The 68,985-nt window shown below is 39.8% G+C and overlaps 3 long non-coding RNA genes across 4 annotated transcripts; 1 reads left to right on the top strand and 2 right to left on the bottom strand.

The window, feature by feature from the left end:
- Positions 1-20,151: 20,151 nt before the first annotated feature.
- Positions 20,152-38,551, bottom strand: LOC116557536. The gene is made up of 3 exons (XR_004271560.1): positions 37,868-38,551; positions 25,066-25,144; positions 20,152-20,384 (listed from the first exon to the last, which is right to left on the bottom strand). It is a non-coding gene; the product is annotated as an uncharacterized LOC116557536 (long non-coding RNA).
- Positions 28,548-38,679, top strand: LOC116557535. 2 transcript variants are annotated; one of them, XR_004271559.1, is made up of 5 exons: positions 28,548-28,816; positions 32,186-32,317; positions 35,841-36,007; positions 36,914-37,015; positions 38,550-38,679. It is a non-coding gene; the product is annotated as an uncharacterized LOC116557535 (long non-coding RNA). The 2 variants fall into 2 exon arrangements; XR_004271558.1 differs by lacking the exon at positions 35,841-36,007.
- A 668-nt stretch (positions 38,680-39,347) lies between these two features.
- Positions 39,348-47,256, bottom strand: LOC116557534. The gene is made up of 4 exons (XR_004271557.1): positions 47,179-47,256; positions 47,024-47,096; positions 42,774-42,804; positions 39,348-39,810 (listed from the first exon to the last, which is right to left on the bottom strand). It is a non-coding gene; the product is annotated as an uncharacterized LOC116557534 (long non-coding RNA).
- Positions 47,257-68,985: the final 21,729 nt, after the last annotated feature.

Raw genomic sequence — 68,985 nt, 5'->3', positions numbered from 1 at the left:
TCCCTCCCCTATTTCCCCCCAACTGACCCCAGTGTGTAGTGCTCCCCTCCCTGTGTCCATGTGTTCTCATTGTTCAACACCCGCCTATGAGTGAGAACATGCGGTGTTTGATCTTCTGCTCTTCTGTCAGTTTGCTGAGAATGATGGTTTCCAGGTTCATCCATGTCCCTACAAAGGACCCAAACTCATCGTTTCTGATGGCTGCATAATATTCCATGCTGTATATGTGCCACATTTTCCCTATCCAGTCTATCGTCGATGGGCATTTGGGTTGGTTCCAGGTCTTTGCTATTGTAAACAGTGCTGCAATGAACATTCGTGTACACGTGTCCTTATAGTAGAACGATTTGTAATCCTTTGGATATATACCCAGTAATGGGATTGCTGGGTCAAATGGAATTTCTATTTCTAGGTCCTTGAGGAATCGCCACACTGTCTTCCACAATGTTTGCACTAATTTACACTCCCACCAACAGTGCAAAAGTGTTCCTATTTCTCCACATCCTCTCCAGCATCTGTTGTCTCCAGATTTTTTAATGATCGCCATTCTAACCGGTGTGAGATGGTATCTCAGTGTAGTTTTGATTTGCATTTCTCTGATGACCAGTGATGATGAGCATTTTTTCATATGTTTGTTGGCCTCACGTATGTCTTCTTTTGAGAAGTGTCTGTTCATATCCTTTGCCCACTTTTGAATGGGCTTGTTAGTTTTTTTCTTGTAAATCTGCTTTAGTTCTTTGTAAATTACGGATATCAGCCCTTTGTCAGATGGGTAAACTGCAAAAATTTTTTCCCAATCTGTTGGTTGCCGATTCACTCTAATGATTGTTTCTTTTGCTGTGCAGAAGCTGTGGAGTTTGATTAGGTCCCATTTGTCTATTTTGGCTTTTGTTGTCAATGCGTTTGGCGTTTTGGTCATGAAGTCCTTGCCTACACCTACGTCCTGAATGGTTTTGCCTAGATTTTCTTCTAGGGTTTTTATGGTGTTAGGTCTTATGTTTAAGTCTTTAATCCATCTGGAGTTAATTTTAGTGTAAGGTGTCAGGAAGGGGTCCAGTTTCTGCTTTCTGCACATGGCTAGCCAGCTTTCCCAACACCATTTATTGAACAGGGAATCCTTTCCCCATTGCTTGTTTTTGACTGGTTTGTCAAAGATCAGATGGTTGTAGATATGTTGTGTTGCCTCCGAGACCTCTGTTCTGTTCCATTGGTCTATATCTCTGTTTTGGTACCAGTACCATGCTGTTTTGATTACTGTAGCCTTGTAGTATAGTTTGAAGTCTGGTAGTGTGATGCCCCCCGCTTTGTTCTTTTTGCTTAGAATTGACTTGGCTATGCAGGCTCTCTTTTGGTTCCATATGAAGTTTAAGGTGGTTTTTTCCAGTTCTGCAAAGAAGGTCATTGGTAGCTTGATGGAGATAGCATTGAATCTGTAAATTACTTTGGGCAGTATGGCCATTTTCACGATATTGATTCTTCCTAACCATGAACATGGGATGTTTCTCCATCTGTTTGTGTCCTCTCTTATTTCGTTGAGCAGTGGCTTGTAGTTCTCCTTGAAGAGGTCCTTTACATTCCTTGTTAGTTGTATTCCTAGGTATTTTATTCTCTTTGTGGCAATTGTGAATGGAAGTTTGTTCTTGATTTGGCTCTCTTTAAGTCTGTTACTGGTGTATAGGAATGCATGTGATTTTTGCACATTGATTTTGTATCCTGAGACTTTGCTGAACTTGCTTATCAGTTTCAGGAGGTTTGGGGCTGAGACGATGGGGTCTTCTAGATATACAATCATGTCATCTGCAAATAGAGACAATTTGACTTCCTCCTTTCCTATTTGAATGCCCTTTATTTCTTTTTCTTGCCTGATTGCTCTGGCTAGAACTTCTAATACTATATTGAATAGCAGTGGTGAGAGGGGGCATCCTTGTCTGGTGCCACATTTCAAGGGGAATGCTTCCAGTTTTTGCCCATTCAGTATGATATTGGCTGTTGGTTTGTCATAAATAGCTTTTATTATTTTGAGATACGTTCCATTGATACCTAGCTTACTGAGTGTTTTTAGCATAAAGGGCTGTTGAATTTTGTCAAAGGCCTTCTCTGCATCAATTGAGATAATCATGTGGTTTTTGTCTTTGGTTCTGTTTATGTGGTGAATTACGTTTATAGACTTGCGTATGTTGAACCAGCCTTGCGTCCCCGGGATGAAGCCTACTTGATCATGGTGGATAAGCTTTTTGATGTGCTGTTGCAATCGGCTTGTCAGTATTTTATTGAAGATTTTTGCATCTATGTTCATCATGGATATTGGCCTGAAGTTTTCTTTTCTTGTTGAGTCTCTGCCGGGTTTTGGAATCAGGATGATGTTGGTCTCATAAAATGATTTGGGAAGAATTCCCTCTTTTTGTATTGTTTGGAATAGTTTCAGAAGAAATGGTACCAGCTCCTCTTTGTATGTCTGGTAGAATTCAGCTGTGAACCCATCTGGACCTGGGCTTTTTTTGGGTGGTAAGCTCTTAATTGCTGCCTCAACTTCAGACCTTGTTATGGGTCTGTTCAGGGTTTCGGCTTCTTCCTGGTTTAGGCTTGGCAGGAGGCAAGTGTCCAGGAATTTATCCATTTCTTCCAGGTTTATTAGTTTGTGTGCATAGAGTTGTTTGTAATAATCTCTGATGATGGTTTGAATTTCTGTGGAATCTGTGGTGATATCCCCTTTATCGTTTTTTATTGCATCAATTTGGTTATTCTCTCTTTTCTTTTTTATTAATCTGGCTAGTGGTCTGTCTATTTTGTTGATCTTTTCAAAAAACCAGCTCTTGGATTTATTGATTTTTTGAAGGGTTTTTTGTGTCTCTATCTCCTTCAGTTCTGCTCTGATCTTAGCTATTTCTTGTCTTCTGCTAGACTTTGAGTTTTTTTGATCTTGCTCCTCTAGCTCTTTCAGTTTTGACGATAGGGCGTCAATTTTTGATCTCTCCTTGCTTCTCTTGTGGGCACTTATTGCTATATATTTTCCTCTAGATACTGCTTTAAATGTGTCCCAGAGATTTTGGTATGTTGTGTCTTCATTCTCGTTGGTTTCGAAGAACATCTTTATTTCTGCCTTCATTTCATTGTTTATCCAGTCAACATTCAAGAGCAAGTTGTTCAGTTTCCATGAAGCTGTGCGGTTCTGAGTTAGTTTTTGAATTCTGAGTTCTAACTTGATTGCACTGTGGTCTGAGAGACTGTTTGTTACGATTTCCGTTCTTTTGCATTTGCTGAGGAGTGATTTACTCCCAATTATGTGGTCAATTTTAGAGTAGGTGTGATGTGGTGCTGAGAAGAATGTATATTCTGTGGATTTTGGGTGGAGAGTTCTGTAAATGTGTATTAGGTTTGCTTGGTCCAGGTCTGAGTTCAAGTCCTGGATATCCTTGTTAATTTTCTGTCTGGTTGATCTGTCTAATGTTGACAATGGGGTGTTAAAGTCTCCCACTATAATTGTGTGGGAGTCTAAGTCCCTTTGTAAGTCATTAAGAACTTGCCTTATGTATCTGGGTGCTCCTGTATTGGGTGCGTATATATTTAGGATCGTTAGCTCTTCTTGTTGCATTGATCCTTTTACCATTATGTAATGTCCCTCTTTGTCTCTTATGATCTTTGTTGCTTTAAAGTCTAATTTATCAGAGATGAGAATTGCAACTCCTGCTTTTTTTTGCTCTCCATTTGCTTGGTAAATCTTCCTCCATCCCTTTATTTTGAGCCTTTGTGTATCCTTGCATGTGAGATGGGTTTCCTGGATACAGCACACCGATGGGTTTTGTCTTTTTATCCAATTTGTCAGTCTGTCTTTTGATTGGGGCATTTAGTCCATTTACATTTAGGGTTAATATTGTTATGTGTGAATTTGATACTGCCATTTTGGTGCTAGCTGGCTGTTTTGCCCTTTAGTTGAGCTGGTACTTGTTGTTCCTTTATATGTGTAGAGCCTCTTTCAGGAGCTCTTGTAGAGCTGGCCTGGTGGTGACGAAATCTCTGAGTACTTGCATGTTCCCAAAGGATTTTATTTTTCCTTCACTTATGAAGCTTAGTTTGGCTGGATAGGAGATTCTGGGTTGAAAGTTCTTTTCTTTAAGGATGTTGAATATTGGCCCCCATTCTCTTCTGGCTTGTAGGGTTTCTGCTGAGAGATCTGCTGTGAGTCTGATGGGCTTCCCTTTATGGGTAACCCTACCTTTCTCTCTGGCTGCCCTTAGTATTTTCTCCTTCATTTCGACCCTGGTGAATCTGACGATTATGTGCCTTGGGGTTGCTCTTCTTGACGAATATCTTTGTGGTGTTCTCTGTATTTCCTGGACTTGAATGTTTGCCTGCCTTGCTAGGTTGGGGAAGTTTTCCTGGATAATATCCTGCAGAGTATTTTCCAGCTTGGATTCATTCTCTTCGTCGCATTCAGGTACGCCTATCAAACGTAGATTAGGTCTTTTCACATAGTCCCACATTTCTTGGAGACTTTGTTCATTCTTTTTTACCCTTTTTTCTCCAGTCTTGCCTTCCCGTTTTATTTCATTGAGTTGATCTTCGACCTCTGATATCCTTTCTTCTGCTTGGTCAATTCGGCTGTTGATACTTGTGCATGCTTCACGAAGTTCTCGTGTTGCAGTTTTCAGCTCCATCAATTCACTTATATTCCTTTCTATTTTGTCCATTCTTGTTAGCATTTCGTCAAATCTTTTTTCAAGGTTCTTAGTTTCTTTGCATTTGGTTAGAACATGTTCTTTAAGTTCACAGAAGTTTCTTACTACCCATCTTCTGAATTCTGATTCTGTCATTTCATCACACTCATTCTCCATCCAACCTTGTTCCCTTGCTGGTGAGGAGTTGTGATCCCTTTTAGGAGGAGAGGTGTTCTGGTTTCGGGTGTTTTCATCCTTTTTGCGCCGGTTTCTTCCCATCCTTAAGGATTTATCCACCTGTCGACTTTGTAGTTGCTGGCTTTCAGATTGGGTCTCAAATCTTTCAGATTGACGTTCTGTTTGTTGATGATGAGGTTATTTCTGCTTCTTGGTTTTCCTTCTGACAGTCTGGCCCCTCTGCTGTAGGTCTGCTGAGGTTCACTCCAGGCCCTGCTTGCCTGGGGTTCACCTGCAGCAGCTGTTGAACAGCAAGGGTTGTTACCAGTTTTATTCTTCTTCTATCTTTGTCCCAGAAGGATACCCGCCTAGTGTCAATCTGATCTCTCCTCTATGAGGTGTCTTTTTGGATATATAGGGGTCAGGGAGCTGCTTGAGGAGACGGTCTTTTCTTTATAGGAGCTCAAATGGTGAGCTGTGAGCTCTGTTGTTGTTCATTCAGAGCTGCTGGGCAGGTACTTTTATGTCTGCTGCAGCAGAACTCATAAACTGCTTTTTGTTCCCAGGTGCTCTGTCCCAGGGATTTAGGGCTTTATTTATGAGTTTCTGTTATGCTGCTGCCTTCTTTTTTTTTTTTTTTTTTTTTTTTCTTTTTTTCCTTCAGACCTGCCCAGCCGAGCAAGGAGGCAGCCTAGTCACTGTCGGCCTATAGCAGCTTTGCTGATCTGCTGTGGGCTGCGCCCCGCTGCTGAGTGAACTTCCCTGCAGTCCTGTTTATATGGGTGTAGTTAGAACTGCTTTGGCGATGGTGGCCCACCTCTGTTGGGGCGGAGTCTCTGCTGTGGCGTGTTGCCTTGGCAACGGCGGGCTGCCTCAGCAATGGTGGGTTGCCTTGGCAACGGCGGGCTGCCTCGGTAATGGCGGACGCCTCTCCCCCACAGAGCTGGACTGTCCCGGGTTCAGCTGCGCTTGCTGTGAAATTCTCAATCCAGAGTTTCTGGTTGCTGTTCTTTTGTGGGGGTGGGGCCAGCCGAGCCTGATCGCCTGGCTCCCTGCCTCAGAGCCTTTTTTAAGTTGGTGTTCCAGTCGCCTGTTGAAGAGGCGCCGGGGTCTGTTTGTTTTCCCCTGCGGCCACTCACTGCGCTGGCTTAAACAGCAGCACTGAGGTTTGTGGCGCTTTTTTTTCTTTTTTTTTTTTGCCCTGGAATCTACTGTCCTGGTTCTCTGCTCAGTCCCCTTTTTGAACCAGCATATGGGCGACTTCCCGTGGCTCCAATCGCCAGCCAAAAGGGCACCCGGACCGGTGTATTTTGTACGGAGAACCGCGGCTCCGGGGCGCCGACAAAGCAGCCGCGCGGGGCAGAGCAGCGGCGCTGGTCGGCGCCGGCCGGCGCTGGCCGGCACAGCAGCGCTGGCCACAACAGCCGCGCTGGCGAGCGTGGAGCACCTCTGCCCAGGAATTTCCTAGTCTGTGGGCAATAAAAACGCGGCGTCCACTCACCCTCTGCGCTTTCACTGGGAGCTGCAATCCTGAGCTGTTCCTAAATGGCCATCTTGGATCTCCCCCCCAGAGGTCTTTTTAAATGATTTTTCTTGGTAATTTTTCTCTGTAGATTCAAGTTTAGAAGGGCATTTTCCGTTCTATCATGTAAATATGTGTAATTTGTTAGTTTTAAAAAACATGACTTCTTTAATCCCCTACATTGTAGTTTACTTGGTGTTACATCAGTCTTCTGGATATTGCCTGTTCATACCTTTGCTCATTTTTCCCCCTTCTGGGTTGTTTATCTTTTCTTATTGCTTTGTAGGAATTCTTTAGATATCACAATGGTTAATATTTTGTTATGTGTTACACGTATTTTCTCCTCCTTTGTTACTTGTCTTTTAATTTTGTTTATGCTGTCTTTATGTAGAAGTTTTAACTTATGTGGTCAGATCTTTCATTAAAAAAAAATTCTTCATTTTTCAACTTGAAAATCTTTCACTTCTTTATAGCTTTTGGTTTTTTTTTTCCCCTTGTTCATTAAAATCTTTACCATCCCAAGATTATCTTTAAAAAATATTCATATGTTTTATGTGAAAAAATTTTTTCACCCTGAGCTCATTTAGTTTGTATGGAATTTCCTTTTGTGTCTAGTGTGAGGGCAGAAATCTTTTTCCTAAATGCATAAGCTTTCATGTCTCTCAGTTCACTGACTTGTTCATATTTCAAATGTCACAAGGTTTTCCTGCATCCATAAGGCCTCTTTCTGGAGTCTCAGTTCTGTTCCAGTGACAGGTCTGTCTGTGTTTATTCTATTACTTCCCCTCCCCTGTGGCTTTTTATAGAAGTTTGATATCTGTTAGGGTAAATATGCTCGTTTTCAAATTTTTCTTAGCTATTCTCATGAATTTACTGTTTCTGGTGAATTTTAGAATTGTTTTGATGAGTTTTAAGACAAATCCCATTGAGAGTTTGAGTAGAATGGTGCTAAATTTATAGAGGAATATGGGAAGGAGTCAGTTCTTACTAGCAGGTCTTTCCATCAAGGAGCATACTGTATATGTCTATTCTGGAGTTGCCTCTCTGATAACGGTTTTAACCTAAATGCTCATTGTAGCATTGTTTTGTTCTAAACACGTTTATTACAAAGATAGTATTAGAGTAAATTAGTTGAGGGAGAAGCCTGATCTCATCTCTTTCTGTTTTCATTTCTATTTTCACCTTTAATTTTGGGTCTAAAGAGACTTTATCATGATATATGGCATATGTATACTCAGGCTCTTGTAATAATTGGCAGCATAGTATGATCTCTTTTTCTTATTGTCATTAATGATTAAGGACTAATCAAGTTGATAACTATTTAACTTTTATGTTAGATATGAAGGATGTTTCCAGTTTCTGAGAGTACACATTAAGATAGTGCTTTTACTCTTGTTTTATTAGAAAAATGTTTCGGTGAGGGGGTGGTTTTCTTTTTTCTTTTTTTTGAAAAAACTATTTGAGGTAATACGTAATTGTTGTGAAAATTTCATACAACATTGCAACTAAAAAGAAGAAAGTGCCTTTTGAGAAGGTGAGAGTTTTGTTCTCCAAACATTCAGTAGCTGAAGTGCCTCCTTGTTACTTTTGCCATATATTTGTATCATTGGTATTGTTAATTTATAACAGTTTTCTTAAAATTTACTAAAGAAATCCAAAAATCCTTAGTGATAAGAGCTGTGAACTCATACATTGATGTATATTAAACACATAACATTGATGTTTTATGTACATTCCTGTATATTAAGAAACATGTAACACTGATGCATATTAAATAATTTATTCAAAAGTTTATATACTTTATGACACACTAGCACAGTAAGTGGAAGTATAGGTTCTGAAATCAAGGTTTCATGGTTTTAAATTCTGATTCTGTTATGTCCTCCATCAGCAATACTAGATAATAAACATAAGTCTCTGCTTCCATTTTATTTGTTAAATGAGGTTAGTATGGCACCTGCCTTGTAAAGTTATTATAAAATTAAACAGCAGGTGTACAGTCAGCACAGCCCTAGTACAAAAGTGTTCCACAAATACTAGCTATCATTCAATAGAATAATTTGTAAATTCTTTGTGTCTCCTTCAATGCTAGTTCTCACAGAAGCATCTCATTTTTAAAGTGTTTACATAGTATTCATTGTAAGAGTATATGATTTATGAAACAGCAGTTAGTCATTATTTTTTGTCATTTTTTTTTAAAGCAACAAATAACAGGGTTGGTTTCTGATATGTATCACCAGATTTCCCTCCCAAAGGACCATAGTAATTTGCTATTCTGTCATTTTAGACTCTGTGATTTAAATATTTGGTGGGGGGCAATAGTGGGTTTAAAAATAAAACTTGTTTTTGTTTTAGTTAACATTATTATTCACCAGCCATTAAGGAACACATTAATTAATATTTATTTTTGTTGAATCTGTGCAATTTTCTGAGAGGTGGGTAAGCCTGCCTCTGTGTGTGTGTGTGTGTGTGTGTGTGCATGTGTGTGTGTGTGTGTGTGTGAGATAGAGAGTGTGATGCAGTTTGTGTGTGTGGTGCCAGAAATTGAGAAATTATGGTAATTTCATATTATTCTGGTCAGGGATCCCTGGAATATCAGAGTTGTCTCCAATCTATAGCCACTGTTTTCAAGTCTATAGGGTTCATGGGAGAAAGATTTGTATTAAATATTTGCACTGAAAATGGAAAACAAAGGACTGTGCATTTTATTCTTAACTAGGACTTGGGCAGCAAACTCCAGGGTAGAAGACTGGAATAGGCCTAGCTGGTTCATGTGGAAATGCTGGGTTTTTTTTTTTTTAAATCTAAGCTTAAATTGAAGCAGGTGAACCCTTTTCATCTCCCCAGTTATCAAACACATGGAGATGTTCCCTACCTACATTTCACTCCTTTTGGTCAGTTGCCCCAGGTCATGTAACCAGAGCGAGCCCATTTGCCCTGGCTGACTGCTGATCTGGCCTTGGACACCTGCCCTGGCCTCTTCTGCCCAAGCAGTAGGTTTGGCCTTGGCTGTCCCTGACAGTTGGGGGAATTGGGGCGGGGGTGAGTGACAACCTTCTCAGCCACTTCATTCACATGGAAGAAGGAGAAAAGTGGGCTTGCATCTGCTGTCCAGTGACACACAGACCCAGTTGGTGTTCTCACATCTGCCTTCCTGCTTCCTGAGAATCAGGAGAAAAGCTCAGGCTTGATTTCTCACCTCAAAAGACAGCACATAAAAACTTGCAGCAAGGCTGGGCGCGGTGGCTCAAGCCTGTAATCCCAGCACTTTGGGAGGCCGAGGCGGGTGGATCACGAGGTCAAGAGATCGAGACCATCCTGGTCAACATGGTGAAACCCCGTCTCTACTAAAAATACAAAAACATTAGCTGGGCATGGTGGCACATGCCTGTAATCCCAGCTACTCAGGAGGCTGAGGCAGGAGAATTGCCTGAACCCAGGGGGCGGAGGTTGCAATGAGCCGAGATCGCGCCATTGCACTCCAGCCTGGGTAACAAGAGCCAAACTCCGTCTCAAAAAAAAAAAAAAAAAAGAAAAGAAAAACTTGCAGCCATTCTCAGAAGCATTGGTTTTCTGTTGGGTTGTTACTTCTGCCGAATCAGCCAGAATGAGGTAGAGTAAAAACTGACTTGCTGAGAATTACTCATAATCCATGTCACCCCCCAGCTATGCATCAGCCTGCAGAGAGTGACTTCTTACTCTTGAGACGCTCTTTCCTCTTAATTGTTCATGACATGTTCTTCATTTTCCTCCTACCACTTTGAATTTTTTTTTTTCTGGCTTATTCTCCTGTATTTGGCCATTAAATGTTGATGTTCCACCAATCAGCCCTAGGCCCTTCTGTCATTCTTCTTTCCCTCAACAGTCACAGCCATGTCCATGGCCTTACTCATGGGTGAGTCCAACGTTTTCATTTCTATCCCAACCTCTGCTGTTGAGAACTCCATCTGCTAATACCTAATTGCCTAGTGGACATCTCTACATGGATGTCTAAAAAGTATTCTAAATTCAGCACGTCGAAGATTTATTTCATATTCTTCCTCCGAAAGTGCTGTTTGCTGTCTTAACGAAAGGCATCACTGGCAGGGCATGGTGGCTCATGCCTGTAATCCTAGCACTTTGGGAGGCCAAGGTGGATGGATTGCCTGAGGTCAGGAGTTCGAGACTAGCCTGGCCAACATGGTGAAACTGTCTCTACTAAAAACAACAAAACAAAAGCACAAAAAATTAGCTGGGCATGGTGGTGGGTGCCTATAATCCCAGCTACTTGGGAGGCCGAGGCAGGAAAATCACTTGAATCCAGGAGGTTGCAGTGAACAGAGATTGTGCCATTGCACTCTAGCCTGGGTGACCGAGCAAGACTCCCTCTCCAAACAAAAAGAAAAGAAAAAGGCATCATCACCCAGGCAATTGTGCAAGTTGGAAACCTGGGACTTGTCTATGAATCTTTCTTTCTCCTCCCCTATTCCACCAAATTCAATCAATCACCAGGTCTCATTGATTGTTTTTAACCTTCTTTGAGAGCTGGGCGCAGTGGCTCACACCTGTGATCCCAGCAGTTCAGAAGGCCAAGGTGGCTGGATTACATGATCAGGATTTCAAGACCAGCCTGACCAATATGATGAAACCCCATCTCTAATAAAAATACAAAAATTAGCTGGGCAAGGTGGTGCACACCTGTAGTCCCTACTACTCAGCGGCTGAGGCAGGAGAATCGCTGCATCCCGGAGGCACAGGTTGCAGTGAGCCTTGATCATGCCACTGCATTCCAGCCTGGGTGACACAGTGAGACTCTGTTCCCCCGGCCCCAAATAAAAACATACACACAGAAAAATCATTGATTGGTGCATCTTTTGTTGTTGTAGTCAACAATATGTAACCCTGTAACCAATATTCAGGTCATTAAATAAACCAATGCCAGTCCCCCTAAAAGCCCTAATCAGCTATATGCTTCCTTCTCCTCAAAAATGTTACCCCTCTCCTGACTTTCATGAAAATCATTTTCTTTTCTAAGATCACATCCAAACTTGGTAGTTTTCCCTGCTCTTTGAACTTTATATAAATGGAACCATTTAGTTTGTTTTATTTACTTGGCTGCTTTCACTCAGTGTCATTTTGTGACATTCACCTGTGTTTTATGGAGCTGTAGTTTGTTAATTAGACATTGCTGAATAATACTCTACTATGACTCTAACACAATTGTTGTATTCACACTCTCTCTCTTTTTTTTTTTTTTTGGAGACTGAGTTTCACTCTCTTCACCCAGGCTGGAGTGCAATGGCTCAATCTCAGCTCACTGCAACCTCCACCTCCCGGGTTTAAGTGATTTTCCTGCCTCAGCCTCCTGAGTAGCTGGGACTACAGGTGTGCACTACCACACCTGGCTAATTATTGTATTTTTAATAGAGATGGGATTTCACCATGTTGGCCAGGCTGATCTCAAACTTCAGACCTCGGGTGATCTACCTACCTTGGCCTCCCAAAGTACGGGGATTAGACGTGAGCCACCATGCCCAGCTTTCACTCTCTTTCTGATGGGTATTTGTCTCCAGTTTACAGCAATTACGAATACTGCTGCTATGTACTTTTTTTATGTCATCAGTTTTACTTAGTAGTGTCAAACTATTTTTCAAAGTGGTTGCACCAGTTTAGATTCCTACCAACAATGTATGAGAATTCCTGCTTATTCACCTCTTTGCCAATTAGAATTGTCAGTCTGCTAAATTTTATTAACCATTCTGTTGGGTACATAGTGGGTTTTTGTGTGTAACTGAGGTGTATGTCATACACAATAAAATGTGAAAATGTGCAGCCTAAAAGAATATTTTACATATAAATATATCTATGTAACCACTACCCAGATGAAGATAGAGAATATTTCTATCACCCCAGAAAGTTCTCTCATGCTTTTTTCCAGAAAACTGCTGCTATTCTATCCACACTGGTTTGACTTTGGCCACTATCCATGTGTTTTGCTTGTTTTTGAACTTCATATAAATGAGCTCAGACAGTATGGACTCTACTTTGTCTAGCTTCTTTTTCCTAGCATAATGGTTTTTTGCAATTTATCCAAGTTGTTGGTTACTCTCTTTTTCTTGCTAAGTTTTGTTGTATGATTATATTACACTTTGTTTATTCATTTTCTTAATGATTGTTTCTAGGTTTTAGATATTGTGACGTAAGCTGCTATGAACATTCTTATATATACTTATTTCTCTTGGGTATATATCTAGGAGTGGATTTCTGGGTTATAGGGTAGGTGACTATTTATTAGAAACAACAGAACAGTTTTTCAAAGTGGTTGTACTAATTAACACTCCACATTGGTTTTAATTTGCATTTCCCTGATTACTACTGAGGTTGAACAGCCTTTTATGTTGGTTTTTTTTTTTTTGGTCATTTGTATATCTTCTGTTTGAAGAGCTCATTGAAGTCTTTTGCCTAATTTTCTGGTAGATGTTCTTTGTTTTATTGGTTTATATATTGATCCCCTCCCCTCCCTGCCTCATATGTGTTGCAGCTATCTTTTACTAGCTAGTGGCTGGCCTATTTATTCTCTTAAAGGTATCTCTTCACTAAGAGAAACATTTTTAATTTTTGTTTTTAATTATTACAGATACATAATCACCATACATATTTATGTGGTAGATGTGGTATTTTGATGCAAACATACAATGCATAACTATCAAATTAGGGTAGAGTACCCCATCACCTGAAGCATTTATTGTTTCTTCATGTTAGGAATATTCCAATTCTAGCCTATTAAGCTATTTTGAAATATAAAATAACATATTGTTAACTGTGTTGCCCTATTGTGCTGCTGAACACTAGAGTTATTCGTTCTTTTTAACTGTATTTTTGTACCCATTCATCATTCCCTCCTTATTTTCCACTTCCCTTCCTGTCCTCTGCTCTGTCTACATGGGTTCAGTTTTTTTCTTTAGCACCCACATATGGATGAGAACATGCAATGTTCATCTTTCTGTGCCTGGCTTATTTCACTTACCATGATGTACTCCAGTTTTATCCTTGTTGTTGCAAATGGCAAGATTGCATTCATTTTGATGGCTGAATAGTACTGCGTTGTGTACAAGTACCACATTGTCTTTCTCCATTCATCTATTGATGGACACTTAGGTTGACTCTGTATTTTGACTATTGTGAATAATGCTGCAGTAAGCATGGGAGTGCAGGAATCTCTTCAATGTACTGATTTCCCTCCTTTTGGATGTATACCCAGCAGTGGGATTGCTGGATCACATGGTGGTTCTCTTTTTAGTTTTTTTGAGGAACCTCCACATAGCGATTGTACTTATTTACATGCCCAACAACAGTGTACAAGGGTTCCTTTTTTCCCACATCCTCGTCATCATCTGTCATTGCCTGTCTTTTTGATAAAAGCCATTTAAGCTGGAGCAAGATGATACCTCATTGTAGTTTTGATTTGTAGTTCTCTGATTAAAGAAATTCTTAGTTTTAATGTAGTTGAATATTTCTGACTTTCCTTTGTAATCAGGGGTTTTTGTATCCCTGTGTGAAGATATGCTACATTATTTTCTGTTATCATTTGCCTTTCACATTTAAATGAACAATCTCTGAAATTTTTGTGTATATGGTGTGAGATGGGGTCAGTTTGTTTTTCCGGTAGAGGACGTGATGATGGTGATGATGATGTTGATGATGATGTTTAGTTCCATTTATTGGAAAGGCCATGCCCTCCTGTTCTGTAGAGTTTCCTTGGTCACAAATCAGGTGATTGGGTATGCAGGGATTTGCCTGCCTCTTCTATTCCTGGTTTCCTGAGACCCTGTCAGAGTGGGGTGTTGGCCAGGTCAGAACTATTTTCATAGTAACATTTGGTGATTTTTTTGACTCAGGCTCATTCTTTCACAAGTGTACAATAGGGTTTTCCAGAGGCCACATGAAATGCAGTGTTGCAATAGATTGAGTGTAAAAGCAGATAAGAGAACCAAGCTGTCTCCCAAATAAAGGAGATTTCCAAAAATGTCAAACAGTGCCACTCTTTTCTCACTCATTTTTATTTTTATTTTTGGAAAACAGTTATTTTTTATTAAAGTGTTACTTATGTTCACATATAATAGGTTTCCTGACAGAAAATTAATTAATTTATTTACGAGACGGAGTTTCGCTCTTGTTACCCAGGCTGGAGTGCAATGGCGCGATCTCGGCTCACCGCAACCTCCGCCTCCTGGGTTCAGGCAATTCTCCTGCCTCAGCCTCCTGAGTAGCTGGGATTACAGGCACGCACCACCATGCCCAGCTAATTTTTTGTATTTTTAGTAGAGACGGGGTTTCACCATGTTGACCAGGATGGTCTCGATCTCTTGACCTCGTGATCCACCCGCCTCGGCCTCCCAAAGTGCTGGGATGACAGGCTTGAGCCACCACGCCCGGCCTTCCTGTTATTTTTAAATGAATGAATTGATATTAAAAACTTTTTTGTTTCAGCCGGGCGTGGTGGCTCATGCCTGTAATCCCAGCACTTTGGGAGTTTGAGACCAGCCTGGGCAACATGGTGAAACCCTGTCTCTACTAAAAATACCAAATTAGCAGGATGTGGTGGCACATGCCTGTAATCCCAGCTACTGGGGAGACTGAGACAGGAGAATTGCTTGAACCTCGGAAGCAGAGTTTGCAGTGAGCCAAGATCTTGCCACTTGCACTTCAGCCTGGGTGAGAGAGGAAGACTCCATCCCAGTAAATAAATTAATTAATTTTCTGTTTTACTTTCTAATGTGATAAATATAATAGCTATAACCCATGTTAACGAAAGCATTTTAGAATCTCAGTAGTTTACAGGAATGTCAAACCAAAAAGTTTGAGAATCACTCATCTGTTTTTATGTCTTGATATCTAATGGATAATACATCTTGGTTATGTGTGCCCTGGGCCCTGTGTATTTCTCCACATACATTTTGGAATCAGCTATGATGTTCCACAAGAATACCTGTTAGGATTTGGATTGGAATTGTGTTGAATCGGTTTGGAATAATTGAAATTTTTTTGTTTTGTTTTTAGTTATACCTGCTGTAATGGGAATTTGAAATCTTTGTACCATTGAATCTTCTGATTTATAAACATTATTTCTCCATGTGTTTTGGTCTTTAATTTTTTTCTCAATATTGTTATATAATTTTCTATATAATGATTTTGCACATTTTCCAAACAATTTTTGAAGGAAAAAATTGTACTTAGAACTAAACTGGCCAGGCACAGTGGCTCATGCCTGTAATTCCAGCACTTTGGGAGAGAGGCCAAGGTGGGAGGATCACTTGAGTCCAGGAGTTTGAGACCAGTTTGGGCAACACATTGAGACCCTATCTCTACAAAGAAAAAAGTAAGATAAACTTAATAATCAACAAGAATTAACAAGAAAATGAAAGATATTTCTGAAAAATATTATAGAACTTTACTGAAGTTCATAAAATAATTGAATAAATGCTAAAACATATTTTGTTCTTGAATAGGATAGCGCTCACATTGATAAGATGTAAGTATCCCCTCAAAGTTGCAGTATTTTATATTGTTAGAAAGACATCTTTTTTTTTTTTTTTAACCTTTCATGATTTCTAAAGTTAAGGTATGCCTTAAAACTGGTGATATCTTCCAGATACTTCTGGCCATGTGGTAATTGTGAAGTTAGTTTAGGAGCATCTTAACCAATTTGTTTTACATAACTTTCTTTTCATTATAAGCACATCAAATGTGATATGAATACAGAAGTGTTTAAAGAAGCTCTTTCAATTGGCATAAAATAACTGTGCATCTTACATTTAAAATGTCTTAAATTTAGTGAAATAGGCCAGGCACAGTGGCTCTCGCCTATAACCCAGCACTTTGGGAGGCTGTGGTGGGAGGATTACTTGAGGCCAGGAGTTGGAGACCAGCCTGGGCAATATAGTGAGATGCCATGTCTGAGGGGGGGAGGGGTGAAATATATATATACACATAGTAAAAAATATATGCATGTATATACACACACATATAATTTGTGAATTTAAAGTAATCCCAATTAATATCTCAATAGGCTTTTCAAAACTTGATTCTTAAGTTTATATGAAAGAACAAAAATTATGAAACTCTATTCATAAAGGGGGTATTAGTGCTGTCAAATATTAAAGTGTATGTTGAAGCCAAACCAATTTGAGCATCAGATCACGGGCGGAGAGTTGAGAGCACTGAAGTAGCCTCATTTATCAGAATGTTTTGTGTGGTCAACAGTGGTATAAGATGAAAATAGTGAATTCTTTAGTAAATAGTATTGGATGAACTGAGTAGCTATTTGGGAAAAAAGAGAACTAGCTTGCTCTCTCACTTTTTTTTCTTTCTTTCTTTTGATATGGAGTCTCCTCCTCGCCCAGGCTAGAGTACAGTGGTGTGATCTCGGCTCACTGCAACCTCTACCTCCCAGGTTCAAGTGATTCTCCTGCCTCAGCCTCCAGAGCAGCTGGGATTACAGGCATCCATCACCATGCCTGGCTAATTTTTTTATTTTTTAGTAGAGACAGGGGTTTCACCATGTCAGCCAGGCTTGTTTTGAACTCCTGACCTCAAGTGATACACCCGCCTTGGCCTCCCAAAGTGCTAGGATTACAGATGTGAGCCACCAAGATCACACCACTGCATTGTACTCCACTCCAGCCTGGGTGACAGAGCAAGACTTCTCATCTTAAGGAAAAAAAAAAAAAAAAAAAAAAAAAAGACAACTTAGACATGGCAAAAACTCTATTATAAACAAAACTGGGACTCCAGTGATAAGCTGGGAAAAAGTAGTTGCCATACAGCATGGTCAAAGGGCTAATTTCCTTTACAAAGCAGGATCGCTTGCTGATAGAAAAGGCCAACAGCTCAGTAGATACGTGGGGACATTAGAGACAGTTCAAAGGAAAGACAAGTGGCTTTCATACATAAATGTATGAAATGTTCCTCAGTTTCAGTCATTATAAGAGAAAAGCAAATTGAAACTATACTGAAAGCATTTTAAAAAATATCCAATTAGCCAAGATTAAGAACTTTGATTACTGTTGGCTAAGGTGTAGGAAAATAAAAAAAAAAACTTCCGTATATTAATGGTAAGATTTCAAATTCTATGGAGAGCAATTGAATAATATTTTTTAAAATTTAAGAATGAACATACCTTGTGTAGTATAGATAAGTTTAGATAAGTTGTGATGTATTTACATAATGGGATACTACAGAGCAAGAGTGAATGAATTACAATTCACACAACGTGAGTGACTCACAAACATAATGTTAGGTGAAAGAGCCAAACACATAAATACATGTTCAAAAACAGACAAAATTGTTGTGTTAGAAGTCAGGGTAGTATTACTCTTGGTGAGCTCACTGGATGGAGACATGAAGGGCTTTTGGAGGCTTATAGTCTTTATTTTTTGTTTTTTGTCTGTGTTAGGTGGGATTGAGAAAATTCATTGAGCTATGAACTTAAGAATTATGTACTGTTCTGAATGTATGCTATACTTTATGTAAATAAAAATAGCTTGCATACATGTAGTCACACATAAAGAATGCACATGACTTTTGTTTTAGCAGTTTTATCCTAGGCATATAACATATTTACACACACTCTTGAATATGTGGAGGTTAAAAATAGCACAACGGAATTCATTGCTGTGTTTGTAAGCACAAAAGTTCATACAAAACCTAATTACTCATAAGTAGGGAACTAGTAAAATAATTGATATCATCATATAGTGAATCAGTAGCAGCTCTTTAAAGGAGTAAGGCAGCTTGATATGAAGTAATGTAGTAAAGTCCCTAAGGTATAGTAAATGAAAAGATCAAAGTGCATGAACAGTACATGTAGTATGCTGCTATTTGTGTATGGGTGTGTTTTATCTCAAAAGGCATATATTTGCAAGCATATATAGATAGAATATATTTGGAAAGACTGTCCTAACACTGGCTGTCTCTGAGGAGTGGAAGTGAGTGGCCAGAAGGCACAATTATGTGATACTTTCTATACTAATTTGTGGCTTAATTTTTTTTTTTTTTTTTTTTTGAGATGGAGTTTCGCTCTTGTTACCCAGGCTGGAGTGCAATGGCGCGATCTTGGCTCACCGCAACCTCCACCTCCTGGGTTCAGGCAATTCTCCTGCCTCAGCCTCCTGAGTAGCTGGGACTATAGGCACGCACTACCATGCCCAGCTGATTTTTTGTATTTTTAGTAGAGACGGGGTTTCACCATGTTGACCAGGATGGTCTCGATCTCTTGACCTCGTGATCCACCCGCCTCGGCCTCCCAAAGTGGTGGGATTACAGGCTTGAGCCACCGCGCCCGGCCGTGACTTAATTTTTAAAAAAATTTTAATTGTGATAAAATGCATTTACCAAAACTTACTACCTTAAACATTTTTAAGGGTACAGTTCAGTAGTGTTAAATATATTCATATTGTACAACCAGTCTCTTTTTCATGGCCATTAAACTAGTATTTAATACTTCCTTCTGCCCTCGGCAATCACAATTCTACTCTGAGTCTATAAATTGGACTACTCTAGATAGCTCATGCAAGTGGAATCATATACTGTTTGTCATTTTGTAACTTGTTTGTTTAAATGAGCACAATGTTCTCAAGGTTGATACTATTTTGTGACTTCTGAATTCTGTACATTGTTCATTTATTAGCCATTTTGAAAAGAGCATTAAAGTAAAAATACATGACATTATTCAGAGCTGGTTAATTACATGGTAAAAAGTTGATGGCTGGTGTGTCTCTTTCATTTCAACCAATACTAAATGCCAGTTTGGGCAGGAAAACAACTTTATGCCAAAGCACCATTTGAAGCTGGGTTTATGACATGTTTCTCCTTTTGTCCTGTATGGGTACCCCCCAAATGCAGGCTCAAGTCCCCAGCCTCTTGTCTCAGCTCAACAGTTTCCTCCCTTGGCTTACTGTCCAACTTTGGACTGCACTTCCAAATCTACCTCTTTTCCCCAGGAACAGGCTGCTTCTATGCCAAGGGTATGGCTTCTTCCTTGCAGATTTTCCTCACATCTCTGACCTGGAAAAAGCGGGGGGGTGGGGGTGGGAGGGTCCATTCTAGCTTTTTAGTGCTCCTTTGAGATCATTATTCTGGAGCCCTCTGCAATAATATTGTTTCTCATGGATTGAAATTCATGGTTTCCAGTAGGATTTTTGACTAGATGTGGGAACAGAAGAACGAGTTGCAATGACTGTGAATCTTAGAGGAGGACTGGGTATCATTAACTGACACAGAGGGAGACAAGGTGTAGGTGGAAGATACGTGACTTGCTTTTGAAAATAGTGGTATGAGAGGTTCTGGCCTACAAAAACAGCTGGAGTTATGAGCTAGAAATGGGGACTTAAAAAATAGGTGTGTGTGTGTGTGTGTGAATGCACACACATGTATGTATTGAAAATACAGAAAAATAAGACAATGTTACCCATAAAACAGATCATCATTCTTAACACTTTAAGTGGATTAACTTCTTTTTTCCTCTGGCTGTATGTGTATGAAAATATTTTTATAGCCAACATGGTGGCTCATGCCTGTAATCTCAGCATTTTGGGAGGCTGAGGCTGGTGGATCACTTAAGGCCAGGAGTTCGAGACCAGCCTGGACAATAGTGAAACCCCATCTGTATTAAAAATAGAAAAATTAGAGCTGGGCTTGTTGGCATGTGTCTGTAGTCTCAGCTACTCAGGAGGCTGAGACATGAGAATCACTTGAACCCCTGAGGCAGAAGTTGCAGTGAGCCAAGATTGTGCCACTGAACTGCCTGGATGACAGAGCAAGACTCTGCTCAATACACACACACACACACACACACACACACACACACACACACGCACGCGCGCGCACACACAGACATTTTAAAATGTAGAAATTGTATTTTGTATTCACCTTTTTTCTCCTTCTGTGAATGAAGAAGTCCAAGGCCAGTCACATAGCTACTTCTGTTAAGGGCCCCAAAAGAGGTCCTGAATGAATTTGTGGAACTTGTTGAAATTTCACAGGGTGAAGTCCTATAGAGATGTAGAAGAAAAAGTGGCAAGAATAGGATTTTGGAAACATTCCTAATCTTCCTAAAACTTTGAGGATTCAAGAATCAGAAATCATAAAGAGGTAGAAGAATTAAGAGTTCAGTGTCAAACTAAGAAGAGTAGAGCAAATTCCAAGAAAAAAGGAAGAGAAATATTCTTTGGTGTTTTAAAGAGGTAGAGCTTGATGAAGACTAAGACTTGAGATACTAAACTGAGGGTGTAGTGGCATGCACATCCTTTTAATCCCAGTGCTTTGGAAGGCCTAGGTGGAAGGATGCCTGGAGCCCAGGAGTTTGAGGCTACAGTGAGTTATGAACCACTGCACTCCAGCTTGGGCGAGAGGGAGAACTTGTCTCGAAACAACAATAAGATACAAAATTGAGAAACTGTTACTTGAATATATATTCTGTCCAGCAGTGATGGAATAACAAGGAATAAATTTACCTTGCTATTTTAAGTAACTAGAAAACTGGACAATATATGAAATAGCAATTTGTAATCCATTGGGTAATAGGCAACAGAAGACTGTGGTCACTGAAAGGTGGGAAACAAACCTGCTGAGTTCAAGGGTTGTTCCAGTTTATTATCTGGAGGTAGTTTTCAGGGTGCAGAGCAGGGATGGGGAACCAAAATTAAAGCCTTGTGTCTTACTGAATTGAGAGGACAAGATGGGGATTGGCAGGGAGGGAAGATTGTCATAATTTGTGGGGCAGAGTACCAGAGACATGGGAGTTGTACACAAAACTCCAGAGGCAGGTGGAGGATTTCCCTGAAGTCAGGTTGAGTCCTGATTTACACATGCATGAGAGGAGAGCACCTGAGACCAGAGAAAGAACCCTACTGAAAAGCAGCAGGCCAAATGATTCCTGGAACTCACACAGAGCTAGGAATAGTCTGTGTTGCCATTAGCCAGAGTATACACAAGGGCATCAAAAGGGCATGACCTTTTTTAATGAGGCTAAATTAGCCCTAAGTTAAAGGGTACTTTGGACCTACTCTAACAAAGAAAAAGCAAGTCTTGGAAGATCCAGTCGATTTAAAGAATCTTACCTGTGTGTGAGAACAAAGTTCAGTGCTATTTAAGGAAATACACAAAATCTAAAACACGAAACTCACAATGTTAAGCATTCAGTAAAATGACCAGGCATGCAGAAAACCAGGAAAATATGACACAATCAGGAGAAAAATCAGCTAGATCCAGAAATGACAGAGATGATGAAATTTACAAAGACATGAAAACAGCAATTACAAATATGTTCTTGGTTCAAAAAAAAAAAATAGAGGAAATGGTTAACATAATGGGAAGAGAAGTAGACGGTATATTTTTAAAAGACCCAAACAGAACATTTAGAGTTGGAAATAAATTTTAAGGTACAACGATGGCATTAACAGTAGTTGAGGCACTGCGCATCAGTGAACTTCAAGACAGCAATAGAAACTGTCCAAAATGAGAACAGAAAGAGAAATGGAAAAATTGATAGAGCATCAATGACTATAACAAGCACAATTGTTAGAGACAAAAACAGTCTGACATGTATGTAATTGGAGCCCTAGAAAAGAGGGAAAGGGGAGAACAGAAAAAAGATTGTAAAAAATAATGACCAGGAAATTTCCAAATTTGATGAAAACTATAAGCCTACATATTTAAGAATCCCAAGGAGAATAATTATAAAGGTAACCACACCAAGGCACATCATTATCACATTCTTGGCAACTAATAATAGAGAAAATCTTGAAAGCAGTCAGAGAAAGAATACACATCGTGTACAGAGTAACAGAGATAAGAATGACAGCAGACTTCTCATCAAAAATTTAACAAAATGCAATGGAGAGACCTCTTTAATTTTTTTTTTTTTTTTTTGTCTGAGACAGAGTCATCCTTGCTCAGGCTAGAGTGCAGTGGTGTGATCTCGGCTCACTGCAACCTCCGCCTCCTAGGTTCAATTGATTCTCCTGCCTCAGCATACCAAGTAGGTGAGATTACAGGTGCATGCCACCACATCTGGTTAATATTTTTGTATTTTTAGTAGACATGAGGTTTCACTATGTTGGCCAGGCTGGTATCAAACTCCTGACCTCGTGATCTGCCTGCCTCGGGCTCCCAACCAAAGTGCTGGGATTACAGGTGTGGGCCACTGTGCCTGGCCTGGAGAGACATCTTTTTTTTTTTTAAAAAAGCCTACTGGGGCTGGGTACAGTGGCCAACACCTCCAATCTCAGCAGTTTGGGAGGCTGAGGCAGGAGGATTGCTTGAGTCCAGGAGTTTGAGACCAGCCTGGGTGGCATGGCAAAACCCCATCTCTACAAAGAATGCAAAAATCAGCCAGGCATGGTGGTGCACCTGTGGTCCCAGCTCCTTGGGAGACTGAGGTGTGAGGATCGCTTTAACCCAGGAAGCAGAGGTTGCAGCGAGCTGTGATTGAGCCGCATTACACTTTAGCTTGGGTGACAGAGTGAGACTGTGTCTCAAAAAAAAAAAAAAAGGCTGGACGCAGTGGCTCACGCCTGTAATCCTAGCACTTTGGGAGGCTCACCTGAGGTCAGGAGTTCAAGACCAGCCTGGCCATCATGGTGAAACCCCATCTTTAAAAAAAAAAAAAAAAAAAAGCCCTATTGGAACTTGTTGCTGGCAGGCCTCCACAAGAAATGTTGAAGTTGTTCAGGTAGAAGGCAAATGACAAAGGGTTGAGAAGTACTAGAAATGGTAAGTATAGAAGTAAAATTAAGACAATTTTTTTTTCTTTTTTAATCTCTTTAAAAGATTGTTGTATTGAAGGTGACTGCTAACAATACAGGATTTCCCTTTTATGTGATGGAAATGTTCTGTAATTAGTGGTGATGGTTGCGCAACATCATGAATTAAAGAAATAGTAGCTTTAGAAAGATAGTTGTTTAAAGCAAAAATAATAATGCATTATCAGTTTTATAATGGAGTAAAAGGCATGACAACAGCACAAAGAATGGAAGGGGATGGGAACGGTATAAGAAACTTTACTGAGGCTTTATTTATTTATTATTCATTTATTTATTTGACAATATCACTTTGTTGCCTAGGTTCTATTTATTTATTTATTTGACAGAGTATTGCTTTGTTGCCCAGGCTGGAGTGTGGTGGCACAATCCCTGCTCACTGAAACCTCTGCCTCCTGGGTTCAACAATTCTGCCTCAGCCTCCCAAGTAGCTAGGATTTCAGGTATGCACCACCACACCCACCTAATTTTTGCATTTTTAGTGCAGGTGAAGTTTCACCATGTTAGCCAGGCTGGTCTTGAACTCCTGACCTCAAGTGATCTACCTTACCTCAAGTGATCCACCTTCCTCAGCTTCTCAAAGTGCTGGGATTGCAGGCGTGAGCTACCATGCCTAGCAGAAACCTTAGTAAGGTTCTTAAGCTATACATGAAGTGGAATTGTCAAATTTACATCTAGAAAATTAAAACAATTTCTGTTCCCACTTCAAATGTGTGGGAGTGCCAGTTTAACCATGTCCTTGTCCATGTGTGGTATTCTTTTAAAAACATGGCCATCCAGATGTTTTTAAAAATTTGATTACCCGAGACACCAAATCATCACCATGCTTGAGGGATACTTTATCTCTGAAACCTTTGAAATTCTATCAGAATCTCTTTGCCTTAAATTTTGCTAAAACATAAAATGTATACATTTATTTTTTTCCTTTCCTTCCCTTCCTACTCCCTTTCTTCATAAGCCTAGTTTTCTTCAGTAATTTATTGCTCGATGCTCAATAAATTTGTCAAAAAAACAGTTTTCTTTCTATACACAGTATTAGTAAGGTTGATCTGCATATTTCTGACATTTTTTTTCTTTCATCTTGTTAATCTATTTTGTCTTTTTGATTCGAGTAGTAGGATAAATCATTTGCTGATTTTTTTATGTTACTAACTTTTGTTTGGTTATATTTTATCTGCTGCTTATTGCTTCTATTGCTGTTTTAAATTTGGCAAATCATGCTTTTTATCTCTGAAAATCTTTTCATCTCTGAAATCACTGTAAGACTGTCAAGTTTTTAAATCTTTTTTTCTGCTCTAGGGCATTTAAACTTTAATATTAGTGTGTTTAAAACCCCTTAGGACTGGGAAATAAAAGAAAATGGAGTACACATTTCTTCTTCAATCCAGCCACCTCAACACACAATTAAAATCTGGTATTGGTGCTGGACACAGTGGCTCACGCCTTTCATCCCAGCACTTTGTGAGGCAGATCCTGTGAGCCCAGAAGTTTGAGACCAGCCTGGGCAACACGGTGAAACCCCATCTCTACAAAAAATTAGCCACACATGGTGGCTTGTGCCTGTAGCCCCAACACTCGGGAGGCTGAGGTGGGAGGATTGCTTGAGCTTAGGAGGATGAGGTTGCAGTGAGCTGTAATTGTACTTCAGCCTGGGTGACAGAGCAAGACCCTGTCTCAAAAAAACAAAAAGTATCATGAAATTTTTATTAGTATAAGTTAGGTCTACGAGTTTTATTTGCAAAGATTACCATGTGTGAGTAATCTCTAGACATTTTTGACTTCCTGGCCTGTTTTGTAAGACCCCCCAAAAATAGAGAACGGGATCAGAAAAATAAGCAAAGCTTGAATACACACTGCCATTTTTGATAAGACCACAAATTCAGAACTTGAAATAACTGGAGTTATTTCTTACCTTAATTACATTTTGGTGTTTTGCCCTCAGGACTGAGAAATGAATGTGAGTTCCTGTTCCCTAGGAGTCCAGTCTAATGCTAGACATACATGGCAATAAGCATAGTTAATGCAACAGAAATCAGTGGTGTGAAGGTAAAGTGTAGAGACCCATAATTCAAGGTTGATGTTTTCCATGGAGGGGCCAGCATGCGTTTTATGCAGAATGAAGGACATTTGAGATTTCATTTTGGGGTAATAGGAGATTTTAACCTGGGATTGGTTAAAAAAAAATCACAGAGCAATGCTTATGCTCAGGTTGGAAACCTTGAATTTGTACTGGTGCTAATTATGGGTTTTTTTCCTAGTAGTGTTTACTGCCCCTATACAGGGGTAGAAAATGAAACTCTTGTATTTAATCAAGATAGGTGATTTGAAGGAAAATGGGACTGAGTAAAATAGTGCTTTATAATCGGCCCCAGTTTTCGGGATAAGACTGCTAGAGACTTGTTACTTTTCACTTTATAATGTGAAATTAATCATTAAAATTTTTTTTTTTTTTTTTGAGACAGAGTTTCGCTGTTGTTGCCCAGACTGGAGTGTAATGGCATGATCTCGGCTCACTGCAACCTTCACCTCCTGGGTTCAAGCAATTCTCCTGCCTCAGCCTCCCGAGGAGCTGGGATTACAGGCATGCACCATCATGCCCAGCTAATTTTTGTATTTTTAGTAGAGACGAGGTTTCACCTTGTTGACCAGGTTGGTCTCGATCCCTTGACCTCGTGATCCACCCGCCTCGGCCTCCCAAAGTGCTGGGATTATAGGCGTGAGCCACTGCGCCCGGCCAATCATTAAAATCTTAAGTAAAAATGGAGGTTTTTGGCCAGGCACGGTGGCTCATTTCTGTAATCCAAGCACATTAGGAGGCTGAGGCGGGTGGATCCCTTGAGATCAGGAGTTCAAGACCAGCTTGGTTACCAACAGGGTGAAACCCCATCTCTATTAAATATACAAAAGTTAACCCAGTGTCTTGGCTCATGCTTGTAATCCCAGCTACTTGGGAGGCCAATGCAGGAGGATCACTTGAACACAGGAGACAGAGGTTGCAGTTAGCCAAGATCACACCACTTCACTCCAGCCTTGGAGACAGAGCAAGATTTCATCTCAAAAACAAACCAAACATACATGGTATGTTTCAGCTCGTTGCACTTACTCTCCTCGTCAAAGCTCACATTGTCCCTTTTGTAGACTGTGGTGCCACTTCTGCTTGGCTCTTGGGCCTTCTAACAATCCTGTTTATGCTTAGTTTCCTTGTTGCCCAGTGTGACAGGATGTTCTTGTTCTTGGCTTCTCTTGCATATTTCCTGCCCAGCCACTTTTCCAAGGAGAATGTGGATGTTTAAAACAAAAACAAAGTTTCATTGTCCCAGTTGCATCCCAAACCAGCTTAATCAGAATCCCTGGTGGGGATAGGGTCCAGATACAGACAGGGTCCCCAGGTTGGAGTGCAGTGGTGGGATCTCAGCTCACTGCAACCTCTGCCTCCTGGGTTCAAGTGATTCTTCTGCCTCAGCCTCCTGGGTAACTGGGACTACAGCGGTGAGCCACCACTCTCAGCTAATTTTTGTATTTTTAGTAGAAATGGCATTTTGCCATCCTGGCCAGGCTGGTCTCCAATTCCTGACCTCAAGCGATCCGCTCACCTGGGCCTCCCAAAGTGCTGAGATTACAGGCATGAACCACCACAGCCCGCCAGGATATTTTTAAAAAGCATGCCCAGCCTTGGATGGAAAACCACTTGAGAGTATGCTGCCTTATCGGGCTCTGTAAATGCCTTATCTCTGCACAAGGCTGGAAGTTTGAGTGGAGTCCTTGACTAAAGCTGTCATTGCCCCATGGTGACCTTTCTTCCCTCTTCTGCTTAAAGCTTGTGTTTCAGAATTTTGACTTGAATTCATCTGAGTTGAAAGCCAGGCTTGATCTGTCATCCCAGGACTCTGTGTCGGTCCCTTTCCTTGCCTGTATGTTGAGTTGGGGCTCATCTTCGTGCCTCTGAGAAATGTTTTTTGATAGCTTGCTTAGAGTCTCTCAGTACTTTCCCTTGCCCTTAGAATGAATACCAAAATACATGGCCTGTAGTGTAGACTGTGCACAGCCTTCAGTGTAGACTGCTCAGGCCCCGTCTTGGTTCCTGGAGTGTGCCATGCCTCCTTCTACCACCCGGCCTTTGCACATGCTGCTGTCTGCTGGGAATGCCTTGCCTTTCCTCATTACTTAGTTCTCCTTTACTCAACCTTCAGGCGCCAGCTTGACTGTCTTCCTTGGGGACGCTTCTTTGACCTTGGTACACCAGATCAGCCCCTTGCTGACTTTGTCTCATTGGTAATATTTCTCTACCTTTAGGACACATATCAAGGCCCAGAAGTCAGTTTTGCGTTTGTTCGTGTGATCATTTGATGCATGTCTCTCTCTGGAGCCTGACTCTTTGGGGCTCACGTCCTGTCTGCACCAGTTTTAGGTGTGTGGGACCTTGAACAAATCATTTCATCTCTGGTCCCCAGTTTCTTTTAACTTCAAAACAGGGATGATCTAATACTTTCACTTACATTGTGAAGTCGGGATGAAGATTAAATAGGGTAATTTGTGTAAAGCTCTTAGAACAGAGCTAGCTATTAATAGTAGAGAATCTTGGCAGGTATTTCTGATGATTACTACAGTAGACCACAAGCTCCATACAGGCAGGGCTCATTTCTGTTTGTTTAGATTTGTATGCAGGGTGCTTGGCACAGGCATGGTGCTCAGGAAATATTTGTTGGATGAATGAAGTGGAGATAATAGTAATATCATGTTTATAGAATTCCATGAAGATATAAAATAATGCAAGTATATACTTTCCTGGTAGCATGTGTAGCTCATAGTAGGCGGTCAATAAATACCCAATGCCTAAATGAGGAAAATGGGGACAATAGTAATACCAACTTATGAGGTTGTCGTGGGGATCTAAGGTAACCCTGTAGTACCTTGTAGAGTGCCTAGCACATAGTAGGTGCTCAGAAAGTATTTGTTGAATGAATAAGTGAAATGGGGATGATGGTAACACCAGCTCCTAGAATTGCTGCGGGGATAGAAGATAAGGCACGGTGGTAGCATGTTGTATTGTGGTTGTGCCTGGTAGACACTCTATTGAGTGAAATGAGAGGAGCTGTTGTGAGTTTCTTTCTCCTGGGGCTTAGGAGAGAATCCTTTTGGGGTGCAGAATGTTATGGAGCAGACACTGGTCCTCTTTTTTTTTTTCTTTTTTTTTGAGACAGAGTCTTGCTCTGTCTCCAGGTGCCAGGCTGTAGTGCAGTGGTGCGATCTCAGCTCACTGCAACCTCTGCCTCCCAGGTTCAAGCAATTCTCCTGCCTCAGGCTCCCAAGTAGCTGGGACTACAGATGCACGCCACCATACCCAGCTAGTTTTTATATTCTAGTAGAGATGGGGCTTCACTGGGTTGGCCAGGATGGACTCAGTCTCCTGACTTCATGATCTGCCCGCCTCGGCCTCCCAAAGTGCTGGGATTACAGGAATGAGCCACCCCGCCAGGCCAACACTGGTCCCCTTGAAGGAAAAATGGGCAGCTGACTAATCCTTGCCAAGCTCTGGCCTGGATGAAAAATTGAATCATTCCTTTCCCTCTTCCTCCCTAACCTGTTCTTTCTTTCCACTAGAATCCTTGCCCAGAGTCCAGCACCTCCTTCCTGTCCAGGATCACCTTCTGGTGGATCACAGGGTAAGGCTGGGTACTGGAGACCTCAGGGAGGTGGTGGGGAATGAATGAATGAACATGCTGAGCTCCCCGCTTGACTTCTCTCTCCTTCATTCTTCTGCATAGTTGTCTTGAATCTGCCTGTGCTGGCCCTGTAGTCTAAGAGACACCAGCCCTGTCCCTCAAATCCATCACCTTGAATGTGATATACGCATGAGCCATGAACAGCTTAAATATCTGCAGGAGGCTTGGCCTGGGACAGCCATACACTGGACTGCTTCTTGCTTTAGCTTCAGATTTGGGTTTTTATTTTTATTTTTTGCCTAGACATTAAGTTCGACCTCACAGATTTGGGTTTTTTAAATATTAGGTATAGTTATTATTGACATTGTTCCCCTCCCATGCCCCACTTCTTAGAAAAATACTGTCTCACCATAGGCAATGTGGGTTTAAAAAACACATGTGCAGATCTGTAGTAAGGAAACACCCAGAGGCAACCACTGTCACCATTTTAGTATGCGTCCTTCTGGTCTTTTCTTTTTGAGATGGAGTCTCCCTCTGTCTCCCAGGCTGAAGTGCAGTGGCACAATCTCAGCTCACTACAACCTCTGCCTCCTGGGTTCAAGCGATTCTCCCGATTCAGTCTCCCAGGTAGCTAGGATTACAGGGGTGCCATCATGCCTGGCTAACTTGTATTTTTTAGCAGAGACAGGATTTTGCCATGTTGGCCAGGCTGGCCTTGAACTCCTGACCTCAGGTGATCCACCCACATTGGCCTCCCAAAGTGCTGGGATTACAGGTGTGAGCCACCATGCTCAGCCACCTTGTGGTTTTTTGGTTTTTTTTTTTTGCACATCTTTTTCTGCCCATTGTCAACATCTTATTGGGGATTATTTGAAGAATCTTTCTTTCACCCTAATATGCATTATCTTTTTTTTTTTTTTTTTTTTTTTTTTAGACAGGCTTTCACTCCGTTGCTGAGGCTGGAGTGCTGTGGCACAATCATTGTTCACTGTAGTCTTGATCTACTGGGTTCAGGTGATGGTCCTGCCTCAGCCTCCTGAGTAGCTGGGACTATAGTAGGCATACTCTACCATGCCCAACAGATTTTTGTATTTTTTGCAAAGATGGGGTTTTACCATGTTGCCCAGGCTGGTCTCTAACTCCTGAGCTTAATGATTCTTCTGCCTCAGCCTCACAGAGTGCTGGGATTGTAGGAATGAGCCGCCATGCATGGTCTCATTCTTCTCTTGATGAACTTTTTACAAACATCTTTTTAAAAGATTAGATGTTTTAAATAACTTCTTCAAATTACTATTAAGGAGCATCACTGGGATAGTTGATGTAATTTGTATATGACTGCAGGACACCAGATGCATGCTAATAACATTCATTTTTGTTTTGGAAAATGGTTTTCCAGTTATATAAGAGCATGTGCTGGATTGTAAGGGGATACCCCTAGTTTTTTGGGGGTAAAGATATGTAGAGCCTACATCTTAACTTTTTTTTTTTTTTTTTTTTTGAGACAGTCTTGCTCTGTTGTCCAGACTGGAGTGCAGTGGTGTGATCTGCAGCCTCTGCCTCCTCAGTTTAAGCTATTCTCCTGCCTCAGCCTCCCGAGTAGCTGGGACTACAGGTACGCGCCACCATGCCCAGCTAATTTTTTGTATTTTTAGTAGAGACGGGGTTTCACCATGTTGACCAGGATGGTCTTGATCTCTTGACCTCGTGATCCACCCGCCTCGGCCTCCCAAAGTGCTGGGATTACAGGCGTGAGCCACCGCGCCCAGCCTCACACCTTTAATGTTAGAAATTTGGGAGGCCAAGGTGGGTGGATCACCTGAGGTCAGGAGTTTGAGACCAGCCTGGCCCACGTAGTAAAATGCTGTCTCCACTAAAAATACAAACATTAGCCAGGCATGGTGGTAGGTGCCTGTAATCCCAGCTACTTGGGAGGTTGAGGCAGGAGAACCGCTTGATCCCAGGAGGCAGAGGTTACAATGAACCGAGATTGCGCCACTGTATGCAGTGGCGTAGAATCACGTAGAATAATATAATAAAACTCAATAAGCTTATCACACAGGTTTCTTGATTGCTAATGCTTTGTTGTGTCAGTCTTTTTTTTTTACGCCCCCTCAACCTGTTTTTTTTTGGGGGGGTCTGGCTCTGTTGCCCAGGCTTGAGTGCAGTGACACGATCACAGCTCCCTGCAGCCTCCACCTTCTGGCCTCGAGCAGTCCTCCCACCTCAGCCTCTTGAGTAGCTGGGACTAGTTGTGCGACATTATGACTGGGTAATATTTTTTATTTTTCCTTTTTGTAGAGATGGTCACCCAGTGTTGCCCAGGGTGGTCTTGAACTCCAAGTTCATGAAGCTCTCCCACATGAGCCTCCTGAAATGCTAGGATTATAGGCATGAGCTACTGGTCCTGGCCCATATTAGTGTTTTTTAATGTAAAATTTTAAAAAGTTGGTGGGGCATCATGGCTCGTGCCTATAATCCCAGCACTTAATGAGGCCAAGGTGGGAGGATTGCTTGAGCCCAGGAGCTCAAGATCAGCTTGGGCAACATAGGGTGACTCTGTCTCTATAGAAATAAAAAATAAAAAATATTTAGCCACTCATAATGGCTCACACCTGAAGTCCCAGCTACTCAGGAGGCTGAGGTGGGAGGATCACTCTAGGCCAGAGCTGGAGGCTGCAGGGAGCCGTGATCGTGCCATTGCACTCCATCCTGGGTGGCACAGCGAGACCCTGTAACCAAATAAATAAAGGAAAGAGGCCCTGTAATCCCAGCATTTTGGGAACCCGAGGGTGACAGATTGCCTGAGCTCAGGAGTTTGAGACCAGTCTGGGCACCATGGTGAAACCGTGTCTCTACTAAAATACAAAAAATTAGCCAGGTGTGGTAGTGTGTGTCTGTAGTCCCAGACTTGGGAGGCTGAGGCAGGAGAATTGCTCGAACCTGGGAGGCAGAGGTTGCAGTGAGCCAAGAACACGCTACTGCACTCCAACCTGGGTGACATAACGAGACTTCATCTCAAAAAAGCCAAAAAAAAAAAAAAAAAAGTAAATGAATGATAAAAAATAAAGAGTGAATTAGAGCCATCTTGATATTTTCCTCCAAAATCATATTTTTTCCCTGAAACTTGTCTCTGCACCCCCCAAAAGAAAGCCATTTTTTCTTTGTGACCCAACAGAATGAGCTGTAATAACCTTGTAATATGTGCAAATGTGTATCCACATACAGACATCCCCAGCTGTGTGGCTGCCTTCGTTTGCAGCAGGCAGTTGTGCTGGGGAGGGGTGCAGCATTGGCATGTGTGTGTGAGCCCCGTCTTCCCCCTCCTCTAATTGACTCTCATTGCCTAACCCCCTTGTGTCTTGGCCTCAGGTTGATCATCCTGGGCAGCCACCAACCCCTGGAGAGCAGTGGCCTCTGGTCCTTAAACAAGGAGGACACATCGGAATAAGTCATGCCTGCTTTGGTAAAGAACTGGAAGAAGAAATGCACCAAGTCTAGGAAGTAAGTGTGAGTTTCCTTGTCCTCTAGGATGCCCTGGTTCCCTTCTTCCTGCCCTGTGGCCTGAATCCAGGCTGCGGCCCTGGCAGTGCTGCTTGTTACTAGCTTTGTGGTTCTCGCTTCTCCTCCGGGCGTCAGTTTGTTTTTCTGCTAAATGGGGTAAAATCTCACAAGTCATTAAGGCAACTGAGTAGAAAAGAAGAGAGAAGCTGGGCATGGTGCCTCACGTCTGTAATCTCAGCATTTTGGGAGGCCAAGGCAGGTGGATCACAAGGTCAGGAGTTTGAGACTAGCCTGGCCAACATGGTGAAACCCCATCTCTACTGAAAATACAAAAGTTAACTGGGTGTGGTGGCAAGTGCCTGTAATCGCAGCTACTTAGGAGGCTGAGGCAGAAGAATCGCTTGACCCTAGGAGGCGGAAGTTGAAGTGAGCCAAAGTTGCACCACTGCACTTCAGCCTGGGAGACAGAGTGAGACTCCATCTTGAGAAAAGAGGAGAGAAAAACGCTGCCCAAGCAGGCAGTTGATGCTGTTTGCCATGGCACGTGACTGTCCCTCCTTGAGTCAGTCTCACTTTTTCTCTTTCTGAGCATCTGGCATCCTGCATGTTCTTGCTGTTTTGAAGTATTTCTGTCCAACACACCCAGCTGACCATGTACTTTTATTTAGCCAAAGAAGCCCCATTTGCGTGTAATTTGGGCTGTATTGGATTTTAGACTCTACCTCCTATGTAAGGTGTGCCCCACTGTGCCACCTCTGTCATTCTTTTGGGAATCAGGTCAGGGCCTCCACTGCATCTACCCTAACTCTTCAAGCCTGAGACATAGTCAGCACGATACGTTATGATTGTGTGTAACAGTAAGAAAGAAAAACAACTGGCTGGGTGTGGTGCCTCACGCCTGTAATCCTAGTACTTTGGGAGTCTGAGGCGGGTGGATCATAAGGACAAGAGATCGAGACCATCGTGGTGAAACCCCATCTCTACTAAAAATACAAAAAAAATTAGCTGGGCATGGTGGTGCATGCCTGTAGTTCCAGCTACTTGGGAGGCTGAGGCAGGAGAATTGCTTGAACCCGGGAGGCAGAGGTTGCAGTGAGCTGAGGTCGTGCCACTGTACTCCAGCCTGGCACGTGGTGACAGAGTGAGACTCTGTCTCAAAAAAAAAGAAAGAAAACAACTGCCAGTTAAATAAGGATGTAAGACGCATCCTGAGCCCAGACGAGCTGGAACGTCAAATTGCAAGTGATGTGGGGGCAGTAGATTGTGGCCATGGGGGCAGTAGGGTGGCTGTTTTTGATTCTGTTGCCTGTTCTGGGATAAGCTTACTATGGTAAGCTGTGACAGAGCCAGCCTGGTGCATTGGATTCTCCACAGATCCGTTGACCTTACAGAGACTTTTTTTTTTTTTTTTTTTTTGAGATGAAGTGCGATCCACTATACACAGGTGCGATCCACCATACACAGCTGAGCTCTGGTTTATATCAACCTAGGTTGCCCTGGGAAAGGTAGATATCAGGCATGAGAGTGAAGGCAGGAAGACCTGGGTGGGAACCTCAAGGCCTGTCCATGAAGTTCCTTCAGTTCCTTCATGCCTCACTGGGAGCCTCCATTATTTTGACACAGGCTTTTGTCCTGGCTATAGTGCAGTGATGCCATCTCAGCTCACTGCAGCCTCCATTGCCTAGACTGGAGTGATCCTCCCACTTCAGCCTCATGAGTAGCTGGGTCTATGGCAGAGGCTGCAGTGAACGGAGATCATGCCACTGCACTCCAGCCTGGGAGACAGAGTGAGAATTCGTCTATTGACCAGCATGGAGAAACCCCATATCTACTAAAAATATAAAAAATAATTTTTGAAGAGAAAGTTTGTCAGTGCACCCTGGTAAAGTCAAGGGACTAAGGTATAAGAAGAATGTGATGTACAAGGCAGAATGCAGGGGCACTGGAGCTAGAAGTGATCTTAGGGAACATGGAGTCACAGAAGAGCAATGAGATGCAATTTCTTGCTCAACTCCAGTCCGCTGGCAGCAGTCACCTGGGGGGCTGCTTGAACGTAACTCAGTGGGAAAGAATGCCATGAGTGACTGTGGGTGTCTGCTGTGTGCATGAGAAGGAAGGGAAGGGCCCAGTATTTGACATGCTTGAGAGCTAACCCCTTCATTTTCCATATGACAAAATCTAGAGCCAGGGAGGTCAGCTAACTGGCTTCGGGGTCACGCTGTGAGCTGGCAGTAGAATGTGGCAGGTGACCTGCCTTTCAGAAGAACATTCCTCTAAGCCAGGGGCTGGCCAAAACTGGACTGAGGTCCACATACGGCTCATGAGCTCAGCATGGATTTCATTTTTTAATTTTTTTGAGACAGAGTCTTGCTCTGTTGCTCAGGCTGGAGTGCAGTGGTATGACCTTGGCTCAACGTGACCTTCACCTCCCAGGTTAAAACAATTCTGGTGCCTCAGCCTCCCAAGAAGCTGGGATGACCATCATGGTCCACCTTGCCTGGATAATTTTTTTGTGGTTCACAGCGTCTCCCTCTTTTGCCCAGTCAGGAGTGCAGTGGCATGATCTTAGCTCACTACAACTTCCCCCTTTTGGGTTCAAGTGATCCTCCTGCCTCAGCCTCCTGAGTAGCTGTGATCACAGGTATGCACCACTACACCTAGCAAATTTTGTTTTTAATACAGACCAAGTTTTACCATGTTGGCCAGGCTGGTATCAAACTCCTAGACTGAAGCAACTCGCCTACCTTTTGTGAGTAGTGCTGAGATTACAGGCATGAGTCACAGCACCCAGTCAGATTTTGTATTTTTAACGGTGAAAAAAAAAAATCAAAACAATATTACATGACAGATGAAAATGCGTTAAAATTTAAATTTTAGTGTTTCTAAATCCATATTTACAGGAACACAGTCAACACCCATCAATTTCCATATTATCTAAGGCTGCTTTTCCACTATGCGGGAAGAGACAAGTATTTGTGACAAACACCATATGGCCCGGAATGCTGAAAGTTTCCAGAAAAAGTTTCTTTACTCCTCCTTTCTTCCAGTGTCTCTTGAACTTTAATGGGCATACACACCACCTAGAGAACTAGTTACAATTCAGATTCTGTTTCAGTGGATCTGGGCAGAGGCCTAAAATTCTGCAGTTAATAAGCACCAGGTGATGCCATGGCTGCTGGTCCAAGGACCACCCTTTGAGTAGTGAGGATCAACTCCAGTGTGTCTCTACATGTCGACCTGAACCAGCAGCAGCAGTACCTGGGGACATGTTAGGAATGCAGATACTCAGGTCCAGATCTAGTAAACTGAAAATCTGAGTGGGACCCAGAAAGCTGCATTTTATAGTAACAAGCTGTTAGCTAACAGTGGCTCACACCTGTAATCCCAGCACTTTGGGAGGCCGAGGCAAGTAGATCACCTGAGGTCAGGAGTTTGAGACCGGCCTGGCCAATATGGTAAAACATCATCTCTACTAAAAATATTTTTTACATTAGCCAGGTATGTTGCACGCCTGTAATCCCAGCTACTCAAAGGCTAAGGTGGAAGAATCACTTGAACCCAGGAGGCGGAGGATGCAGTGAGCCAGTATCACACCAGGGCACTCCAGCATGGGAGACAGAGAGTCCATCTCAATCTTTCCATAGTCCATCTCTATATGGTCTCCTGATGTGGGGCCAGCTTTGCAAAATGGTAAGTTTCACTTTTTTTTTTTTTTTTTTTTTTTGAGATGGAGTTTTGCTCTTGTTGCCCAGGCTGGAGTGCAATGGCGTGATCGCAGCTCACTGCAACCTCCGCCTCCTGGATTCTAGTGATTGTCCTGCCTCAGCCTCCTGAGTAGCTGCGATTACAGACGTGAGCCACACCTGGCTAATTTTGTGTTTTCAGAAGAGACAGGGTTTCATCATTTTGGTCAGGCTCATTTCGAACTCCTGACCTCCAGTGATCCACCTGCTCCTCTGCCTCCCAAAGTGCTGGGATTACAGGTGTGAGCCACTGTGCCTGGCCTGCACTGTTGTCTTTAAACTTTTCAAAGCCAGCTAGGCATGGATAGACCTGTCACTGTACCCCAGGACAGGCACCAGAACACTCAGTGTAGCATGGATTATGATAGTAAAAAACAGGGAACAACCTGTTTTTGCAATGAATGGGAGAAAGGTAATGCCAGCAGAGCACATCCACATGCCAGACAAGCATGCATCATGAACACAAATGAAGCAAGCCAGGCATGGCAGTGGTGTACCTGCAGTCCCAGCTACTTGGGAAGCTAAAGCAGGAGGATTTCTTGAGCCCAGGAGTTGGAGGCTGTAGTGAGCTATGATTACACTAGTGTACTCCAGCCTGGGGGACAGAGCATGACCCTATTTCAAAACCAAAACTTAAAAAAAAAAGCAGATCATAATGAACCCAGATGATGTACAGTATGATCTTATTTAAATCTGTCAAAATGTTTTTTAAAAACTATATGCTTATACATTTTCTTCTAAAAGCATGCACAAAACTGTCACTTTGGAGGAGAGAAACTGATGGAAGAGAAGACAATATACTTTTTATATCTTTCTGTATGATTTGATTATATTTTTATTTTTTTCCCTACAGTGGATGAGAAGTATTTGTTCAGTACCTGCTGTGCATTGTTTTATGTACTGAAGATACAGCAGCCTACCTGGAGCTGACATTCTAATGGGGAAAGAAAATAAAGTAAGTACACTTTAAAAAGTTCAATTTTTTTTTTTTTTGAGACCAGGTCTTGCTCTGTTGCCCAGGCTAGAGCGCAGTGGCTCAATTTTGGCTCATTGCAACCTTTGCATCCCAGGTTCAAAGGATTCTCATGTCTCGGCCTCCTGAATAGCATCATCATGCCCAGGTTTTTTTTTTTTTTTGTGCAAAGACAGGGTTTTCCCAGGTTGGCCAGACCAGTCTGGAGTCCCTGGCCTCAAGTGATCCACCTACCTTGGACTTCCAAGGTGCTGGGATTACTGGTGTGAGCCACCATACCCAGCCCAAAATAACTAAATTTTAGAGTGTGTTTATACCATTCCATAGCTGTGGGCTAACCACACTTGACACGTGGTCCGTGGGACACTGACAATCCACACTTTGTGACCAGTTGGTGATAATATGAGGAGGCAGCACCATAATGGAGATCAGCTATTGTACCAAGCTTGCCATTCAGCTCAGCTCACTTTTTTCTTACAAGGCTTTCTTAATGCAGGAAGCAGAAGGCACTGGTTTCCATCCTGGCACAAACACCTTAACCTGCCATGTTGGCTAGGCTGGTCTTGAACTCCTGGCCCTAAGTGATCTGCCAGCCTTGGCCTCAAAAGTGCTAGGATTACAGGCAGGAGCCACCATCCCTGACTGCCACCTGCTCATTTATTAAAGCCCCCTTTGATGTACTTGCAACCAAGACTGAAAATCCCTGGCGCAGATTGGCTCCCTGCGAGCAGGAATAATCTGCAGCCCCTGCTTCCCTTCTAGGCATGTGTATGTCTCCCTGTGGCTGTTTCTGTGCGATGCTACATTTTTGAGTTGTGCTTTTATTCGTGTTACCTGAGCATGTTCCCACAGTCTCTCTGACCATGCTGTCAGCTGCATATTCATCCTTTTTGTATCTTCCATCCTGGGTCCTCTCCCACCTCTTCTGTGGTCAGTCCTTTGATGCCTTAAATTGTGCTGCTTTCTCTCCTGCACCAAAGAATGAAGTAGCCAGTGCAGAGTGGGGGCTGTAGTCATCATTGTCACTGAGGTATTGTGACCTAGGAAAGATATATGATCTGTTACAACACAGCACAGTGCCCTTGACAGATGTTGGCTGCCTTTGTCATTGTTGATGTTCTGGTGATTATTGTTGATGCTGGGTGGATTCTTCCTGAGAATGGGGCAGTTACCCAGCTGTCCTGTCCCTTGGTGCTTTTTATCAGGATCCTTCCTTAAGTCTGCAGCCAAGCCATCTGCCAGGGCTTGGGTCTCATATGAAGACTCAACTGGGGAAGGGCCCACTTTGAAGCTTACCTGGTTGTTGGCAGAACTTGGTTCCCTAGTTGTTCATATATTGAAATACTTTATTACTATGGAAACAGCCAGTGCCCCAGGTGCTTTTCACAATGAACTCTTGGGAGCTTTCTGTGATCTGGAAAATAAAGGGTTAATTAATTCCTGGCACTGCAGGGGTACCTGGGCCTCTGATGACCTCAAACTGATTATCTATTTTGAATATCACCTCTTCTTACAGTGCTTGGGAACCAAGAGGCTATGCCCTTCCCTTCTTGCGTTTTCTTACATCCTGGTCCTGGGAAGTGAGCTTCACAGAGCAGAGATGCTGTTATCTGGGCTGGGTTTTACCCGTCGCTGCTGGTACAGGATGCTGGCTCAGGCCCAACAGCATGAAAACTTTACGAAGCATACACAAGTTTCAGTACTGAATTGATCAGGTTGAAGAAAGGATATCAGAGATTGAAAAGAAATGAACGAAGCCTCCAAGAAATGTGGGATTATGTGAAAAGACCAAATCTATGTTTAATCAGTGTACCTGAATGTGAGAGGGAGAATAAAACCTAGTTGGAAAACACTCTTCAGGATATTTTCCAGGAGAAGTTCCTTAACCTAGCAAGGCAGGCCAACATTCAAATTTAAGAAATACAGAGAACATGGCAAAGATATACCTCCAGAAGAGCAACCCCAAGGCACATAATCACCAGATTCACTAGGGTTGAAATGAAGGGAAAAATGCTAAGGGCAGCCAGAGAGAAACATCAGGTTACCCACAAAGGGAAGCACATCAGACTGACAGCAGATCTCTCAGTAGAAACCCTACAAGCCAGAAGAGAGTGGGGGCCAATATTCAACATCCTTAAAGAAAAGAATTTTCAATCCAGAATTTCATGTCCAGTCAAACTAAGCTTCATAATTGAAGAAATAAAATCCTTTACAGATCAGCAATTGCAGAGAGATTTCATCACCACCAGGCCTGCCTTACAAGAGCTCCTGAAGGAACCACTAAACATGTAAAGGAACAACCAGTACCAGCCACTACAAAGTAATTTGATCCACTGAAGATTTATACTGGCAAAAATACAGATGTCACACTAGTACAATTTAAAAGTCAAAGTATTAATATTTAAACTTTAACCAAATTTCATATTTTTTGTATTGGGGAAAACATTTCCTAAGGTGATTTTTCTGTTGCTATGTATCTTCCAGTTCATTTTTGTTTAGCCCCCACCCTGTCACAGTACTTTTGTCACAATCTTTTGTTACCAACATTAATAAAAATTTTTAATCAACTAGCCATATGTCTATAGTTTTGTTTGGCCAACTTTCCATAACCATCATAAAACAATAATAGGTAAACCACTGCTAAATTTAAAAAAAGTAAATACTATGCAAAAGTTGACTGAGTGAGAAAATTTTACAAGAGACCACTTTACCTTGGTAGTAACAGGTCTTCATCATCTGGTTTAGGGCATGAATCCACACACAGTTCATGGAAAATGCTTTAGAGCAAAAATGTACAATAAAAATGAGCAAGCTGATTTTTTTTTTTTTTTTTTTTTTTTTTTAAATTTTTTATTTTTTCCAGTTCATATTCAGCGTCCCCCTCCAACAAACAAAAATGCAATCTGGAAAAAGGTCAGCTTTCTGTATATTAAATAACATTTCTTGATACAATTAAAATATGGCCTCTGTTCTAAAAATAGATTTTGGTTACTTATTTTTGCCTCTGGCTGTCTAAACCTATAATATATTCAATGAAAACTGACCTTGAGCTTCATAATAAATAGTGACAGCCAATATATTGACAGAGCTTGACAATAATTTACCCTCACAAATTATCTTTCCTGAAGCAGAACGTGAAATTCAATTAATGGATGACATAACTTTTGTCACCTAAACTGGAAGGAACCTTATGACCTAAAACAAGGTACAAAGATCCACTGTCCCTTGTCTATCTCTGATTAAAAGACTAATCTATGTCACTTCAAAATGGCTCTCTTGATTCCTCAGCATAGAAACCACTTAAGAAGGTCCCAGTGCTTTCCTTTGTTCTAAAAGAACACAGAGAATCCCCTGCTGTATTTGAATTGTGTGAGAGTTAAATGTGCAAAAGTCTAATAACAAAGGTATATTTTCTTATTGAGGATACTCTTCCCAGAAAGATTAAAACATTAACATTATAAAAATCCAATTATTTTCACTTTATACATCCTACCTTATTCAGGTCCACATAAACTAATAAGCCCTTAAAAACCTTCATAGGCACTCAGATATCCAACGAGAGGGACTGCTAGAAAAACAGAGTCCTGGCAGTTGTACCTCTATTTCCCTAAGTACTATCTAAATATCTTTCTGTGGTTTCCCACTTCCAGATTCCACCTATGCAGGGCTCCATGGCAGTTTCCAATCTTCAAATCTTGAGTCTGTGAAAGCACAGATCCCTGAAATGATGGCCTCAAATGACCAGGAGTGGGAGCGCTTTATATCCCTGCTCCTGAAATAACAACCTAACTGGAGTCTCTACTAACTACCAGCACAGACACACCTCCAGCTACCCAGCTGAATTTCATGATTAATTTGATAGCCAGCAATGCCCCTGACCGAGTCTGCATAGATATGGGAAGGACTTCAGTGAATTGGGAAAAAAGGCAGAGATGAGGAGATACCTGCCTTGGGCCACAGATCTATGCAGTTAAGCTATCTCCAGCCCATCAGTACCCAAGGGGCTCTAAGCCACCCCTCTGCAAGTCAGGATGGAATTAGATGATACCACATTTCTGTCTGCTGTAGAGATTCCTCCCAGGGTCTTCAAATGTTTTATTATCTTACAGCAAAAATCTTGAGGTTTGTCAGTTCTTGATATAAAAAAAGCACAGCAATCTGTTTAGAGCTTCCTTGAACCCTCTATTTTAATGTGCCTTTGTAGATAACTCCCACTATCTTATGTCCTTTATCTTTTTATCAGACTTGTCATAAACCCCAATTTTCTAATCTCTTATTGAATAATCTCTATCCAGTGTTGTTTTCCCTCAAACTTGGCCTTCCCCTGCTCATTCCATTCTTAGCCATAGCCATTGAGTTCACCAGCTAATTCCATTCTCATTCTATCCACTGGGTGCACCAGACTCACTCCCCCTTTGTATTATTAAAATATGCCAGGCCAGGTGTGGTGGCTCACACCTGTAATCCCAGCACTTTGGGAGGCTGACACAGGCAGATCACCTGAGGTCAGGAATTTGAGACCAGCCTGACCAACATGGAGAAACCCCATCTCTACTAAAAATAGAAAATTATCAGGGCATGGTGGTGCATGCTTGTAATCCCAGATACCCAGGAAGCTGAGGCAGGAGAATCGCTTGAACTCGGGAGGCGAAGGTTGCGGTGAGCTGAGATTGTGCTATTGTACTCCAGTCTGGCAACAGTAGCGAGACTCTGACTCAAAAAAAAGAAGAAAAAAAAAAACAAAACCCAAAAACAAAAAAACATGCCAATAGAATAAAAAAAGAAGGAAGAGTATTGGACTTTAAAACGAGTTCAAATCTCATTTCTACCATGTCTTATGTCTGAAAAAAAGCATCCTAATCTCTTTGATTCTGAAGTTCTCTATCTAGAAAATCATTTGACCAGGACGTTCAACACAGATTGAAGTACTAGAGGATATTTTAATTTGTCCTAAGATTCCTTAAATTTCTGTAATTCTATGTGCTTTTGGTTCTGTCTATAGGAAAATTGGGAATACATAGCCAGAGGAATTTGAAAACATAACAAGAAACACCAAGGAAGAAAAATCATGGAAAAAGCAAAACAAAAAATAAAAAAGCATTATGGAAGTAGGGAGAAATACTAGCCTACAAGGAAAACAGAACTGGGAAGTTAAATAATTTCTCTCCAAGACTTGCCAAATCTTCATTTTGTAAAACATCCAGTCCTATGGCCAAACTTTTACTCTGCCCTAAGGGCTTTGATGGTTAATTAAAAAAAAAGTTGCTGGTTACCACAAAAATTGTCAAATTTATTAGGACAAACTCAAGGACTAACCTCATTTCTAACAGTAACTTAAAATGAGAGTTCAACTTAAACTCATTAATTTAGACATTGATTAACATAATTAATCTGACTATTCTTATTCAGACCTATACATTGATAAAAGGGCTGCACAGATAACTCTATCAATCTGTACTGAGGACCAAGAGAAAAGATTTGAAAGCCAGATAGGCTGACTTGACAGTCAAACTGTTGGTGAGCTACTTTGTGAACTATGGGATCATGATCCAATTAACCTCTCTAAACCACAGTTACCTATTTAATAAACAGTAGGTTATAAGAAAACACATTGTGATGGCTTTATGAAATAAATACATAGCACATAATAGGGTATTTAGCCCAGAATACAACAGTCAATAGATGTTTTTTTCATCTATATTTTCTTAGTTAACAATTTTTTACATCTGTAAAATCCTACCTGACTGCAGATTCATCGGAACTCCCAGAATCTATTAAAGAAAAAGGTAAAATGCATTTTAAATCAATAATGTATAGAATATTAAAACCATAAGAATGTACAGTCTTGCATGCTTGTAATTTCAACTATTTGGGAGGCTGAGGAAGGAGGATCACTTGAGAAACCCAGAAGTTTGAGATCAGTTTAGGAAACATAGCAAGACTCTACCTTCATTTAAAAAAAAAAAAGTATGCACAGTTGTGTACATAATTTAGATCACTCTTCTTTAAAGTATGGGACTTATGTATACAAAGTATTCCTTTGGAACCATACCTGGGACCTTATTAGAATTAATATAAATTATACCTATTGGTATGTAATTAATGAAGTAAGAACTCTTACCTCCCTTTTTATTTATTAAATATAAAGAATAAATTTATCAAAATTTAATATGTACAAGTGAACTGCAGTATACAAGTCATCCTAGCCAAACCCTATGAAACTGGCTAAAAGTGATATTAGCAGAACAGATAGAATGAGTGACCAGTGTCAAACAGCATGATTTCTGGACCAAAATATGAGGGGGCAGTTAAAACAGAGTAAACAGTAGTACCCCTTATCCACTGTATGTGTGGAAAAGACACACTTCCCATGTTTTTCTCTGCTTTCACATCGCAGCAACAAACATCAACAAAGAAGTCTTCTGTGACCAAATGTGTGGAAAGGTTTTCCCCACCAACAAGCAACCAATCACGTCTGCAGATGACACAAACTGGGTGTCATCTAATTCAGTTCTCACTGCAGATAGCATCTGATTCCACAGGTAAAGGGCTCAGTCCCATGAGACTGCCTCCCTACATCAGTCCTAAGTCTGAAACTCCAGAACTTCTGACCAATCAGCTTCAAATTGGGGTTCTTAGGACTCCCTCTTTGGGTTAAACTGAATTGCTGGAATGGCTCCAAGTACTCAGGGAAACACACCAGTATACTATGAATGACATTGCAAAAGGTACAGATGAAGAGATGCATAGTGCAAAGTATGGGACTAGTGGCACAGAGATTCCATGCCCTCTCAGGACACACCACCCTCCAGGAACCTCCATTTATTCAGTGATCTGGAAGCTCTCCCAGCCCAGTCCCTTTGGGTCTTTGCAAGCTTCAGTACATAGGCATTACTAAGTAATCGCTGGCTGTTGGTGACTGACAGCCTTCAGCCCTTCTCTCCTCCCCAGAGTTTTCAGAGTGAGACAGAAGATCTCAACCCTCTAATCAGCCATGTCTTCAGGATGGTGACCAGTTCCCATCCTAAATCTGCCTAGGAACTTCCAGCCATCGATTGGTAGCACGCCAAAAGACATCACTTTGGAAATTCTAAGGAGTTTAAGAATTGTACACCAAGAAATGAGTCAAAGTCCAAACACAGATTTTACATCTGCAGTTTTGAATTATGTGGTTACAGCTACTAACAGCTAATCGTATTCCAAATATATTACATTGAAAACTCCAGAAATAAACAAATCGTGTTAGTGTGCCAGTCTGAGGAGCACAATAAAATCTTGAACTCTTACCCTCTATCCATCCCAGGATGTGAACCATTCCTTTTTCCAGTGCATTCACACTGCATGTGCTGACCAGCCATTAGTCATCAACATGGTCATCTGCATCCAGCCATCAACATCATTAGGGCCTGAAGGTCCAGGAACACTCAAAGCTGACTATGTTTTTTCTGACTTAGAGTCAGGGGGTGAATAGCGGCCTACCGCTATGTGACAATGCCCACATCATTCACCTCACTTCATCTCATTACATAGGCGTTATATCAGTTCACATCATCACAGGTAAAAGGGTGAGAACCATACCATATATTTTAAGAAACCACATCCAAATAACTTTTATTACAGTATATTACTATAATTTTCAATTGTATTTTTAGTTGTTAATTTCTTACTGTGCCTAATTTATAAATTAAATTTTAACATAGATATGTAAGTATAGGGGAAAAAAACAGTGAGTGATTCAGTCTATTTCTGCTTTCAGGCATTCACTGGGGGCCTTTGAATGTATCTCCCACAGTTGAGGGGGAACTATTGCACTTCCTTCTTTGTAACACAACACATTCTCTCTAGTTCTTTGGTTAAAACTGTTCAGTTTTGGATAAAATACCCTATCACCAGAAGTCAGCAAAACATAGGAATCAGACCAGAAACAGGGATTCTTGCAACAACTTTCCAGCTGCCAGTGAAGAGCTCAAGAAATATTACTGTGTTACGCTGGCCAATACTCTTGGGGAAGGTGCTGGGTGTTTTACTTAGTGGTAGCCATATGCTCTGCCCTACATGTAACAAGGCCCAAATTTATCTGCCATTTCACTTCCCACAGAAAGAACCGCTGGAAAGATTACTGCTTTAAGAGCTTATCCACTCAACCACATCACAGAACAAGACTCTGTCTCAACAACAACAACAACAACAACAAAAAAAAAAAAAAAAAAAAAAAAAAAGAAAGAAATCTAATTGTTTCCACGTAAAAATAAATCTAGGTCCACATTAGATCTGAAGAGTTCACAATGACATGAGACAGGACAGAAATATATTTAAAAATTATATTCCTGGGTTTTGTAGAAATAAAACTTGAATTTAAGCTTTTGTAAGACAAGTGAAGATAAAGAGCAAAAAATGCATAAGTAAAACTTGAAAGGCCCTTTCTTCATCAAGGGCTCATTCACAAACTATATATATTGTTCAAAACATTGGTTCTGAATTTTGACATGAGTAAGTTGCAGTTTCATTCAAGGATGTCCAAGAGGTCAAATAAGACAATGTCATTTGCTATTTTCAGTCTTTTTTTTTTTTTTTTTTTTTTATAGAGAACAGTAAACTTCTTTAGAGAAATGAATTGTCATAACTGTAGGCTAAAGGCTCATGAGTCATAATTCTAAGGGCATTTGTAAAATATGGTGGTTCATGCTTGCATTCTGAACTTCTCAGCCTTAAACTCTCATATAGTAAATATTCACAGATACAAACTGATTAAACAAAAGCCCCTTTGAATCTGACGATAATTTTTCTTTTCTTTTTTTGTTTCAGACAGAGTCTTGCTCTGCTGCCAGACTGGAGTGCAATGGCACAATTTTGGCTCACTGCAGCCTCCACCTCCCGGGTTCAAGCGATTTCTGTGTCTCAGCCTCCCAAATAGCTGGGACTACAGGCACACACCACCATGCCCAGCTAATTTTTTATATTTTAATAGAGATGGGGTTTCACCATGTTGGCCAGCATGGTCTCGATCTCTGGACCTCGTAATCCACCCGCCTCAGCCTCCCAAAGTGCTAGGATTACAGGTGTGGGCCACCACGCCCAGCGTATTGTTCTTTTTTTCTCTTCATTTATCAGCAACAGGAAAGTCTAATTAAATGTGGTAGAGTGGTATAAGGGAATACAATGAAAAGTGTAAAATGAATTAAACCAGAGCTAATCGTATCAATGTGGCTACATCTGGAAAATAGAATACAAAGTACACAAAAGAAAGTGGCAGAAAGATATGTAAAGTGTGGAACCACTCACCTTCCATTTTAGGACACAAATAAAAATTCTGCATATTATTTCTGAGCATCGCAATATAGTTAAGGATTTCAAAAGGGTATTGAAATGGAAAACAGCCAATGATGTTGGTAGCCTCAATGATGTTCATGATGTTGGTCGCCTCTATGCAATTATTTTTTTTAAAAAATTTTATAACAAAAAGTCTCAAAACCACCATTGTAAAAGACTGTCTTCCAGTTATGAATGAATATTTTCATAGTTTTTAATAATCAAATATGCCACAAACACATCCATACACACACATGCATACACAGTCTGCTTGTTAGAACATCTCATTGGCTTCAGATCATCGGTGTAATAACATTAACAGCAACTCTCTAATGTTAATACAGAAACTGATATCTAAGTAAAGCATTCCTTTAGGTAAATATCAGAACTCCAACTAGCATATAAGACACTGGAGATATCTCAGAGTCTCAAAATTCACTGCTTTGAATCCCTGACAAGTATAAAAATTCAATATTGGAAATGTTATGCTATTCAAAACATTAAAATAGAAACATCTGAGTTAAAACATTTTTAACATTTTGTTTTCTTATACTTCTAAGTTTATTTTTATTGAAAAATGGATACCAACAATAACATTGAAAAGAATTAGAAGAAGAATGTGAGTACTTCCAGTCATTTAATGTACTTATTTCCAGCATTCTATTTGTATTGAAAACGTACCTGCTCTCGATGTCTGTACATTCTTTCTTTGTACTGCTTCTCTCACAACAGGATCTTCCATTTCAGTGGTAGGCTGAATGGGTTTTAAAAGAAAATAATAAATCATATGTATTTTATACAATATAAAGTTAGTAATTAAAAATAAATATAATTACCTTCAAGGAAGGATGTTATTCAGGAGGCCCTACAAAGCAAAGTGGACATGTCATCAATTATATGTAGGTGTGACAGGGCCAACCATTCATGCAGTGTTAGTATCAAGCTGAGTCCTCATGCCTGGCTCTGAAAATAATTACTTAAGGTTTTGAGGGTTCTTTTTGGCATCTCCTTTTCTTTGCCTAGGACAGCAATGTGATGGAAATGTACTGAGTAAAATGGGAATATAGGATCCCTAAATCACAATGTTTATATTTCAAAAGTGAGATTGTTTAAAATGCCTATAACTAAAATAGAAAAGTATGGACATTAATGTGAATGCGTTGGGCTGATAAGGATAAAAGGGACTATTAAACAGTAGAACAAATCATAACCTGAGAGAATCAATGTCAAGGCTGATAGTGAATGCTACAGATTATTTAAACTCAAAACATCAGAGGCATTGATGCCAGAACACCACAAATATTTATCATGTGCTTCCCCTTGTCCTGTCACTTAGGAAATACACAGTTGGGATGCCAGTTCAGGTGAATGTGTGATTCACCTCTCATCAAAAAAAGTGTACTAAATTGATTAGCTATGATACAAACTTATGAAATAACAGTTTCAAAATTCTCATTTACCGATGACCACGTGGCTACCGAAGCACCTACATTTCTCATATTCTCTCATTTGACCTTTTCTTAAGAATTCCTTGATCCACTCATGTAAGACTTAAAACACATCAAATAAACCATGTAGAATAAGCTTTCAGTATCAAAATAGTTATCAAAAGAGAAAACATTGAATTGTCACAGTCTTGATAGAAAAGAATAAACTTTTATATTTCAAGATCAGTGAGGTATTAGAAAATGACAATTTTGGTAGTCACAGAATAAATTTTATAATATGACTGCTTCTAAAATTAGCTAACTTTGGCATGTCATCTTAATCTGTAAATGACTTTTATAAAATAGCTATCATATCAAAGAACTGGCTGACCCCCCCCCAAAATAGCCAAAATGCAACTTAGTCACATCTTATTCACTCTTGTCAATGAAACTTCTTGCTCTGAGGCCTGACAGTTATGAAGAGAAATTAGCTGCTGTGGTTTACCCCAATTCTAGCACTCCCTCCTGCCTCCAGTACTCTCCACAGCAATAACCGCTTTTGCTAGACTGGGCATATGCCAAAGGAACTAGAAGTGAGGTGTTTCAAGATTTCTTGGATTTAACTCCAAAGTTCCCCCAACAAATTCCGTTTTCTTCTCCTGTCTTTGCCCTTTCAGAATCCCTCTTCCTTTGCAAAAGTAATCTTTAGATCTGTCATCCTGATGCTTCTCTTCCTAACTGCTTTTTATAGATAATTGTGACAACTTTTTTTTTTTATCTGTATTCAGCAGTAGTATACACCAATAATTTCTTTTTTCATCTCATTCTGCTTCCTCTGTGGCTAGAATCCTACTTCAGAAATAAAAGGAGATCAATGCCTTCCCTTGATTCTGTTATTTTGTTAAATAGCTGTCCAATGCTTCTTTTTCCAGATTTCTCTAAAGGAAGGCTATTTCCTTGTTATTCAGAGCTGTGTCCAAGGAACAGCACCACCACCACCTGAGTATTCCTGAGAAAGGCAGAAACCCACACGTGCTGAATGAGAATGTCCATTTTCCAGAAGCTCCTCAACTAATTCATGAAAATTTGGATGCCCTGTTCTACACTAATGTGCTTCCACATTTGTTTACCTTAATTGCCCATCTGGAACTTAGCCCGTTTCTTCCCTATTAAGTCCCTGAATTTAATTTGGCATTATAAGCCATAATGTTTCTAATAAACTTTTAATCAGGTTATACCTTCTCTAACTTCCTCTCCATAAATCACATGACACTATTCAATTATGTTAATTTGGCCTATATGATACTATCCGATGAAGTTATAACATTTTCTATAAAACTAAATTATGGCCATACAAGGCTGACCATTTATGGTGATATTCATCTATGGTAGATAAAACACAGGTCTGTGTGGTGAGGTACCTCAATCCTTCATGCCTCTCCAATAGTCAGAATGACAGTAAGAGCAGGAAGATGTTACTCTAATTCTCTGACACATTTTGGTGCTGGAAGCTGACATTACCTTCTTTCCTATTTCTATTACCCTACTATTCCTTCCACAAATCAATTTGACTTTACTACCCTCCTTTACATACACCCACATACTGTTTCTTCATTTATTCCATGTACACTCTGCCATCCTCATTGTTTCTCTTTTATTCCTCTTCCCTCTTTCCTGACTTGCCTCAGATCTTATAGTATCTTATAATGGGAACTAATAATTCAGCTCCTTTAGTGGTACTCTCAATAGACTTAACTGCTGACCTCTGATTAGATACACAACTTATCACCATTTTACTTCTCCTTTACTTATACATTTAATAGAACATTTTCTTTAGCTATCTGAATATATTACTGCTCATATTAAAAAAATGTCCATCAAATGACTTTTTAAATAAAATAGTATCCTTACCTTCTCCTTTTATTGACTATACTGTGTGTTTTTTAATTTATTTGTTTTTCATTGGAAGGTCTAGGTAAAGGCTCTGACACTTTCTTAGGGACACACTGTTGAGGTAATATCAAGCATGAGTTTCCATTTAAAAAATTATAATGTGTTGCATAAAGACTTTATCAATTTTTTCTCTTTTTTTGAAAAAAGGTCTCATGCTGTCACCCAGGGCTGAAATGTAGTGGCGTCATTATGGCTCACTGCAATCTGAAACTTCCGACCTCAAGCAATCTTTCCAACCCAACTTCCTGAGTAGCTGGAACTACATGTGCATACTGTCATGCTAGGCTATTTTTTACTGTTATTTTTGTAGAGACAAGGTCTCACTATATTGCCCAGGCTGATCTCAAACTCCTGGTGTTTTTGTTGTTGTTGTTGTTTTGTTTTTAGACAGAGTCCTTGTCACCAGGTGCCAGGCTGGAAGGTAGTAGCATGATCTCAGCTCACTGCAACCTCCGCCTCCCATGTTCAAGCAATTCTCCAGCCTCAGCTTCCTGAGTAGCTGGGACTACAGGCATACACCACCACACCCAGCTAATTTTTTTTTTTTTTTTTTTTTTTTGTATTTTAGTAGAGACGAGGTTTCACCATGTTGGTCAGGATGGTCTCAATATCTTGATCTCATGATCTGCCAGTCACAGTCTCCCAAAGTGCTGATATTACAGGCATGACACACTGTGCCTGGCCCAACTCCTGGTCTTAGGTAATCCTTCAACTTCTACCTCCCAAACTGGTGATATAACCAATGTGCACCACCACACGCAGCACTAATGAATTTACTTAAATAAATCTCAGTTTACCCAAGCTTGGCGGCTCAGTAATATAATCCCAGCCCTTTGCAAAACCGAGGTAGGTGGATTGCTTTAGCTTGGAGTTCAAGACGAGCTTGGGCAACATAATGAGAACCTATCTCTAAAAAAAAAAAAAAAAAAAAAAGAAAAAAAAATTAGGCATTGTGGTGTGTGCCTGTAGTATGTGCTACTTGGGAGGCTGGCGTGGGAGGATTACTTGAGCCAGGGAGGTGGATACTGTGGAAGGATTACTTGAGCCTGGGAGGTGGAAACTGTAGAATAAGACTATGTCTCCCCTGAAATTTCAATTTAGTATTTTAAAACTAATTAAACCTCAAAACTATAAAACTCCTAGAAAATAACATAGGAGAAAGCCTGGATGATCTTGGGTATGCAGATGACTTTTTAGATAAAACATTAAGGCATGATCCATGAATAAAATTATTGAGAAGATTGAATCTACTAAAATTAAGAACATTTTTTGTAAAAGACAATGTCAAGAAAATGAGAAGAGAAGCCAAATACTGGGAAAAAATATTTTCATCTGATAAAGATCTATTATCTAACATATATTAAGAACTCTTATTAGGTTGGTGCAGACGTGATTGTGGTTTTTGCCATTACTTTCAATGGCAAAAACCACAATCAGTCTGCACCAACCTAATAAAAATCAACAATGAGGAAACTAAAGGCAGATTTTTAAAAAAATCAGCCAGAGTTTTGCACAGACACCTCACCAAAGAAGATATAGAGATGGCAATTAAGTATATGAAAAGATGTTCAACATCATATGTCATTAGGGAATTGAAATTTAAAACAACAATGGGATATGACTACACACTTTTTAGAATGGCCCAAATCCAAAACACTGTCAACACCAAATGCTGGCAAGGATGTAGAGATATTTATAACTACTTTCTTCATAATTGCCAAAACTTAGAAGAAATCATCATGCCCTTTAGTAGATAAGTGGGTAAACTGTGGTACATTCAGACAATAGAACATATTTCAGTGCTAAAAAGAAAAGTATCAAGCCATGGAAAGACATGGAGAGGGAGATTTCTGCCAAGGCCAAATAGGAACAAATCTGGAGTGCACTTCCCAGTGAGAAAGATGCAGAAAGCAAGCAATCTCCACGTTTCCAAATGAGGTACCAGGTTTATTTCAATGGGTCTGGTCAGACAGTGGCAATAGCCCAAAGAGGGTGAGCTCAAGCAGGACGAGAATAGCCCAAAGAGGGCTAACTGAAGTAGGGCAGGTTGCTGCCTCACCTGGAAGTGCAACTGGCCTGGAGGATCAGGGAACTTACCCCCTTGGCACTCCAGTTCAGATACTGCCTTTCTCCCATGACCCCTGCAACCCACAGTACAGAAGAACACTATCATGCTGAAAAGCATGAGTTATCAACACAGATCTGAGTGACAGCTCTGGCCTGGCACTGGCACCATGAGTTATTAGCACAGACCTGGGCAGAAGTTTCGACTAACCCCAAGAACGCTTGTGAGATGGAACTACCCATCCCCCAGAAGGAAGGAGAGTTGAAAGCAGGGAAAGAGGTGATATGGCTTGGCAGTATCTACCCCACCAAGTCCAGCAAAGTGAAGCCCTCTCACTAGAGTTTTGCTCGACCTGAGATGATTGAGCTCGGCAGAGGGAAGGACACCCGCCATTGGGAAGATGGGGCTAACCTCACGTATGTATACAAAAGCCAGTGGGAGACTACACAGCAGCCAGGCTGAACCCAAGGCAGCCCAGCAGCACCTCTGCAGGCAAACAGAGGACAGGCTCTCCCATCAAGTGGATCCCTGACCACTATATAATAAAAAAAATGCCTCATACAAGAGAAACAGCTTCAACTTCAACAGAAAGGATGTCCACTCAGAGATACCATCCGAAATCACCAACTTCAAAGATTAAAGGTAGATAATCTCACGAAGATGGGAAGAAACCAGCACAAAAAGGATGAAATCATCAAAAACAAGAGTTCGCCTCTCATCCAAAAAGTCACAATTCCTCGCCAACAAGGAAACAAAACAGGATGGAGAATGAGTTTGTCAACCTGACGTAAGAAGGCTTCAGAAGGTCGGTAATAACCAACTTGTCTGAGCTAAAGGATTATGTTCTATCACAAAGTAAAAAAAGTAAAAACTTTGAAAAAAGGCTAGATGAAATGCTAACTAGAATAGCCAGCTTAGAGAAGAACATAAATGATTTGATGGAGCTGAAAAACACAGCATGAGAACTTTGAGGGGCATTGAAAAGTTTCAATAGCCAATTTGATCAAACAGAAGAAAGGATATCAGAGATTGAAGATCAGCTCAATGAAATAAAATGAGAAGGCAAGATTAGACAAAAAAGAGTGAAAAGAAATAAACAAAGCCTCCAAGAAATATGGGATTATATGAAAAGACCTAATCTACACTTGACTGGTGTACCTGAAGATGAAGGGGAGAATGAATCCAAGCTGGAAAACATTCTTAAGGATATTATCCAGGAGAACTTCTCCAACCTAGCAAGGCAGGCCAAGACGCATATATATTTAGGATAGTTAGCTCTTCTTGATGCAGGGAATACAGAGAACACCACAAAGATACTCCTTAAGAAGAGCAACCTCAAGGCACATAATTGTCTGATTCACCAGGGTTGAAATGAAGGAAAAAATGCTAAGAGCAGCCGGAGAGAAAGATCAGGTCACCCAAAAAGGAAGCCCATCAGACTCACAGTGGATCTCTCAGCAGAAACTCTACAAGCTAGAAGAGAGTGGAGGCCAATATTTAACATCCTTAAAGAAAAGAACTTCCAACCTAGAATTTCATATCCAGCCAAACTAAGCTTCATAAGTGAAGGAGAAATAAAATGTTTTATGGACAAGCAATTGCTGAGAGATTTCATCACCACCAGGCCTGCCTTACAAAAGCCTCTGAAAGAAGCACTAAACATGAAGGGAAAAACTAATACAAGCTACTGCAAAAATGTACCACATGGTAAAGACCAATGACACAATGAAGAAAATGCATCAACCCATGGGCAAAACAACTATCCAGTAACAAAATGGCAGGATCGAATTCAAACATAATATGAATGTTAAATGTAAATGGGATAAATGTCACAATCAAAAGACACAAACTGGCAAACGATATAAAGTCAAGACCCATCAGTGGTCTGTATTCAGGACACCAACCTCATGTGCAAAGACACACATAGACTCCAAATAAATGGATGGATGAAGATTTACCATGCAAATGGAGAGCAAAAAAAAGCAGGGGTCGCAATCCTAGTCTCTGATAAAGCAGACTTTAAACCAACAAAGATCAAAAGAGACAAGGGTATTACATAATGGTAAAAGGATCAATGCAGCAAGATGAGCTAACTATCCTAAATATATATGCACCCAATACAGGGGCACCCGCATACATAAAGCAAGTTCTAAATGGCCTACAAAAACACTTAGACACCCCCACAATAATAGTGGAAGACTTTAACTCTCCACTGTCAATATTAGACAGATCAATTAGACAGAAAATCAACAAGGATATCCAGGACTTGAACACAGATCTGGACCAAGCAGACCTAATAGACATCTACAGAACTCTCCACCCCAAATCCACAGAATATACATTCTTCTCAGCACCACATGCATTTACTCTAAAATTGATCACATAATGGAAGTAAATCACTCCTCAGCAAATGCAAAAGAACGGAAATCATAACCATCAGTCTCTCAGACCACAGCACCATCAAATTAGAACTCAGGATTAAGAAACTCACTCAAAACCACACAACTACATGGAAACTGAACAACGTGCTCCTGAATGACTACTTAATAAATAATGTAATGAAGGCAGAAATAAAGATGATCTTCGAAACCAATGAAAACGAAGATACAACGTACCAGAATCTATGGGACACATTTAAAGCAGTGTCTAAAGGGACATTTATAGCAGTAAATGCCCACATGAGAAGTGAGGAAAGATCTAAAATTGACTCCCTATTATCAAAGTTGAAAGAGCTAGAGGAGAAAGATTAAAAAAAAAAACCTCAAAAGGGAGCAGAAGACAAGAAATAACTAAAATAGAGGAGAGCTGAAGGAGATAGAGACACCAAAAATCCTTCAAAAAAATCAACAAATCCAGGAGCTTGTTTTTTGAAAAGATCAACAAAATAGACAGACCACCAGCCAGACTAATTAAAAAGAAAAGAGAAGAATCAAATGGATGCAATAAAAAACAATAAAGGGGATATCACCACCATATTCACAGAAATAAAAGTACCATCAGAGAATGCTACAAACAGCTCTATGCACATAAACCAGTAAATCTGGAAGAAATGGATAAATACCTGGACACTTGCACCCTCCCAAGACTAAACCAGAAAGAGGTTGAAACCATGAATAGACCAATAACAAGGTCTGAAGTTAAGGCAGCAATTAACAGCCTACCAAAAAAAAAATGCAGGTTCAGACAGGTTCACAGCCAGAGATACAAAGAGGAGCTGTTACCATTCCTTCTGAAACTCTTCCAAACAATACAAAAAGAGGGAATCCTCCCTAACTCATTTTATGAGACCAACATCATCCTTATACCAAAACCTGTCAGAGACACAACTAAAAAAGAAAATTTTATGCCAATATCCATGATGAATATTGATGCAAAAATCTTCAATAAAATATTGGTAAACTGAATGAAACAGCACATCAAAAAGCTTATCTATCACAATCAAGTAGGCTTCATCTGGGGATGCAAGACTAATTGAACATATGCAAATCTAAAAATGTAATCCATCACATAAACAGAACCAAAGACAAAAACCATGTGATTATCTCAACAGATGCAGAGAAATCCTTCAACAAAATTCAACATGCTAAAAGCAAAAAACCCTCAATAAACTAGGTATTGATGGAACATATCTGAAAATAATAAATACTATATATGACAAGCCCACAGCCAATATCATACAGACAGACAAAAACTGGAAGTATTCCCTTTGAAAACTGGCACTAGAAAAGGATGCCCTCTCTCACCACTCCTATTCAATATAGTATTGGAAGTTCTAGCCAGAACAATCAGGCAAGAAAAAGAAATAAAGTGTATTAGGAAAAGAGGAAGTCAAAGTGTCTCTATTTGCAGGTTACATGATTGTATATTTAGAAAACCCCATTGTATCAGCCCAAAACCTCCTTAAGCTGATAAGCAACTTCAGCAAAGACTCAGGATACAAAATCAATGTGCAAAAATCACAAGCATTCCTATACACCAACAACAGACAGTGCGCCAAATCATGAGCAAACTTCCATTCACACTTGCTTCAATGAGAATAAAATACCTAGGAATACAACTAACAAGGGATGTAAAAGACCTCTTCAAGGAGAACTACAAACGACTGCTCAAGGAAGTAAGAGAGGACACAAACAGAGAGCAAAACATTACATGCTCATGATTAGGAAGAATCAATATCATGAAAATGGCCATACTGCCCAAGGTAATTTATAGATTCAATGCTATCCCCACCAAGCTACAATCGAACTTCTTCACAGAAATGGAAAAAAATACTTTAAACTTCATATGGAAACAGAAGAGATCCTGCACAGTGAAGACAATCCTAAGCAAAAGAAACAAAGCTGGAGGCATCACACTACCTGACTTCAAACTATACTACAAGGTTACAATAATCAAAACAGCATGGTAATAGACTAAAAGAGAGATATAGACCAATGGAACAGAACAGAGACCTTGAAAGCAGTGCCACACATGTATAGCCATCTGATCTTTGACAAACATGACCAAAACAACCAATGGAGGGGGAAAGGATCCCCTGTTTAATAAATGGTGTTAGAAAAACTGGCTAGCCATATGCAGAAAGCTGAAACTGGATCCCTTTCTTTCATCTTACACTAAAATTAGCTCTCTATATATTAAAGATTTAAACATAAGACGTAAAAGCATAAAAACCCTAGAAGAAAGCCTAGGCAATACCATTCAGGACATAGGCATAAGCAAGGAATGCATGACTAAAATACCAAAAGCAATGGCAACAAAAGCCAAAATAGACAAATGGGATCTAATCAAACTTAAGAGCTTCTGCACAGCAAAAGAAAGAGTCATTCGAACAAACCAGCAACCAATAGAATGGTAAAAATTTTGCAATCTGCCTTTTAGACAAAGGGCTAATATCCAGAATCTACAAAGAAGTAAAGCAGATTTACAAGAAAAAACAAACAACTGCATCCAAAAGTGGGCAAAGGATATGAACAGACACTTTACAAAAGAAGACATCTATGCGGCCATCAAACGTATGAGAAAATGCTCATAATCACTGGTAATTAGAGAAATGCACATCAAAACCACATTGAGATACCATCTCACGCCAGTTAGAATTGCGATCATTAAAAAATCTGGAGACAACATACTGGACAGAATGTGGAGAAAATGAACACTTTCATGCTGTTGGTGGGCAGGTAAATTCGTTCAACCATTGTGGCAGACAGTATGGTGATTCCTCAAGGATATAGAAATAGGAATTCCATTTGACCCTTACCCCAGAGGATTTTAAATTGTTTTATTATAAAGACACATGCACAAGTATGTTCGCTGCAGCACTGTTTGGAATAGCAAAGACTTGGAACCAATCCAAATGCACATCAGTGGTAGACTGGACAAATAAAATGTGGCACATATACACCACGGAATACTATGCAGCCATAAAAAATGACGAGTTCGTGTGCTTTGTAGGGACACAGATGAATCTGGAAACCATCATTCTCAGCAAACTGGCACAAGAACAGAAAAGCAAACACCACATGTTCTCACTTACAGGTTTTCCTGGGGTAAGTGACAAGGGAAGGATAACTAGGCAGATCACAGAGGATTTTTAGGGCAATAAAATTACAGTTTCATACTACAGTGGTGGACACACATCACTATATGCTTGTCAAAACCTATAAAATGTAGAAAAGGAAGACTAAACTGTAATGTAAACTATGGAGTTTGGTGATAGTGACCTGTTGATGTAGGTCACCAATTGTAATAAAAAGTACAACTGGGATGCAGAATGTTAGCAGGTAAAATTTTGTTTGAGGGTAGAATGTACATGAAAACTCTACTTTCTGCTTACTTTTGCTGTGTAAGTAAAACTGCTCTAAATGTTAAAGTTTTTTAATTTCTAAAAAACATAGCATAGGACTGGTGGACAGAGAAAGATGGTGGAATAGAAGGCTCTACTAGTGTTTCCCCCAATAAGAACATCAATTTAACAACTATCTATACTTATGAAAAAAAACCTTCATAAGAACCAAAAATCGGGTGAGCACTCACAGTACCCGGTTTTAACTTCATATTGCTGACACACCGAAGAAAAAACAGAGCGAAAAACAGTCTCTAGTCACCAAACCCACCCCTCCACAATCCCTCACAGCAGTGGCATAGTACAGAGTGATTCTGTGTGCTGAGGACAGAGCAAGCCAGTAATTGTGTGGCATGGAAGTTAGTGCCACCTTTGTTATAACAGAAAGCACAACCAGACCAAACTCAGCTGATGCCTGCCCATGGAAGGAACATGTAACCAGCCCTAGCTAGAGAGAAATCTGATTCTAGTGCTTAGAATTTGAGTTCCCACAAGCCTCAGTACCATGGGTTAAAAAGACCTGGGGCCCTTAATGAAATTTAAAGACAGTTTAGGACGCAAGCACTACAATTCTTAGGCAAGTCTAGTGTTGAAATGAGCTCAGAACAAGTCAACTGGGGGGACACATGACCTACTGAGACATCAGCTGGGGCATCTAAGGGAATGATGGCATCACCACTCCCCTGATTCCAGGCTGCAGAGTTCATGGATCCAAAAGAGAATCTTTCTGCTTAAGGAAAGGAGATAGAAGAGTGGGGAGGACATTGTCTTGCATCTTGGATACCAGCTCAGCCACAGCAGGATAGGGGAACGATCTGAGTCATGAGGTCCCTTTTCTATGCCCTACCTCTTAAATGTCATTTCTAGACATACCCTGGACCATAGGGAAACTGCTGCCTTGATCAGAAGGACCCAGTCTGGCAGGATTAATTTCCTGCTTACTGAAGAGCCCTTGAGCCCAGAATAACCAGCAGTGATACCCAGGTACTATGTGTTGGGCCTTGGGTGAGACTCTGGGAGTTGTAGGCTTCAGGTACCAGTTTGACCAAAGGGGTTAGAGCACCAGTGGCTCTAGGACTTGGCTCTTGGATTAAATTTCTGGAACTTCCCTGGGCCAGAGGGAAGCCCACTGCCTCGAAAGGTAAGTCCCAGGCCAGGCAGCAATCACCACAAGCTGGTGTTATATAAATTTAACAAAGAGATTGAAATAATTTAAAAGAATCAACAGAAATTCTAGGGTTGTCAGAGGAGATGAAAGGACAAAATAATAAGAAAAAATAAAGTATGCTTATAGGATCTTGAAAATAGTCTCGAAAGGGCATATTTGTTATTGGCCTTAAAGAGGAGGTTAAGAGACAGGTACACATAGAAAGTTTATTCAAAAGGATAAAAACATAAATTTCCAAACCTAGAGAAATATATTATTATCCAAATACAGGAAGGTTATAGAAAACCAAGCAGATTTAGCCTCAAGAAGACTATGTCAAGTCATTTAATAATCAGATTCCCAAAAGTCAAGGATAAAAAAAGGATCCTAAAAACAAGAAACAAGAAAGAAATAGCATACAATCAAGTTCCAATATGTCTGGCACTAGATTTTTCAGTGGAAACCTTACGGGCCAGGAAAAAGTGGTATAATATATTTAAAGTGCTAAAGAAAAGAAAACTTTTACCTTAAAATAGTATATGGGATGAAAATGTCCTTCAAACACAAAGGAGAAAGACTTTACCAGACAAACAAAAGCTGAGGGATTTCATCAACACCACACCTATCAAGAAATGCTAAAGGGAATATTTTAATCAGAAAGAAAAGAATGGTAATGAGCACTATGAAACTGCCTGAAAGTACAAAACTCATGGGTAATAGTAAATACAGAAAACAGAACAAAACAGAATTTTATAACACTAACTGTGGTATGTAAACTATTCTTATGGTAAGTACAAAGACTAAATGATGAACCAATCTACAATAATAACTACAACAGCTTTTCAAGACACAAACAGTATGATAAGATATAAATAGTAACAACAAAAAGCAAAAAATCGGGATGAATTTAAGGATAGAGTTTTGTTATTTTTCCTTTTGCTACTTTGTTTATGCAAACAGTTTTGTTATCAGCTTCAAACAATGGGTTATAAGATAATATGTGCAAGCCTAATGGTAACCTCCATGCAAAAAACATAACATGGATACGGAAAAAGTGAAAAGCATGAAACTAAATTATGTCACCAGTGAAAATCACCTCATTAAATTTAAGACAGGAAAGAGAGAAAGGAAAAGGAAGAAAAAAACAAAGGAAAGAAGGGAGGGAGAGAGGGAGGAAGGGAGAGAGGGAGGAAAAGAAAAAAAAGAAAAGAAAAAGGAAAAGAAAAGAAAGAGAGATAAAGAAGGCAGGCAGGCAATAAAACAACAAGAAAACAAGTAACAAAATGGCAGGAGTAAGTCCTTAACTATCAATAACAACATTGAATGTAAATGGACTAAACTCTCAAGTCAAAAGACAGACTGGCTGAATGGATTAAAAAATAAGACCCAATGATCTACTGCCTAAAGAAAACACATTTCACCTATACAGACACACATAGACTAAAAATAAAGGGATGGAAAAAGATATTCCATGACAATGGAAACTAAAAAAGATCAAGAGTAGCTATACTCATATAAGACAAAACAGATTTCAAGACAAAAACTATGAGACAAAGAAGTCCACTATATAATTATGAAAGTGTCAATTTAGTAAGAAGATATAACAATTTTAAATATATATGCAACCCAACGCTGGAGCACAGAGATTTATAAAGCAAATACTAGTAGAGCTAAAGAGAGACCCTAGTACAATAACAGATGGAGACTTAAACACCCCACTTTCAGCATTGGACAGATCTTCTAGACAGAAAATAAAGAAATATCAGACTTGATCTGCACTATAGTCTGAATGAATCTAATAAATATTTACAGAACACTTCACCCAATGGCTACAGAATACACATTATTTTCCTCATAATTTGGATCATTCTCAAGGATACAGCATATATTAGGTCACAAAACAAGTCTCAAAACATTCATAAAATAGTATCAAATATCTTCTTTGACCATAATGGAATAAAACTAGGAATCAATACAAGAGGAACATTGGAAACTATACAAATACATAGAAACTGAACTATATGCTCCTGAATAACCAGTATGTCAATAAAGAAATTAACAAGGAAATTGAAAAATTTCTGGAAACAGATAATAATGTAAACACCATATATCAAAAACTATGGGATATATAAAAAAATAGTAGTAAAAGAGACTTTTATAGATATAAGTGGCTGTATCAAAAAAGAAGAAAAACTTCAACTAAACAACCTAATGATGCATCTTAAAGAACTAGTAAAGAGCAGACCCACAATTAGTAAAAGTATAATAGAAAAAAGAAAGGAAAGAATAACAACTAGACCAGAAATAAATTAAATCAGAATGAAGAAAACAACACAAAAGATTAATGAAACAAAGTTTTATGAAAGTTAAACAAAATTGACCACCTATTAGCCAGAAAAAGAATAAAAGAATATGAAAATAAATAAAATCAGAGATGAAAAAGAACATATAACAACTGATACTGTAGAAATTGAAAGGACTATTAGTCCTTTAAATTAGATATTATCCATGATATACTCAGTTTTTTAAGGGATTTTTATTATGAAAAGATGTTGAGAACACATGGACACAGGGAGGGGAGCACTACACACTGGGGTCAGTTGAGAGGAAATAGGGGAGGGATGGTGGGGGGTGGGGAGTTGGGGGGAGATAGCAAGGGGAGAGATGGCAGATGTAGGTGATGGGGAGGAAGGCAGCAAATCACACTGCCACGTGTGTACCTATGCAACAATCTTGCATGTTCTTCACATGTACCCCAAAACCTAAAATGCAATAAAATAAATAAATGAAAAAAAAAAACTGAGTATAGAAGGAACATAGCTCAATATAGTAAAAGCCATATATGACAGACCCACCACTACTATTATATTGAATATGGGAAAACTGAAATCCTGTCCTCTAAGATCTAGAACATGATAAGGATGCCCACTTTCATCACTGTTATTCAACATAGTACCAAAAATCCTAGCTAGGGCAGTCATATAAGAGAAAGATATAAAGCATATCTAGTTGAAAAGGAAAATGTCAAATTTTTCTGGTTTGCAGATGAAATACTCTTATATTTGGAAAAACCTAAATACTACACACACACACACACACAACTATTAGAACTGTTAAACAAATTCATTAAAGTTGCAGGACACAAAATCAACATGCAAAAATCAGCAGCATTTCTGTATGGCAACAGTACACAATCTGAGAGAGAAATAAAAAATTAATCTCATTTACAGTTAGCTACAGATAAAATTCAATACCTAGAAATTAACTAAACCAAAGAAGTGAAAGATCTCTGTAATGTAAACTATAAAAATATTATGAAATAAATGGAAGAGGACACACAAAAAAGGGAAAGACATTTTGGTTTGTGTATTAGAAGAATCAATATTGTTAACATGTTTATATTACTTAAAGCAATCTACAGACTCATTGCAATCTTTACCAAAATACCAATTACATTCTTCACATAAATGGAAAAAACAATACTAAAATGTATATGAAACCACAAAAGACCCCCAAAAGTCAACGGTATTAGAGACAAAAACCAAAGCCGAAATCAAGAAAAAAAAAAAAAAAAACCTGGAAGAACCAAATTATCTGACTTCAAAATATATTACAGAGCTATAGTAACCAAAATGACACTGTGTTGGCATAAAAACAGACACACAGACCAATGGAACAGAGTAGAAAACCCAGAAACAAACCTACACATTTACAGTGAATTCCTTTTCAACAAAGAGGCCAAGAATATACCCCTAGGAAGAGACAGTCTCTTCAATAAATGGTACTGAGAAAACTTGATATCCATACACAGAAGAATGAAACTAGACCCCTATGTCTCACCATATACAACTCTCTAGGACATTGGTCTGGTCAAAGATTATTGAGTAATACTCTACAAGCACAGGCAACCAATGCAAAAACAGGCAAATGGGATCACATCAAGTAGTTATACATCTAAATAGAAAAGTACAGTAAAATATGGGCTAAAACATTTTTTTTTTTAATGGTACACCTGCATAGGGAAGTTACCATGAATACAGTTTACAGGATTGGAAGTTGGTTTGGTGTGTCAGTGAGTGAGGTGAGTGACCGTGAAGGCCCAGAACACTACCGTATAAAATTATAGATTATAAGCACGGTACACTTAGGCTATGCTAAATTTATTTTTTAAAAATTACTTTCTTCAATAAATTATTCTTAGCTTACTGTAACTTTTGCACTTTATGAACTTTTAAAGTTTAACTTGTTGACTATTTTGTAATTGCTTAAATACATCTACAGCTGTATAAAAATATTTCCTTTATAGCCTTATTCTATAAGATTTTTATTTGAAATTCTTTTACTTTTTAATATTTTTGGCTGAACACTAAGACACAAACACACACATTAACCTAGGCCTCCACAGGGTCAGGATCATCAGTATTACTGTTTTCCACCTCCACATCTTGTTCCACTGGCGAGTCTTCAGGGGCAAGAACACACATGGAGGTGTCATCTCCTGTGGTAACAATGTCTGCTTCTCAAATACCTCCTAAAGGCCTAGCCTGAGACTCTTGTATAGTTCTTTTTCATATAAATGTACCTTTTAAAATTATTAAAATTACCATTTAAATAATTAAAATACCTTTTAAAATTATTTTAAATTATCTTTTAAAATAATTAAAAGTACAATATATTAAATACATACACCAGCAACATTTTGATATTATCAAGTATTATGTACCAAACATGATTTGACGTGCTTTACTTTTTTTTTTTGAGACGGAGTTTCGCTCTTGTTACCCAGGCTGGAGTGCAATGGCGCGATCTCGGCTCACCGCAACCTCCGCCTCCTGGGTTCAGGCAATTCTCCTGCCTCAGCCTCCTGAGTAGCTGGGATTACAGGCACGTGCCACCATGCCCAGCTAATGTTTTGTATTTTTAGTAGAGACGGGGTTTCACCATGTTGGCCAGGATGGTCTTGATCTCTTGACCTCATGATCCACCCGCCTCAGCCTCCCAAAGTGCTGGGATTACAGGCGTGAGCCACCGCGCCCGGCCGGATGTGCTTTACTTTTATACAACTGGTAGCAAAGTAAGTTTGTTTACACAAACACTTTTGTAATACATTCCCCTATAAAGTTACCATGGCTAGGACATTACAAAGTGAAAGGAACTTTTCATCTGTATGATAATCTTACGTGACCATTGTCACACATGTGGTCTGCCATTGACAAAAACATCATTATGCACCGCATAATGCTTTAAGTTCTGTCATCATACCATCTTTATATCATTTACCCATTGCCTAACTATATCATTTTTATCTAATTCATATTTATACCTTTCTTTTAAATCTTTTATCATCTGTTTACCTTGTTTTAAAATATGTGGCTATACCATTCCTCTTTTCATGGCTACCTTTTCTTGACGTGTCTTTATTATCTGTTAGAAAGTGTTTAACTTTTGTTCTTATATCTTTGCGTATGTTCAATCATAACTGTCCTAGTTGTCGATTTTAAATAAAATGTTCTCTTTTACCATGAGAATTATATTCCTATTGCTTCAAGTCCAATAGTTCCTCCTTCTGTGTTGATGCTGAAGTAGTGTAAAAAACAGATCACTTCTTTGTGTAGCTACTTCTGTTACTCTGAACTAGGCCTGATTCTAGCCTGTATTTTTTTTCAAGCTCTAACCTGCAAATGTTGCATATATTTAGATATCATTCTGTGACTTTCAATTATCTACTTCCTTTAGGCTTCTCTTCCTCTTCCCACAGTACACAAATCCTTCTTCCTTGGATTCCAAGTGATTTTGCCATGTAGACAGTGTTCCAAACTGGCCATTTGGGTGCTGTCCCTGCATCTTCTCCTATGCCTGTTATAGGCAGTTCATCACATCATGTCAGTCATGATGCTCTTTTACTTCTACTTCACATTTTTGTGTGCCAGGGAAGCAGGAGAGGGGAAGGATTTTACATCAAATTCAGCAGGAGTCCAGACATCTGACTGCCTCAAACCCCATGTTCTCTCTCTAGGAGCAGTTCCCCTGACACTTTTGTAAATACCACCACTGTACCCAAGACCACAGCCCTGGCACAAAACTTTTATGACATAGCTTTCGGTAGGGAGCATAACCTAATCCCTCTGTTAACTGATCAAACTATGATTTGGTGAATAAAAATCCTCCCATATCAATATATATCTACAAAAATGAGAGAAAATTCAAAAGATATGCTTATGTATGCTTTGTAATGCCATGAACTGATTAAAGAGCAAAACGCTCATAGGTTTCCTTGAGGTTATTTTACCTGAAATTTTATAATGCTTTAAATTCTAGAATATGGTATGGTCATTTTTATCATGAACTCAATCCGGAACTAATCCTCTTTTCATAGAATATGTACTTTGCTTTATGTATACTAAATACATGTTGAATGCATATACATTCATACCTGAGTTATCTGTTTAGTAGTTAATAAGTTTTTATCATTTCATGACATGGGGAAGATGTCTTAATTTTTTTGTGTTTGACATATACTGAACTAGGGTAAGGTTTCTAGTTCTGGACTAAGATGCCTACCACTGCACCGCAAAATACATATACTGACACTTATGTATTGCTATAGATATATATGTGGAACTGATGAATTCCACCCAGCTCTCAATTACAATGAAAGTTCTGAATTCCAGAGTTGGTAAACAACAGCACTTTAGGAACATGACACATCCCTTGCATCTCTCCCTCTGTCCAAGGGCAAGGGAGTTTGAAAAGAAAATATATATCATGCAGGTTTTTTACTGAGTTAATGTGGAAACATTCTGCTATCACAGTAATTGGTTTAGGGTAGTGTAAAGGGAAGCAGGCAGATCAATTACTGAGGATGGTGAAAGGATCTGATAAGGAAAACAGTACCTCAGAAACAGAAAATCAAATACCACATGCTCTCACTTATAAGTAGGAGCTTAAAAATTGATACTTACAGGCATAAAGATAGAAATAACAGACACTGGGAACTTCAAATGATGGGGAGGTTGGGGGAGTTGAAGTTTGAAAAATTACCTATTGGGTACAATGTTCACTATCTGAGTAATGGGCATACTAGAAGCCCAAACTTCAGCATTCCCCAATACATCCATGTAACAAATCCACACATGTACCCCCTGAATCTATAATAATAATAAAATAAAAATAATAAAAACTGCTAAGAAAGTGAAGAATCTCCCAGATTCCTACTTCACTTAAGGTGTTTTCAAATGCAAACAAGAAAAAAAAAACAAAACTAGTACTTGCTTTCCCAGTAAAGACAGCTCACGTAAGGAAGAATCTGGAGGTAGGGGGGCTTAGCAGTTCAACAATACCGTGTGCTTTTTTCACGTCTCTGCTGTTCTTTTGACCCTTCTCACAGTCACAAGGTGTCTTTTCAAAGCACCATGCATCCTATTTATGTATGACCATATCCTCACATGGGCATACCCAAAGACAGCAAGCAAGAAAAGACTTCTTTGGCACAAGGAAGATTTTTTTTATGTTTATTTTTCTGCATGTTTATCAAGGAGAAGAAAAATCCTTAATAAAATCCTCCAGCAGAGTTCTTTTAATATCTTATTGGGCTTCATCATGGATACCCTAACTACAAAATACACTGGGAAAGACAGTATATTGAATTTTTAGCTGATGTACATGACAGGCAGGAAAAGAGGGTTGAGACAGGAATGATGGTTAATATTAGGTGTCAACTTTATTGTACTGAAGGATGCCTAGATAGCTGATGAAGTATTGTTTCTGGGTGTGTCTGTGAGGGTGTTACCAGAAGACTGACATTTGAGTAGGTGAACTGGGAGAAGACCCACCCTTAACATGGGTGGGCACAGTCCAGTGGGCTGCCAATATGGCTAGAACGAAGCAGCTGGAAGAAGAGGATAAGCTGGCTTGTTGAGTCTCCTGGCTTTCATCTTTCTCCTGTGATCAATGCTTCCTGCCCTTGGACATCAGACTACAATTTCTTTGGCCTTTGTACTCTTGGATTTACACCAGTGGATTGCTGGGGGCTCTCACTGTTAGCTTTTCTGCTTTTGAAGTTTTTGGACTCGGACTGAGCCAATGGCTTCTTTCTTTCCCTGCTTGCAGAGAGCCTGTCCCTATCATGGGATTTGACTTTGTGATCATGTGAGCCAATTCTCCCTAATAAACTCCCTTTCATATATACATATATCCTGTGAGTTCTGTTCCTCTGGAGAACGCTGACTAATACAGGATGATGCTGAGTTTGTTGTAGTCTCCACTTACTACAACTGATGGAGGGGTTTGACTATTTCTTCTGAAGAACTTTAGTTCTCTCCTGTTCAGGAACACTAACATCCCACATTCAGTCAAATCCTTGTTTTACTGCTTACCTTGCTGGCCTCTAGGCTAGGAAATAAGCATTTTCACTGGGTAAAAGCTGACAATATTATAAGAAAGTGAATCAGCAACATAAATGATTAGTAGGATTCACCTCCGTTGCCTCTGAAACGAGATAAAATCTCCTTTCCATTCTCAATATGGATATTAGACACATTTATTGAAACAGTGCTGTGTTTCATAGGACTCTGAGGTAAACTAATACTTAAATTATGAGTGTCTCATAAGGACCTGAAGTAGCCTATTATTTAAATTATAACATTTCCAAAGTACTATATTTCTGCCATAGAATCATACATGGGAAGATATTATGAAATGCTCTTGATTTACTTAGAATCCTTTCAAATAAAAATTATTGACATTATATAAACTGCTTAATAAAAACTATTAAAAATCTAGAGCTAGTTAATAAAAGATTTGATAAATTTTTAGCTATTTCTCAGCTGAATGAACTTTAGCAAACTAAATTCTATGAACATCAATTTTCTCATCTGTTAAATGGAGAAATTATTTCCTATTTAGTAGGATTTTTGTAGACATTAGTTATTTTTCCCAAATATAACAGATTGTTGTTTTAGGGTTATATTTAGAGGCTTAAATTACTAGAGCTATGATTTCCAACATTTTTCATTGTTATGTCAAGGTTTGACATAGCATACAAACTCCCATTCCCAACTGCCCATTTCAACAAATTAAAAAATTTTTATATTGCATTATCCATATTTATATGCATGTTAATAGGTAAGATTATAATACCCAAGACTGCTAGATATTTGTTACACATCAATTATCTTGCTAAGAACTTAAAGAATCATCTCCCTTTAGTCCTCAGAATAAACTATAAAGAAGTTAACTACTCCAATCTGGAAAAGTTAAGTCTCTTAGCCCAGAATCACAGAACTAGTAAGTGACAGAGTTAACATTAAAACCTAGATCTTTCTCACTCCAGAGATCAAGATTTTATTCATTTTCCTTTACTATTCTGTGATTACTTAAATAAATATGCAAGTCGAAAAGACTTTGTTTTGAGAGTAAGTTGAAAGTTTTAGGTCTAATTTGGGGTCTTTTAAGAATATTTTATTGGATAGTTGGGCAAAATGAAAACTGAAACTCAGTTAAAAATAACCTGATTGATACAGTAAAGATCTATCTTTTATTTCTCACTATTAAGTAGATCTCCTGATTTTCACAGGCTAAAAAGTGTAGTTAGACAGAATTTGAGTTCAGCCTCAGGTGTTGAAACAGGTTCACAAGTATAAACACAGGTAGTAGCCAATAAAAAACTGATGGGGAAAGGTTAAACATCATGATGTAAATCTCTAGTTGGGAAAATTAATAGATGAAGAAACAAGACCTAATGTGAAACAAAAAATAAACAAAATAACCACTACCAAATTCAGTTATTGCATGATCTAACCCTCCAGAGAGTACTCATATTTTCCATGAGAGAAAATTTGTTCGGTAGAAATGAAAGTATTTTGTCAGAGACTTCAGCAATTTCTTTCAGGGGTTTTACCATGGAAGACAAGTTGGAAAAGTTGGAAGAATGGTATCATGAGGTTCTAAGAACACTGTGAGACTCAGACTTTCAATGAATGGAGTGATGGTTTCCTGTTATCCAGGAAGAAAGAAATGAGGACAAAGGATGTTAATACAACAGTCATAAATAAATATTCCATGTCTTAGAAAAATGAAACAGAGCAGAATCTCATTAAAATTGCAAAGTAAATTTGAAGATGATTAGAGCAAAATAACAATCCATAGACAGAATAGAAAAGCATGGTAGGGAACAGTTGGGAAGAAGAATTTAAGCATTAAAAAAAAAAA

Source organism: Sapajus apella, unplaced genomic scaffold (assembly GCF_009761245.1).
Source record: "Sapajus apella isolate SASKATOON/1434 unplaced genomic scaffold, GSC_monkey_1.0 scaffold19, whole genome shotgun sequence".
In the NCBI taxonomy this organism is placed as follows: domain Eukaryota; kingdom Metazoa; phylum Chordata; class Mammalia; order Primates; family Cebidae; genus Sapajus; species Sapajus apella.
The sequence above is the reverse complement of the archived record's forward strand: the minus strand, read 5'-3'. Positions and strand labels throughout refer to the sequence as shown.